Raw genomic sequence first — 72089 nt, forward strand, 5'->3', positions numbered from 1 at the left:
CTGAATTTTACCAGACTTTTAAGGAAGAGCTAACACCATTGCTTCTTAAGCTTTTCCAGGAAATAGAAAAAGAAGGAATCCTACCAAACTCCTTCTATGAGGCCAGCATCACCCTGATACCAAAACCAGGCAAAGATAGAACAAAAAAAGAAAATTACAGACCAATCTCCCTCATGAACATAGATGCAAAAATTCTCAACAAAATATTGGCAAACAGAATACAAGAGTATATCAAAAAGATCATTCACCCTGACCAAGTAGGCTTTATCCCAGAGATGCAGGGATGGTTCAACATACGCAAATCTATAAATGTAATACATTACATAAATGGGTTGAAGGACAAAAATCACATGATCATCTCATTAGATGCAGAGAAAGCATTTGACAAAATCCAACATCCCTTCATGATAAAAGTCCTACAGAGACTGGGAATAGAAGGAACATATCTCAATATAATAAAGGCTATTTATGACAAGCCTACAGCCAACATATTACTAAATGGGGAAAAACTGGAAGCTTTTCCACTAAAATCAGGAACAAGACAAGGGTGTCCACTGTCTCCACTTCTATTTAATATAGTTTTGGAAGTCTTAGCCATAGCAATAAGGCAAGAGACACACATAAAAGGGATACAAATTGGAAAGGAAGAAATCAAGTTATCACTATTTGCAGATGACATGATTCTATACATAAAGGACCCTAAAGACTCTACTAGCAAGCTGTTAGAGCTAATCAAAACCTACAGCAATGTAGCAGGATACAAAATAAATACACAGAAATCAGTAGCCTTCATATATGCTAACAACAAACACACAGAGGATGAAATCAGAGAATCACTCCCATTCACAATTGCATCAAAAAAAATAAAATACCTTGGAATAAACCTAACTAAGGAAGTAAAGAATCTATACAATGAGAACTTTAAGACACTCAAGCGAGAAATTGCAGAAGACACTAGAAAGTGGAGAAACATCCCTTGTTCCTGGCTTGGGAGAATCAATATCGTGAAAATGGCAATCTTACCTAAAGCAATCTACACATTTAATGCAATCCCTATCAAAATTCCAAAGGCTTTCTTCATGGAAATAGAAAAAACAATCCAAAAATTCATTTGGAATCATAAAAAACCTCGAATATCTAAAATAATACTGAGCAACAAAAAAGAGGCTGGTGGTATCACCATACCTGATTTTAACCTATACTACAGAGCCATAGTAACAAAAACAGCATGGTACTGGCACAAAAACAGACATGTAGATCAGTGGAACAGAATAGAGGACCCAGATGTAAGCCCAAGTAGCTATAGCCACCTGATATTCGATAAAAATGCCAAAAATACTCATTGGAGAAGAGACAGCCTCTTCAACAAATGGTGTTTTGAAAACTGGATAAATATCTGCAGAAGGATGAAAATAGATTCTTCTCTCTCGCCATGCACAAGAATTAAGTCCAAATGGATTAAAGACCTTAACATCAGACCGGAAACTTTGAAACTGCTAGAGGAAAAAGTAGGGGAAACCCTCCAACATATTGGTCTTGGCAAAGACTTTCTAAATACAACCCCAATTGCTCAGGCAATAAAACCACAGATTAACCACTGGGACCTAATGAAATTACAAAGATTTTGCACCGCAAAGGACACAGTGAAAAAAGCAAAGAGGCAACCTACAGAATGGGAAAAAATCTTCGCCAGCTATATATCTGATAAAGGATTAATATCTAGGATATACAAAGAACTCAAAAAGTTAACTAATAAGGAATCAAACAGGCCAATCAAAAAATGGGCTAAGGAGCTAAATAGAGAGTTCTCAAAGGAAGAAATACGAATGGCATATAAGCACCTAAAAAAATGTTCTACGTCACTAGTCATCAGGGAAATGCAGATTAAAACTACATTGAGATTCCATCTCACTCCTGTCAGATTGGCCACCATCATGAAAACAAATGATCATAAATGTTGGCGGGGATGTGGAAAAAAAGGAACCCTTCTGCACTGCTGGTGGGAATGCAATCTGGTCCAGCCATTGTGGAAAACAGTGTGGAGGTTCCTAAAGCAGCTAGAGATTGATCTACCATATGACCCAGCTATAGCACTCCTAGGCATATATCCAAAGGACTCATCTCATTTCCTTAGAAGTACATGCTCAACCATGTTTATTGCTGCTCAATTTATAATAGCTGGGAAATGGAACCAGCCTAGATGTCCCTCAACAGATGAGTGGATAATGAAGATGTGGTACATTTATACAATGGAGTTCTACTCAGCGGTAAAGAAAAATGAAGTTATGAAATTTGCAGAAAAATGGATGGACCTGGAAAGTATTATACTAAGTCAGGTAACCCAGGCCCAGAAAGCCAAGCGCCACATGTTCTCCCTCATATGGGGATCCTAGCTACAGATGACTGGGCTTCTGTGTGAGAATGAAAATACTTAGTAGCAGAGGCCAGTAAGTTGAAAAGGAGACATAAAGGGTGGAGAAAGGAAGGGAGGAGGATACTTAATAGGTTGATATTGTATATATGTAATTACAATGATTGTAATGGGGAGGTAATATGATTGAGAATGGAATTTCAAACGGGAAAGTGTGGGGGTGGGGAGGGAGGGAATTACCATGGGATATATTTTATAATCATGGAAAATGTTAATAAAAAAAAATAAAAAATAAAAAAAAAAAAAATAAAAAAAAAATTAAAAAAAAAAAAAAAGGGGTTGGGGAGATGGCTCAATGCAAGTGTGGTGACCCAAGATCCCCAGATTAATTTAATTAATTAATTTATATATTTATATGAAAGAGTGAGAGACAAACGGGCAGAGAGAGAATGAGCACACAGGGCGTCCAACCACTGCAAATGATCTCCAGACACATGTGCCACCTTGTGTATTTGGCTTACGTGGGTCTTGGGGTGTTGAACTGACGTCCTTTGGCTTTACAGGCAAACACCTTAACTGCTAAGCCATCTCTGTAGTCCAATCTCCAGAATCTTATAGCAGGACTCAGTGGCAAGCATCCTCAATCCTAGTCCTATGGTGAAATGGGAGGTAGACAGGTGACTCTAGGAGGCAAAGGGATTACAGCCTACCTGGCATTTGCAGAGCTGCACAAGAGACCCCGACTCTCTCAAGGAATGTGAGAAATGATGCTCCAGGTTGCCCTCTGACCTTCACATGCATGCCACAACACATGTGCCACTACACTTAAACACACACACACACATACACACATGCTGGTCATGGTGGTGAATGCCTTTGATCGCAGCATTAGGGAGGCAGAGGTAGAAGGGTTGCCATGAGTTCGAGGCTAGTCTGAGACTCCATAATGAATGCCAGGTCAGGGTTGGCTGGAGTGAGACCCAACCTCAAAACACCAAAAATGAATGAATGAATAAATAAATAAATGAGTATACATTTTTTATACTCAATTGTTTTTCCTGGAGCGATTAGTGATCAAATGACTAAGCAAGCATGTAAACCTAAGCAAATAAGTTACAATCTTATTTTAAAATTTACCTGAAATGATATAAATGACTACAGGTGATTTTTTTTTTTTTTTTTTTTTGAGGTACGTTCTTACTTTAGCCCTGGCTGACCTGGAACTCACTCTAGAGTCTCGGGCTGGCCTCAAACTCACAGCAATCCCACCTCTGCCTCCCTGGGGCTGGGATTAAAGGTGAGTGCCATCATGCCCAGCCTTGGTGACTCTTTTTAATGTGAAGATATAAAGCAAATAAGAACTATTATTATTTTTAAAATTTTATTTGTTTGAGAGAGAAAGAGAGAGGGAGATAGAGAATGGGCGTACCAGGGCCTCCAGCTCTTGCAAAGGAACTCTGGACGTTTGTGCTTCTTTGTGGATCTTGGGTCCTGAGGGATCCAACCTGGGTCCTTTAGCTTTGCAGGCAAGCACCTCAACCATTAAGCCTTTTCTCCAGCCCCAAATAAGAATTATTAATCGTCAGTGAAACCTTATTTGAGGCTTACCCATTCTTAAAGACATAGGCATAAATCTCAGAGCAAGAACAACTCAACATTTTCTGAAAATGTCACCTATTAAAACATGAGACTTAAATGGTTAAGTAGAACTTTTGAAAGATAACTGACACATTTATTCTAGATTCCATTTTTTTTTTAAGGCTGAGTTCTACTGGCCAGTAGAAACATGATTTTTTTTTTTTTTTGTCTATTATATAACAAATGGTAAGAGCAATTCCAGTATTGCTGGGTGTAGTGGCTCATCCCTGTGACCCTACCACTTGTTAACTGAGGTAGGAGGATTCCAAATTTCAGGCCAGCCTGGGCTACACAGTCAGTTTGAGGTCAGCCTTAAAAACTTAGCAAGCCCTTGTCTTCAGCAAAAAATGAAAAAGAAAGAAAATAAAAGGGAAGGTGCTAAGGGTACAGGCTAGAGATAGAGTGCTTATCTAACACGAGCAAAGCCTTGGGTTGCCTGCACATCACAAAAAAAGGAAAAAACAATCCTTCTAGGTGCTTTCTCGGGGACAGCAGCATGTGTGCACAAATGCACTGCTCCCTCAGCACACCACGATGAACCTCCTGCTAGTCAAGGATTCGGGCTCTGCGTTTTGTTTCTAAAAGCCGTCAGGACTTTATCATTCTGCTCTCCTCAGCTTTCTCTTGCCTCCCCTGGCAGGTACTTAGAAACAAACAGCTGGCAGAGGCTCTCAGTGCAATTCTGCGGCTAGGAGTGGGGTAACACTGGGTGGGTAGACCAAGACAGACCAAGAACTCTGCCAAGACAACTGAAGAAAGATAAGCGAGTCACATGCCTCCCTTCTGTAGACCATTTCTGTTGAAAGTGAGATGAACAGTCCATAGTCAGTGGACAAAACCAGATTCTCAACCGGGGCCTTTTTCGCTGCTAGACTGCTGCTCCAGTGTTTCCCAGATCGCCTGTGTGCATACAGTGAGCAAGGAACTGTCCAGAGGCATCTATTACTATATGCCTACTACTTGGGGTAATAAAATGAATAAATGTTATTTTGCCCAATGGGGACCATGTACAGACAACATAATTTTTTTAATGTTTATTTATTTATTTGAAAGTGAAAGAGAAAGAGGCAGAGAGAGAGAGGGAGTGAGAGAGAATGGGTATGCCAGGGCCTCCAGCCACTACAAACAAACTCCAGGCGCATGCGCCCCCTTATGCATCTGGCTAACGTGGGTCCTGGGGAATCGAGCCTCGAACGCGGTCCTTAGGCTTCACTGGCAAGCGCTTAACCACTAAGCCATCTCTCCAGCCCTAGAGACAACATAAAAAAAGTGGCACAAAAAATATATAATCCAGGGCTGGGGAGATGGCTCAGTGGATATGGTGCTTGCCACACAAGCCTGAGAACCTTAGTTTGGATCCCCAGCACCCACACAGAAGCTGGGGAGGGGTGGCATGCACCTGTATGCCCAGCACTGGAATGGCAGAGACAAGAAGGGTCTCTATGGCTTACTGGATAGCTATTCTAGCTGAATTCGCGAGCTCTGGGTTAAGTAAGAAGCCCTCTCTCTCTCACCAGTAACTTGGAGAGCAATGAAGACGACCCATCACTGACTTTTGGTCTCCGAATACGTACATATGTACACCCACAAATGCCAGACATACGGACATACACCATTCACAGAAACCTGCAAAACACTGCAATCCTGTAGTATTTTATTCTCTAGAACTGTCAGATTGTAAATCCAGATTAAGAATATATCTCATCCATTATGTTTTGTCTGTCATTCTGGACATATGTTATGGTCCTGTCCCTTAAATAGCTGCCTTCTAGCACATCAACAAAGAATCTTTTACATATATACAAATAAGTATGCTTAGCTTATTTACCTGGAATATTGTCTACGTGGCTGAGTTGTTCTTCTGTTCAAAATGGCATTGTCAAAGAACATTATCCTCACCCTTTCATTGTCTTCACAACACATAAAAACAAAATGAATAAATGTCACATATTCTCTGAATCATACCAGATTAAATGGAAGGTAGTGCAAAATCAGTTTTATTTCTAAAAATATTTTTATTTGTTTGCATGAGAGAGAGAGGGAGAGCAGAGAGAAAGGGCTCAATAGAGCCTCTAACCACTGCAAACGAACTCCAGATGCATGTGCCACCTTGTGCATCTGGCTCTATGTAGGTACTGTGGAATCAAATCCAGGTCTTTAGGCTTTGCAGGCAAGTGCCTTAACCACTGAGCAATCTCTCCAGCCCCAAGAATCAGTTTTAGAACCAAAATAGGAGATGCACCGATGTTATTTCTTGCAGATTATAACAGTCAAACAGTTTATTAAATACATGAGATGAAAAATTAGCCGAAGAGAACAGTGTTTGTGCCACCTCTCCAGGAAGTTACAACTTTTCCACGGGATCCTTGATCTGAGAATTAAAATGCATGGGAGCAAATTATGATGGGAAACAGACAAAAAGTTTTAACAGTGGGATACTTTTAAGTCTAATTAAAGCCTCATAGGAAGCTATAAACATTTTACTCTGACAGTTTTAGCCCTGACCTACTACTTTTCTACTGCTGGTCTTTCCTGCTAAACATTTTACTCCTGAACTTGATTTAGACTTTCAGTGACTCCCGTGTTAATCAAGAGGCACAGGAACCAAAAGGATTGACTTCCCCAGTGGCCATAAGAGTACCTGAGGATACCTGTTCTGTTGTCCTTTGTTCACATATCTACTAGTTGGGAAGAACCAAAACAGTGGTGTCATGGAGATGATCACCACTTGGCCAATGAGCAAATGCTCTCAGTATTATGTGCTTGATGTTCAATTTGTTTGTTGGCCAGCCACTTTTACAGCCATTGGAGAGTCGAAAGGAACCTTCTGAGAATTATCAGCATTGTTCCCCCTCCCAAGTTTTTATTTATTTGTAAGGGAAAAGAGAAGGGTGGGGGGAGGATGGGCATGCCAAGGCATCTTGCCACTGCAAACGAACTCCAGATGGATATGACATTTTGTGTATCTGACTTTATATGGGTACTGAGGAATCAAACTCAGGCCATCAGGCTTTGTAAGCAAGGACCTTAACCGCTGATCCATCTCTCCACTACCCCCCTCCACTTTTGTTTTCACCACTGCCAGGACAAGGCTAAGACCAAAAGGCAGATACAAATGGTATAAATTGATAATTTTAACAAGTCTTCAATGACCTTACAGACAGACAGACATACACACACACACACACACACACACAAAATCTACTGGCAGCACTTCATAAACATCTTTATTTTGATGATTAGCTCCAAATAGGACACAAAACAAAACAATCTGCCATTACATACCTGCCTATTTCTCTGCATCCTTGCCAGCATTTGTTTTTATTTGATTTTTTTTAATTTTTCTTTATTTGTATAACCACTATGGAAAGCAATATGAACATCTAAAAAGGTTGACTATAGAGTTACCAACAGTAACCACATAAAAATAGATGCATAAAATGGCACATGCTTGTAGAGTTCATTTGAAGTGGTAGGAGGTCCTGGTATGCTCACACTTTCTCTCTCAAATAAATAAATAAATAAATATTTTAAAAACTAAACAAAAACAAAATACATGCTATAGAATACTAAGTAAGATTTCATTCCAGTTAAAAACATATATCTGGGCTGGAGAGATGATTTAGTGGTTAAGGCTTTTGCCTGAGAAGCCTAAGAACCCAAGTTCTATTCTCAAGGTCCCACGTAAGCCAGTTGCTCATGGTAGCACATGTCTGGAGTTTGTTTGCAGTGGATAGAGGCCCTTGTATGCCCATTCTCACTCTCTCTGTCTCTAATAAATAAAAATCAGAAAAACAATTTTAAAAAACCCCACATATCTAAACATCTTTATTACAGATAAACACAGGATTGACACATAAAACAAATGGACTAACACAAGTCATGGTGGTGTTTACTTTCCAGGGGCAAAGAGGCAAATTCATCAAATGAAGTATTCTTTATTTACTAGGACCGTTGCAACTGACTCTAGTACAGGCATCATCTTTCAATCAAGCAGCAAACATGTCATGTGGAATAAAAATGAAAGATTATGGGCTAGAGATATGGCTCAGTGGTTAAAGACAGCTTCTTGCAAAGATGAGTAACTCGGGCTAGATTCTCTAGTACCCTCATAAAAGCAGACACACGACAGGCATCTGAAGTTTCTTTGCAGTGGTAGGAGGCCCTGGCATGCCCATTCTGTCTGTCCGATTCTTTTTATTTCTCTAAACGTTTTTGAAAGAGACCATAGGGCTGGAGAGATGGCTTAGAGGTTAAGGAACTTGCCTGTGAAGCCTAAAAGCCCATGTTGGACTACCCAGATCCCACCCAAGCCAGACGCACAAGGTAATGAATGCAAAAGGTCATGCACGTGTACAAGCAGCACACACACAAGTTCGATTGTAGCGGCTGGAGTTCCTGGTATGTCAATTCTCTCAATGTCTTCAAAGTAAACAATAAATATTTGTATCATGCATAGCCTTGAAGAATCCAAATGTAAGTACAAAAATAGCAGAGATGATTTTTGGAGTTGAATATTCCTATTTCCTAATTGTTTGGGTGGAGCTGACCACCAGTAGCCAGTGATTGTATGGCTGGAAGAAAATACTCTGCGTTACTGAAAAGTTACAGCTGACTTTAGCACCAAGCTTCTCACAACCTCCCAAACGTCAACGCTCTGCAAGCTCAATATGAAGGGTTTATAAAGCAAGAGGTAAGAAGGATGATGTGATACAACCTGCTCTTTTTTCACCATTCCTAGGTATGTGGGGCAGCAGTGCAGAGGCTCTGCCAGCAGTACATTAAGTACTGGGCAAACTCCAGTGCTTCGAGGCTGACAGAAGGCATTCACACATGGGCCTCCTTTTCCTGAGGGTTGTTCTGCACAGAGGGTGTGAAAATGCCAGACAAGTGTTTCTCGGGAATGTTATGTCCCATTCCTTAGTTTGTACTAGTCCACTAAGGAACATTTAGTAAGCTTTTTATTGCTGCGATGAATAATACTTGTTAATCTGGTGACCTCATGGAGCTACAGTTCAGAAACAGTGATGTGTAAGTAGTGTATTCATGCAATGAAATTTACCTGTTTTCGTGGCTTTGGTACTGACCAGGACTTTTGAAAATATATTTTTTAAAAAATTATTTTTATTTGAGACAGAGAAAGGGAGAGAGAGAATAAATGTGTCAGGGCCTCTAGCCACTGCCAAAAAAAAAAAAAAACAAAAAAACCCTCCAGACACATGCACCACCTTGTGCATCTGGCTTATGTGGGACCTGGAGAGGTGAACTTGGGTCCTTAGGCTTAGGAGACAAGCACCTTAACTGCTAAGCCATCTCTCCAGCCCTAAAATTTATTTTATTTGCAAGTTCACACACACACAGGACAGGGAAAGATTAGATGCTTCAGAGCCTCTTGCCACTACAAACTCCAGATGCATTGCCACTTTGTGTGTCTAGCTTTACATGAACATGGGGTAATCAAAACTCTGGAATCAAGCACTTTTAAGCAGTGAGCCATGTCTCTAGCCTCAATTATGTATTACTTATTTTTTGAGGTAGGGTCTCACTGTAGTTCCACCTGGAACTCTATAATTCCAGGCTGGCTTCAACTCAGTGATCCTCCTACTGCCTGGAATTAAAGGCATGTACCATGCCCAGCACTTGACCAGGACTTTTTTTTGTCCGAGGTAGGATTTCACTCCAGTCCAGGCTGACCTAGAATTCACTATGTAGCCTCAGGGTGGCCTCAAACTCATGGTGATCCTCCTCCTTCTGCCTCCCAAGTGCTGGGATTAAAGGTGTGTGCCAATCATGCTTGGCTAGGACTTCTGATTCAGGCAAATAATTAGCTCTTACACACAAGTTTGTTTCTATCATGCTTCTGAAGTCTCTTTGGTATTTTCTCTGTGAACTTTGAGCATTCTGCAATGTATTTAAACCTTTATAAATTTCTGTATGTATGTTTTCCAGGTATGTATTTGGCATTTTCAGAACCAAGGAGATAAACAATTAGCACTATGTAAAAGGATTAACTAAAAATGAGATGAAGTATTAATCAAAAAACTTAAAACATATACAAGTCTCTGTAAAAACAAGTTTTATGAAAGAGGGGGTGGGAAGAGGGATAGAGAATGGGCACCCCAGGGGTCTCTACCCACTGCGAACTCCAGATGCATGTGCCACTTTGTGCATCTGGTTTACATGGGTACTGGGGAATCAAATTTAGGTTGTCAGGCTTTGCAGGCAAGTACCTTAACTGCTGGGCCATTTCTCCAGCCCCAGAAGATTGTTTGATGGGCATAACATCTCTGGCTAGCCAAAGGGGTGGAAGCTTTCCTCTGGGGCCTGTGATCTCTTAAGCCATGGATTTTGGGCTCCCATTTTGAAGACCAAGTGTGAGTACTCACACTTAGGAGAACTTCTTATCCAATCACAGCAGTTGGTTACCTCCATAAAATATGTGCTACTACTGCACTGGTGGGTACATCTTGCCTGGATTGTTGATTTTGTAGCTTGCAAGATTCATTCATGACCACACAGTGGTCACCAGTATCTCCAAAAGACCAGCACAATTCTGAACAAATCAACTTTTTGACAGCAAATATGGAAGACAAAAGGAATGCGAACACAAAACACAGGAAGGAGTACCTGAAAGAGGGTTCTCAGGGATGGGGAGTCGGGGAAAAAAAAGGCCAAAAGGACAAGTACATGATGGAATTACTGGGTTTATATGTTAATGTTCTCAATAAAAAAATTGTACTGTTCACTCTAAACAGTAATCTCTTTTTTCTTTTTTTAAGGTAAAGTTTTGTTCTAGCCCAGGCTGACCTGGAATTCACTAGGTGAATTCACAATTCAGGGTGGCCTCAAACTCATGGTGACCTCCTCCCTCTGCCTCTCTAGTGCTGGGATTAAAGGTGTAATCTTGCCCCTACTTCTCGGTACCTTTGTACTACTGTTCAGAATACTGGTACCCCAACTCAGAAGTGTGAACCTCAATTCTGGCATTATGGTACTTATATAAGTAAAAATTGACTACAGGGCTGGAGAGATGGCTTAGTGGTAAAGGCACTTGCTTGCGAAGCCTAAGGACTCAGGTTCAATTCCCAGCACCTAGCCAAAGGCATATGGTTGGTGCATGCATTTAAACTTTGTTTGCTGTGGTTACAGGCCCTGGTGCATCCATTTTCTCTCTCTCTGTCCCCCACCCCCACCTTGCAAAGTAAGTAAAAAATAATCAAACAAAGAGTTGATTACAACATAGCTATGAATATTCACTTGCTACCAGTTGCTTCTGCAGGACAGAACAGGTGAATAGTTGACATGGAAAATATGTGGCTTGACGGGCCTACAATACTTCCCATCTGGCATTTTACAGAACAGTGTGCACCCTGCTCATGAGCTCTCTATGCTCTTTAACTTGGATATGCAATTTAATTATCATAAGCTCTGAATAAATGAAGGGCAATGGTAGCCTTGCCAATGGCAAAACAACACAACAACAAAAAGTAGGCTTCTTTTTATCATTAGACGTGGCAAAACAAATTTATTAGCCAACTGTTTTTAGTTAAATGACCAAAGTGAAGAAAAAAAAAAAAAATCAAACTACTGCTTAAAGGAGAACCCTCCCCTGAAAATAAGAGACCCAATAAAGGACTTATATTCTAACTTAGATGTTCATAAATTGAAAATAGTGCATTCAACATTCAGAAAAGCATTTATAAAATCCAACTTATGCTCCTATTTATATTTGGTAGTTACAATGAATTATTAAGATTCACTTTAAGAAAATAATGACCAGGTTTACAACAACTGCTCCAAAGTAGAAACAACAAAAGTAATCCTTGTACAGGTACAACAATTAGGTAAATGCATAGTGAATCCAACTGAATGGTGACAGAAAAAAAAAAAAAAAAAAGAGTGACAATTTTGTATGTTTAGTATAGGGACAATCTTTTTCTGAAGACTTTTTATTTATAGGTGGTTTGATCGGCAGATATAGAACAAGCCAACACGGTAAGGCAGCTCTTATTCCATTTATGTAACATTCACATAATGACAAAACTAGACATGGTGACCAGGTTAATGGTTGCCAGGTGTTAGAACTACTGAGGTTAAGTATGCCGACAAGAGAATATGAACTAATGAATCTTGGCTGCAAAGTCACATAAGACATTATAAAATGACTTTATATACACAGCATAAATGTTAATAACCTTGTTTATGTATTATATTAGTGTGGTGGTTTGATTCAGGTGTTCCCATAAACTTAGTTGTTCTGAATGCTAGGTTCCCAGCTGATAAGAGATTTGGGAATTAACACCTCCTGGAGGCAGAATGCTGTTGGGATGGGCTTATGGGTGTTATAGACAGCTTCCCCATGCCAGTGTTTGGCACTTTCCCATTCCTGTTATCCACCTGATCACCTGATGTTGGCCAGGATGGTCATGCCATTGCTTTCCCCTGGTCATGAAGCTTCCCTTTGAGTCTGTAAGCCAAAATAAGCTGCTCTTGGTCAGGTGATTTCTGTCAGCAATGTGAACCTTACACAACTAGTTACCTAAGATAAAATAATCCAAGAAAATGATGTGGCCAACACACACTTCCTATGAACATTTAACTTTCCTAAAATAAAAATCAAACACACAGCAATAGAAAATGAGCCACAGCCAATTTTATTCAGTTATCCAAAATTTATACCAAGTACATCAACTGTTTCTAAAATGTATGTCATTTATTTTATATAAGTAACATCTTCCTTACACCTTTTTCTTCATTTCTTTAATAGAAGCCAGAATCCTGAGTTGCCCAGTTAGGAGCCTAAAATATGGAGAGAAAGCAACAGGGTGAAAAGAAATTTTTTTCTGAAAAGGCTAACAGGAAAAAGTGACTTAGCCTAACATCAGGAGACGCAGCTTTGGACCATGACAAACCTCTAGCTCAGGCACAGTAATCAACACAAAGCAAGGCCAAAGCACACAGAAACCACCAAACTACAATGTAAACATTGTATTCCAGGCTTAGCTTGTCTAGATTTGGCTATAAATGCAAGTCTCAATCTAAGCATACCTTTCTTGAACGGAAAGACTTCTGCAGATGTAAATCTGTTGTTAGAGCCACAATTACACGGAGCCCTTGAAATGTCCCACAGTTGCTTCCTAGCAACTTCTTACCCCAGAGTTACACACAGTCCCAGTGTCTAAAGAGAACTCAAGACGGACTGGGATTCCAAAGTTACAGAACCATTCAAGTATCTTCAACATCTAAAAATGGGCTATCACTACCAAAAGGCAGGATCATTTTTGTACAGATAATTGAACATCAGTTAAAAGGCAAAATTCAAATTTGTTTACGATCAGCACAAGGATACAGTAAGATCAAAATCTTTATAGAACCTTTTCTGTAGACTTAAAGCCTACACAATGGAGCACTTGACAGAGGGAACACACGTAAGTTACCTATCAGCATCAAAATGATGTGATGAAAACCCTGTGGATATAAGTTAATGAAGCCATACAAAAAAGGCAAAAAAAAAATGAAAAATAATTCTAACTAGGAACATAATTTCTATATTCTTGACTAATGCATATAAATTGCAGCTAAGACAAAATTCTTTTCAGCTTAGTAATTTCTTAAACAATAGTCACAAGCTTAAACGAGAATTAGAAAATTAGCTCTTAACAGATATTCATGTTCTCAAAGTTCATGTGACAATTCTGTCACATCACTGTTAAAATACCAGACAGAATAGAAAATGTATGGTTCTTACCTCTGACCTACTATTTTGATTAAGTTTCTTTTCAATATTCATGGCCAACATCTGGCTTCTAAAAGAAAGACTTTTGGTCTTTTCAATCACTTGTTGATAGGGTGAGACTGCATTGTTCCCCATAACCACATGACCCTAAAATGAAATACAGGGACACTGTCTATCATATGGATGACATAACACTGTATGACTGTTACATGTTTATACAGTGTACAGAAATGACAATATTCCCCCAGCAAGAAAAAACAGTTTGCTACTGCCTTCAAAGGACTATCATATCTTTTTCTTTTGTACCACACTGAGGATTAGATTCAGGACCTTGTACATGAAAAGCAAGCATTGTATCACTGACTTATATCCCTAAACATACTTTGTAATTTTCTTCTTCAAGATAGGGTCTTGTTAAGTTGCCCAGGTTAGCTTTGAACTTGCAACCATCCTGCCTCACCTACTCAAGAAGCTGTTTACAGACCTGTACCACCAGGCCTGACTTAACAAAATTTCAAGTAGAATAAAATGCTCTAATTTAAAATCCCCAGAAGTACAAAATAATGGGTAACAGTTATATAATCACAGCAATACTCACTAGCTTTGAATCAATCTTGGCGTCCAGCCTTGCATTTCTAATCAAGTTCACAATCCACCTTTCTGCTTCTTCTGGAGTCATATTCAGTTTATCTGCTAACATACTAGTAAGAGAAGTAAAGACAGCCAATGTTAATCTGCTGGGACAAAAACTTAGTTTTTGACTCATACTGTACAGACACTTCTAGATAGCTTGGGGCCATGATCTCTTATATACCATGACCCTCACTGTCTGCATTCCCCTACTCATATCTACTGTCTTGTATTCTTCTCCTCTCACAAGCCAGATTGTACAGATCCTCAAGGTGAAATGACCTAACCTGGTGCTTATAAGTAGCAAGCTAAGGGAAATAAAAGATTCTGTAAGATATTAACAACTGGACGAAGTATACCTACTACTAAGAACATCAGTAGCAAGTATAATTTAATGCAAAACAACTTTGGATGAGGGCTGCTATGTAAGCTCATGCTATATGCACTGTATGTAACATATAAGGTCACTAATAGCAAGAGAAAGACAAGAGTGATGCCAGGAAGACACTCATCTAAAATACTTTGGAGTTGGAGAAATGGCTTAGAAGTTAAGGCACTTGTCTGTGCAACAAGAGGACCTATGTTTGACTCTCCAGATCCCATGTAAGCCAACTGCACAAGGTGATACACATGCACAAGGTTGTACATGTGCATAAGGAGTTTTCACAATCTATATACTCCTGTTAATTTTTTACTTTGTTGGTTTTCTGAAACAGAATCCCACTGTGTGGCTCTGGCTGGATTTGAACTTGCAGTGATCTTTTTGCCTCTGACGCCGACGTGCTGGATGTCAGCATGTGCCACACTCCCCATGTATAGAATTCACTATGTAGTCTCAGGGTGGCTTCAAACCCATAGCGATCTTCCTACCTATGCCTCCTGAGCACTGGGATTAAAGGTGTGGGCCACCATGCCTAGCTATAGTCTGTTTTATAAAGCAGAAACATAGTTTTTAGATTAAAAATTAGACTTAGACTACAAAACCCCATGTATGAGTGACTTATGTAAATGATATTGTAATAAAAGTCTTAAACCCAAGATGATTTCACTCATCTGTGTTGTATTTATCTATTGAGAAGTTTTTGAATTACGTTTTGATGACAGCTTCTCATGTAAAGTTCCTCATCATTGAGGGAATTTGGTAGTATTCTTTCCTTTTTTATTTTATGAAAAAGTTTGAGAAGCACTGGTATTAGTTCTTCTTTGAAGGTCTGGAAAATTCACCAGTGAATCCATCTGGGCCTGGGCTTTTCTTAGTTGGGAGATTTTTTTTTATAACTGCTTTACTTAGTGCTCACTATAGGTCTGTTTAAATGCCTTTTAACATTTTGACTTAATTTTTGTAGGTCATATATATCTAGGAAATCATTTCTTTCAAATTTTCAAACTTAGTGGAATATATGTTCTTAAAATACATCTTTATGATTTTCTGAATTTCTTTGGTCTCTGTTGGAATGGTACCTTTTTCATCTCTAATTTTATTAATTTGTGTCTCTTCTCTCTTTTGGTCAGATTTGCTAAGGTTTTATCAATCTTGTTTATCTTTTTAAAGAACCAACTCTTCATTTCATTATTATTATTATTTTTTAGTTTCTGTTTCATTAATTTCTGTCCTAATCTAAATGAAATTGGGAGCACCCATGTTATGTGCACATATGTTTACAATTGCAATGTCTTCCTGTTAAATTGTTCCTTTAATCAATATACGGCGACTTTCTCTCTTTCTTAACTAATGTTGGTTTGAAGTCTCTCCTGTCAGATACTAGAATAGCAACACTTGCTTGTTTTCTAAGCCCATTTGGTTGATATACCATTTTCCATCCTTTCACCCTAAGATAGTATCTGTCTTTGATAAAGAGGTGAGTTTCTTGGAGGCAACTAACAGAAGGATCTTGCCTTTTAATCCAGTCTGCAAGCCTGTGTCTTTTGGTTGGGGCACTGAGGATATTAAGAGTTTTTTATTGAAAGGTGCGGTTTTATCCTTTCCATTCTTCCTTGCTTTGTAGTGCTTCCTGTTTTCCCTTTAGGCTCTTGTATTAACTATTATTTGAGTATGCTTTATTTTTTCCTGTTTCCTCAAGTGCACTTTGCTTTCTCTTCAGTGTGAAGGATCCCTTCAAATATTTTCCCTTCAAATATTTTCTATAGAGTTGGCTCTTACTGGGAAAGACATACTAAATCTGTTTAGGGCCTCTGCCTAGATTATGCTATCTATTTAGAAGACCCATCCACCCTTTTCTTCATTCAGATATTTGTTACAATGGGTTTCAGCTAAAACAGGACCCTCATACATCTACCACTCCACTCCCTACTGTAACTTGTTTTGTAGAATATATGCTCCCATAGTAGACTGTATATAGTAACCAGAGAGCATGGACCACATTCACCTTATTGCTGAATACTTTCACAAGAGTGCCAGGCAAGTCACAGATAAACAATACTCACTGTGTTAACTAATTCCTAGTCTAGTTCTAAGCCTGGTTTACATTCCATTACTCTATTTCTCAAAGAATCTAAGTCCTGAGAGTTCACTCTATTTACAACTCCAAGTTAATCCTAAACCTCAGCTACTTAGTTTACTACCAACTTCATTCCAACAGCTCTTATAAAAAAAGATGAGCCTTGCCGAGCATGGTAGCTCACACTTTAATCACCTGATGACCTGGGTTTGATTTCCCAGCATCTATGTAAATACAAATGCCCTCATGTGCCCATACTCACTCTCTGCCTTTTAAAAAAGATAAAACCAAACTTCTCAATTACTCAATCATGGACCCCTGCAATTTAGCTATATTATAAATCCTTAGATGCCTCCTCTTACTCTCCCCCTCATGAATACCATATGCTGGTCATATCAAACCAATTCTATTCCTTCCTTCTCAATCATGCAGTGAAATATGAGACTAGATGTTTGTGACAAAGATTCAGCTATGTTTCGGTATTTCCAAAATATACAATCCCTAAAAAGATAATGGAAGAGAAACCATAAGGAGCAACATGAGATACAAAAGAATTTACCAATTCCATCCCAGATAGCCAACCCAAGTAAGGAGGCATCTGTTCCAAGTTTATAAAACAAAAGAAAGAAAATTATACTTAATGGCTAAGGTGATAGCTCAGTGGTTAAAGGCACTGCCTACAGAGCCTGATGGCATGGGTTTAATTACCCAGTACTCACTTAAAGATATATGCACAAAGTGATGCAAGTATCTAGAGTTCATTTGCAGTGGCAAGAGACCCATCTTTCCCTTTGCTTAAAAAAAATAAAATAACTACAAAATTTTATTTATTTGAGAGAGAGATAAAGAGGCAAATAGAGAATGGGAGCTCCAGGGCCTCTTGTCACTGTAAATGAACTCGACATATACACCATCTTGAGCATATGGCTTACGTGGGTACTGGGGAATCGAACCTGGATCCTTAGGCTTCAAAGGCAAGTACCTTAATCACTAGGTCATCTCTTTAGCCCAATAAAAAATAACTTTAGAAAGTAGATGGTTAAGACCCTATTGCTGAAAACTCCATTCTTGGGCTTCAAGGTCACTGAGAACTCCTGCTGGAGCTGAGCTAAAACCCTTCTCCATGTAGACCAGCTGACAGAAAGCTGAAAAAGTTACATACACTACATGCAGTTCAATGGGAGAGAGAAAAATCAGCAGTAGAGATACTCAACAGTGGATACTGCAAGCCTTAAATTTGGCCAGGCAGGCCAAATGAGCCAATGGGTGCAATAGTGTCGTGTCTGTTATGGGGGAAAGTAACCAACCACTCTCTAATTGGACTGGAGGCCCAACCCATGGAAGGGAATAATACATCCCTGATACTGAAAACCTACAACAGAGGTTATCATGAACCCTAGGAGTATCTGGTATCAGGCTAAATGTATATACTACACTCACCAAACATCCCAGTAACCACTTCTCTTAATGTCCATACATATATTTTAATGCTACTCTCACTTTTGGTTAGAGAAGCTTCTCTTTTCAGATGGCAATAACCATGAGATAACTCAGAAGGCACTATGGTGCTGAAAAGAAGTGACAGAGCAGTGCTCAAGATTCAAATATCTCTATCACATCTTCCATGGCTCAGGGTCCATTACAGAAGAGGTGGTGGAAAGAATGTAAGAGACATAGTGCTCCTCCAGACACAAAATGGCTTGGATAACCATGATCTCACAGTGCGTGACACTACCTACACAAGACCATGGTAATAGGAGGAAAAGATGATGACATCAAAACAGAAGAGACTGATTAAGAGGGGGAAAGGATCTGATGGCAGGTGGAGTTTCAAAGGGGAAAGTGGGCAGAGGGAAGGAATTACCATGGGATATTTTCTACAATTATGAAAGTTATCAATAAAAAGTTAATTAAAAATTAATGTACTACTGTAAAAAACATATATCCTAGCCAGCTGTGATAATACATGCCTTTAATCCCAGCACTTGGAAGATAGAGAGGGATTGCTGAGAGTTTGAGGCCACCATGAGACTACATGGTGAAATCCAGGTCAGCCTGGGCTACAGTGAAAGCCTACCTTGAAAAACAAAACAAAATTGTATCATAAATAGTAATACCATCTGTAATTCTTTGTCCCTCTTCCGCCTCCTTCAAACCCTTATTCTACCATGGCTGTAGCGCTGCATACCAAGACCAAGTACCAGTGTACTCTAAGCTCTCTACTTCCATTTCAAGGATTCACTGCTTATTCTGTGCCTGTTGATCCTTTATGTAGTAAATGAAGCCCAAGGAAACCTGAAAATAGCCCAAGGGGCAGTAACCAGTCATTCCTGGCATCTAATGATAGCTAAGCAAACAATCACATGGAGAACAAATTAAAGAATGCAGAAACAGTCCAGAAATTTAAAAAAAAAAGAAATAAAGAAATACAGTAACTAAAATCAATATAAATCAATATAATTATATGCAATATAGTGAAGATTTAAATTTAAATTAATAGAAATGCATTACTCTATCAAAGCCTGAAAAATAAAGTTGATTATGCTACTAAAAAATCTACTTACCCACTGCTACTAGAAAAAAATAAAGTTTAAGAATATAGTGAATGAAAGAATGTCTCACAATGCAAAATTTCAGAAAAAAATAATTAAGACCAGATATTAATACAAAACAAATTTCTACATTTAGATTATACTAAAAATTTTAACCTAAAGCTGCAGAAAGACTTCAGGGGTTATGGCACTTGCTTGCAAAGCCTAACTACCGAGGTTGGATTCCTCTGTACCCACACAAAGGTGGATGCACAAAGTGCCACATGCATGTGAAGTTAATTTGCAATGGTTGTAGGCTGTGGCATGCCTCTCTGCCTCTCTCTCTCTCTGCCCCCTTTCTCTTTCTTGCTCTGCTTGTGAATAAATATTGTAAAAAAAATTAAGGGCTGGAGAGATGGCTTAGCGGTTAATTGCTTGCCTGTGAAGCCTAAGGACCCTGGTTCAAGGCTCGATTCTCCAGGACCCACGTTAGCCAGGTGCACAAGGTGTGCACACATCTGGAGTTCAATTGCAGTGGCTGGAGGCCCTGGTGCGCCCATTCTCTCTTCCCCCTTCTCTGTCTGTTGCTCTCAAGTAAGTAAAAATAAACAAAAGAATTTTTTAAGCATGTCTTAAAATAAACTTAATATTATATAAATTTCTTTCACACATCATTATGTTGACCATATCTCCTCTCAACACACACAAGAACATATTAAATATGATAAAGAATACAAAAAACAAAGTACTATTTCAAATAGAAAGCAAAATAAATACTTCAACCTCAGCCCAATCTCTTTAATTAACCTAGTTCATGCTTCTAAGAAAGTAGTTAGTCCCACTTAAAAATATTAGATATATAAATCTTGATCTAGGGACCTCATTATTAATTCATCAACTCTATGCTATAAGCTCTGCAATGCCAATTCTAGAGATGGACTCTCTTCTCTGTACCCTCCTAATCATCATTCTCCCCTTACGACCCATCTTGTCAAAGATTTGGATTTGAAGTCCAGCATTACACAAGTCATATTAGTTGCTCTTTCAACCCAGCTCTCTATATTTTATTTTGCAACCCCCTGCCCTTTTTTTTTTTTGGTTTTTGGAGGTAGGGTCTCACTCTAGTACAGGCTGACCTGGAATTCACTACGTAGTCTCACGGTGGCCTCGAACTCATGGCAATTCTCCTACCTCTGCCTCTCCCGTGCTGGGATTAAAGGTATGTGCTACCATGCCCGACAACCATAATTTATTTTAAATAATGTAGAAAAAGAACTCTCTTGTGTATTATAAGATTATGTTATGAAAACTAATAAAAAATGTTAGGTAGAAATTGTGGTTAACTGTGAGGTTAGGAGGAAACAGAAGTTGAGAAATTCTGCATGTTCATCTAACAACTTTGAAAATTCTCACTCCAATTTCTAACATTTTCACTAGTTTAAAACAACGTATTAGGGCTGGAGAGATGGCATAGCGGTTAAGCGCTTGCCTGTGAAGCCTAAGGACCTTGGTTCAAGGCTTAGTTCCCCAGGACCCACGTTAGCCAGATGCACAAGGGGGCGCACATATCTGGAGTTCGTTTCCAGTGGCTGGAAGCCCTGGTGGGCACATTCTCAATCTCACTCTATCTGCCTCTTTCTCTCTCTGTCACTCTCAAATAAATAAATAAAAATGAACAAAAAATTTAAAAAAAAACAATGTAATATATTATAGCTAACACAGAAATGTGATAATGGGCTGGACATGTTGGTGCACGCCTTTTGTCACAGTACTTGGGAGGCAGAGGTAGGAGGACTGCCTTGAGTTCAAGGCTACTCTGAGACTACATAGTAAATTCTAGGTCTGTCTGAGCTAGAGTGAGACTCTACCTCAAGTAAATAAATAAATAAGTAAAATGTGATCCTGGTGTTTGAAACTACTTCCATCTGGTATCATTATTAATACGTAATTTTAAATAATAACTTGAAGAGAAATATCAAGATATAATTTTACATAAGTAAAGTAGAATTATTTCACAATGCAAAAAGTACAAGAATATTTGGCAAATACCTTTTTTAAAATGAAAAACTAATCTCCTACATGGACATCATCTTAAATTATGTTCCAACATGTTTATCATACACATTCAAATATTACTTCCATACTCTGTTTTTATCTCCAATTGAAAGCTGGTCCAAGAATTATTTGGAACAGCCTTTAAATTTCAAACACACATCATATCTAACAAACTAGTAAGCTATACTAAATTAAACATCACTACAGTAATCTTTTTGAATGATATTGCATAATTGATGTTAAACAGATTTGTACCATCCCACACATCTATGGGTTATACATACTAATAAATACAGCCTTAATATGTATTTTTATAAAGATCAAACTTATATGTATGTACTTAGAGCCATTTTGTCAAGAAGTCTATCAATATAGAATGATTCAAATCACATATTAAAACTTATTTAATAAACCATGGCTATTATGAAATATTTCTATGCAGCACTGGAAATATGTCCTTGTGGGAAGAAAATGGAAGTGTCTACAGACACTTCTATTTCCCTCTCAAAAAAAAAATAAACAAAACAGAATAAATATACACTAAGCAGAGGTAGAGACATCCCAGCATGAACTACTGAGTGAGAAACTGTGACCTCATTGCCATTTAGTACAAAACTGTCTAATTTAGAGCTTATGGAGAGCCCATTTCCAGAGTGACTTCAATTCACAGAATCTTCTACCTAAATTACTTGAGACATTCCAATACACAAAATATGCTCATGTACTTTTTGTTAGTCACTCTACCTTGCTCTTCAGAACACATTATCTTGTAGACAAAATTCTATACGTTCAGATAGGCATCCTCAGCATGTATCTCTGTGAGCTACACATCTCTTCTGAGTAGATAGGATGAATACATAATCTATTTTACTTTTAAGACACAGAAAACTCAATCCTAAAACATGAAATAATCAGCCCAAAGCCTCAAAATTGTTAACGGTTAAGAGGTAGTATTAGAACAAGCTTTCTTATCTGTAATACTTCAGAAGTAAAACACACACGCACAGAAAAACCCTTACAATGAACAAAACTGTAAGTTTATCATATAAAAGACAGAAGATGGGGCTGGAGAGATGGCTTAGTGGTTAAGCGCTTGCCTGTGAAGCCTAAGGACCCGGTTCGAGGCTCAGTTCCCCAGGTCCCACGTTAGCCAGATGCACAGGGGGGGCGCATGCATCTGGAGTTCGTTTGCAGAGGCTGGAAGCCCTGGCGCGCCCATTCTCTCTTTCTCCCTCTATCTGTCTTTCTCTCTGTGTCTGTCTCTCTCAAATAAATAAATAAAAAAATTTTAAAAAAAAGACAGAAGATGTTTAAACATTCAAGAAAGATCTGTGCTATGTTTATATTATTCTGTATAAAGTGTTTTATGCACCATAAAGTATACTAGGTACTGAAGACACAAAAGAAAAGCCAGCTTTCTAGAGGTTCACAGAAGACGCAGTTAAAAAGGTTCTGGACAAACAAACCAAAAAGCACTGACCATATTCTAATGGGAAAAGGGGAAAATTTCAAAACAGAAACCAAAATACCAACATTCCTCTTTCACAAACAAATCCTAATTAAAAATCTTAAAAATAAAGAACAATGCAAGGAATCAGTTATCTATCGCCTGTCAGAGTCCCTTGTGTGATGCACCTACCTTCTTAACCACATCATCAGCTGCATATTAGGAATATTAATATACCATGAAAGAGAATCAGATTTTACAAATCCTGTCTACAAGCTACAGTGAAGTATTAATTCCCATAAAGAAAGCCTCATGGTGACACTATACTTAAGTCTGGGCACCACGTCAATGACAAGCCACCCAGCTTAGGCAACTATGGATCTCTCATCAAAAACAAATGGCATTGAAGAGAACATTGGTCTACATACAATTCCTCAGAGGCAAGCTTCAGCAGTGCTGAGTTGTGTTTTATATTTGACTTCACCCATACCCAAAGGGCATTAGTAATTTTTCAAATCCTAATATGTAAAATTAGTTTCTAATAGGTCATTTACATTTCATAATTTTTTGCCAATAATTTTCTCAAACAACAAACTTTCAACTAATATTCACCATAATTTTCCCAGGTTTCAACATTTTAGAATGTCACAGGCATTTACTATATGAGAATTCAAATATATAATTAAATAAACAAATTTAATTAAAAGAAATTATTACCAAATGTAGTAATTTTTTCAACAGAACTTCTGATTTACTAAGGATTAACTATTTGATCTACTGCTTAAAACCATTTTAAAGCTGCCTTCACATTGGCACAACAATATTTATTCTTATCCTTTCTTAACAAATGAGACTAAAGTTGGAAGTCTTCAACTTGTCATTTTGAGAAATGTGTTCTGCTATACAGGAGAAAGTTAGGTTTAACACATCACTATCAATTTCTTCTTCTAAATGCTAAGAGAAATAAACATTAAATTAACTGAAGTCCTATTGCTGGTAACTTTATAATAAGGTAGAAATTAATCCAATCTGAATGTTCTCACTTTATACTAATGCACTGGTGGATACGACAAAAGGTCTCAAAGATGAAGAGACGGGCATTTTCAATGAAATCCTCCAGACAAGCCACCAGGAAGAAGTCATTCACAAGTACCTATAGGTCAAAAATACATAAGAAAATTAATGACGCTGACAAGCATTTGAAAAATTTGACTCACTTTGTCTGCTTTATTGTTCTATTCACCACAGTACCACTGTCAAAGATACTCCTTTATCAGCACATTCTGGGACATACATCGGTATTCAAGCTTTTAACAATTTAAATCAGCAGTCAACAAATGCTGGAAGGAAAGGACTCCAAAGCTTCAATATTTCCTTGTTCCACTGATAATTTTAAGCAATAGAACAACTTCTTTTTGTTTTGTCCAATGCAATACCTACATGCTCAGCAGAGAATCTATCTTTCCTACCTATTTAAATAGGTATTGGAGTAAATAAAGGCAGGAATATTTATGCAACACAAAAATGTAAATCTGGGAAAAATCATAAAAGAAAAGAATGCAAGGAATAGCTCCTCTTTCAAAGAGAGCATAATTAAGAACTATTTCAGGTTCTCCAATGTTATCTAGGATCCCGGACTTCTGGATTCAGAGGAGCACCTCAATCTTCAGCACAACTAGTATATTGCAAGATTTAACACTGCAGGTAACTATAAGGGTATAAATTATCAAACTGGATTATAATTTTTTATTTGTCTAATAGTTTGAAATTACCTCTCAATGCATTATTTTCATACTCTTTTTCTTAGAGAAGCTCTTAACTGTTAACAAACTTCCTGTTTTGTTTCAAAATACAACTTCAAAAGCTTAAGCTGAAGGAAAATGATAAAGCTGGCTGGTGCTACACATTTGTGTAATACTAGACTCAGGAGGCTGAGCAGCTGTAAGGACTGCAACATATGGTCAGCTTGCTGTACACACCAAAAATAAAAAAGAATGAAATAAAAATAAGAGCAACAATAAAAAAGCAAAGTAATTGTAAATGTGGTTAAAAAATGCACCTATATTTAATTCTTTTATTTTTATTTATTTAATTGAGAGCAACAGAGAGAGAAAGAGGCAGAGAGAGAGAGAAAAAGAGAGAGAGAGAGAGAGAGAGAGAGAGAAAGAGATAGAATGGGCGTGCCAGGGCCTCCGGCCACTGCAAACAACTCCAGACGCGCGCGCCCCCTTGTGCATATGGCTAATATGGGTCCTGGGGAATCAAGCCTCAAACTAGGGTCCTCAGGCTTTACAGGCAAGCCCTTAACTGCTAAGCCATCTCTCCAGCCCATAAAAAAATGCACCTATATTTATTCAAACCAAAAGTAATAAAAACTTTTAATAGTTTCTCAGAAAGTACTTCACTGTGTACTAAACAGCAATGATTAGTCCTGAAATTCATAACTATAATATACTGGTCTACAGCAAATGTTAATTCTACAGGTGTGTCTACCTATAAATCAAAACTGAGATTCATAGTTGTGATGTGCTTGTATGTATGAAGTGTTTTACATACTCATTCAGGATAAGACAATGAAGCAAGGATGAATATAAGCAGTCAAAATAGTTGCTTCAAATTTCCCTAGCAATAGACATGTGTATGTCAACATTAAGAAATATTTGCCCCATCAATAATCTGCCATTTAACTTCTTTTTGATTCAATTATTTCAAAACTTTTAAGACACCACAAGATTAATTATCACATTTAAAAATTTAAGAATCAGTTTGAGTAAAAATTCATACTTACTGACTCACACTCTCTCAGCTTTTTCTGAGCCCCATCAAAATCAAAGTTCACGTACAGGCATTCAACAAATTCTGTAATTGGGTCTTTGTAAGTGTAAGACTCCTGTAAAATTAAGTCAAATGTCCAGTTATATCCAGTTAAACACTGTTTAGCACACTGTCCTAAAGATATCCAAGTTCTACTTTTTTCTTATGAAAAATGTATAGTGTATACTCAATATATAATCCGCAAAAGCAACAGCTCCTATTCTTACTTCAATATATGCCTTAAGCTTGTAGTATCTCCCATACCAAGATCTCTAAATTCCCACCCAAGAATCATTCAAAAACCTTTCAAATTTCCTTACTACCCAAAGACCCTTGTTCACTAAACAATAATGAGCTTTCCTCACTATAAAGGTATTCATACCCTACTACAAATTAATTTGTTCTTAAAGAGTTTAATTTTTTTTTTCTGAGAAGCTCACTAAAAGTGAACAGTTTTGGGCCCAACACAGGATTATATTAATACTATATTCCATTTAAAGGTCACCAACCCCCACCCCACACGAACAGTTTAGCTCTACCTGTTGAATAACTTTCACTAGATCTTTCAGCACTTGCCGGCGTTTCCGAACATCTTTGTTTGTTATGACTGCAGTGGTCAAATAGCGAAGAATATGTGGGCACATTGTCTGAATTGCATTAAGGTATCTAAAATTAAAATATACAAATTACTTGAATACAACTACAGGAATACAAAAAAAATAAAATAAAATAAACAAGGTCAGCTTACATTTCCAGTTTAGGGTGAAATGCAAAATTATTTAAGAGGCTAAGAATCCTATCACTATTGTTGAGTAAATTTTGGAAGGTCTTTCTTTGCATGTACTGCTATTTGTTCCAAAAGATTTGAAAACAGCTTTGACATTCATTCACCTACTAAAACATATGAATGACAATCAATAGTGTGTCCACTCAGTGCGTGTCTGCCTCCTGTTCTTCCTGTTCTATTTCCTTCAAGAGCTCTCCAGTCGGTTACCCAGTCCATAGTACTTGAGCAGATCTCACTACCAAGTATTATGCCAAGTTCAGAATTATTGTGTCAATACAGACCATTTCTCTTAACACACAGACCTCAACTACACATCCTACTCCAACTCCCATCAAACCACCACTAACTACTTCCTGCTTCCTTTAAAAGGTGGTATTATACAATATTCCACTTTAAGTTTCCCAGTTTTCTAACAGCTGCTTTCTGGACAGCTGAGAACACTATGAACAAGTGCTTACACTCTGGTAATGTGGATGTGCAAAGTGTTCTCTTAGCATACCAATAGTATTAACTCAATGTTTTGCTTTTAACTCAATTAAAACTTAAAAAACATCAAAGCCACTCCACCGCACCTTACAAGCACATGTGAAGTCTACAGGTCCACTTCTCTTTGCATTGACAGGAGTATACATTTTTAATAAAAACATATATAAGTAAATGTAATGTTCCCATGTGTGACCACACATGGAAAGAGAAACATGCCTAACTATAGTATCACTAAGATTTAGGTAGTACCTACATCCTTTCCCAGCTAGAACTATAAGTATATGGCTTTCCAAGAAGCATCATCTTTTTAAAAATTTTTATTTGAGGTAGGGTTGTCACACTAGCCCACGCTGACTTGGAATTCACCATGTAGTCTCTCAGGGTGGCCTCGGCCTCACGGCAATCCTCCTACCTCTGCCTCGTAAGTGCTGGGACTGAAGGAGAGCACCAGCACACAGCAAGTTAATTTTTTTTTTTTAATATGTTACATGACTAAGTGGGAAGTACTTCTGCTGGATACTCAGTGTCTTGGGTACCTGAAGGAAAAGTGCGTACTAATTTTTTTTTCATTTAATTATCTATAAATTTCTAATACATATTTTCTAAACTGTGCCTTTTTGGTTTTGTGTTGAGACTTTCTTTGTTGCCAGGCTGGAGTCTAGGGATTCTCTCACCCAAACCTTTCAAAACAGACTAGGATTACAGGTGTGTTGACCTTTTGTTTAACAGCACATTATTATTATTTCATTTCACTGCTTAATATGTAAAATACTTCACCCAAATGTTTGGGATCACATCTATACCAAAAATGTGCATGGTCCAGGTGATAGTGGCAGGAACATCATTGTAAAGATAGCTATGTTAAGCCAGTTTACCCTGATGATACACTGAAAATGCTAGGCATAAATGAACATCTACTTGACCCCAAGCATTCATAAAGCAATTTTTGGCTCAGTGGAAAGCCTTCTACACAGTAAGCACACAGGACTTATTACAGCACATGGAATGATGACTTGTACAACTTTTCAGAACAACACCCAGGACACAGTAAAGTGCACACACAGATGTTTGAATTGGATATATACCATTTTAATACTGAAATAACCTACAGAATTCACAAAGTAACAACCACTCAGAAAGCACTGTCAAATGCAGTCACAAACATGGATTGAGAAGGGACACTTGGATACTGTACTTTTCATCTCTCACAATTCAAAGTTAAAATTAAAACCTTGCAATAAGCAAAGATCAAATGCTCTTTTCTAGCTCAGTGTTATGTTTGGCTTTCCTTTGTTGAAAGAGAAACAACTTCCTGTCTCTGAAATATGTAAACAGTGAATAAATAAAATAATGAACAAGTTGAGATTTCAATATGAAAAATAAGGCTGCTTTTTACTATACCTTTTAAAGAAATTAAAAATATTTAATGTGGAATAAACACAAAATATTTATCAAAGGGCTTAGTATTATAGTCCATCAACCTATCCAACAACAGTATTTTATTTTTAAAAGCATTACTTAATTTTACGAAAATTTCACAATTCATGCTAAAGTAAGTTGTTTAATCTTCATTTGTTTCGTATCAAAATAAGCATACCTTGAACTGCCAAAATGTATTTTATAATTTGGGGCTATTATGTACAGTAAATAGGACCTAATACTGCTACTACCACTTACTAAGTTCAAATCATGACTTCAGAGTATGGTTTCACCTTTGATGACACAAAGTTTAAAACTATAAGTAAATAGATACTTTCTAAAGAAGGTAACCCAGATTCCAGAATCTGAAAACCTGTTATTCATCCTCAGACATAGAAGAATTTATTTTTATTTATGAAAGAGAAAGAAAGACACACACACACACACACACACACACACACACAGAATGGGCACACCAGGGATTTTAAATTGCTGGTTGGCTGTATCATGCTGTGTAACTCACAGAAATGGAAGACTTAACTGTAACAGATTACATGGGATCCTGTTAAGACAAAAAAATCTGATTTCCTTCAATGGAGAGTCCTGAGATGCTATATACCATTTATGTTATTGGCCCCTGAATCACACCTTAGCACTCTGAAGAGCCCTGAGTCTACTTTAAGTAATTTACTTAAGAGTTACATGCAAACTGTTCAGTTAACAAGCAATCTTTCACATGAGAATAAATGAGAAATATCAAATTCACACGTTAGACAGATGAACATTTGAGGCTTAAAAAATTCCACAGAAGTCTTCCAGCCAAGATGGCGACCACCTAGCTATGCTGCAAATCCTGGGGAAAGAAAGGCAAGACATTAAGGAATTTCTGGGTCTTCTTATCAGTGGGAGGGCATGGGGGGGGATCGTGGATCCCCTCACAGGCGGGTAGACCACCCCTAACACCAAATAGCCATCATGCCCTGCCTCCAAGGCCCCACGAGCCTGCCTTTGATCGCCTGCTGATTGATCCCTGCGTGCGGAAGCTTAAACTGCTCTGCACACCTGCCCACATTACTGCTCAGCGAGCCCAGTCCCACGGCAACTGCCACACAAGCCCCTCACTTGAGCCAGCTCAGGTGCCTTCCCCTACCTGTCTGCTGCACCCGCCATCCTACGTTCTCCTGTGGCGGGGGAGTGCAGAATGTTATCAGGTCCCAGGGTTCCCAGTGAGAGTTTGGGCTGCTTCAGTGCTTGGTACCTCAGTCTCCCTCCAAGCTCAAACGCAGGCAGCTTTGGCACATTACCACTTGAGAATTCAGGAATCTTTGGCGCCCCTCTCAGGCAGTAGATGGGCAGCTTTAGAAAGTGGAGGCCAAAGACCAGACTGCTTGGCAACTGCCCCAGGCTGCCTCAGATTCCCATTGCGCTAGAGCCCAGGCTGATCCACCCACCTACCTGCCCATACACTGTCATGGGCAGACCACAGTGCAAAAGAAATAACATGAAAAATCAAATGCAAGAAAACCCACTGAGACCGCCCAGTCCTACAAGAAATGCATCTAACCAAAACAAAATTGAAGCTATGAACAATGCAACCCTGATCAACCTACTGGTAGAACTTACAGGAAAGCAACAAAGGACCAATAATCATGCGGGTGCTACCATCACTAAACTAGAACAATTTGATAGGAGATTGGAAGGAGTTCAAAGAGTTAAGAGATCTGAGGGAGAGTGAAAAAAAAAAGAGGACCTTAAAAATCAGCTGGCCATACTAAATGTAGACATAAAGAAATGGAAGGATAAATTCCAAGAATCACCAAGAAAATCAGAAAATGATGTGAAAAGGGAGCTTGACAGAGCGATGGAAATGATACATAGAAAAGTAGTAGAAAATGCAAACTTAATTGAACAAGTCCAAAACTCTAGAGGCTATCAAGAATAGAGTCAGCGGAATGGAGGATAGAAACTCTGATCTGGAAGACAAGATGGATGAAAAAGGTCAAGAGTTCAAAAACTTCAGTAAGTTCAAAAGTTCCCGTGAACAGAATATGAGGGAATTGTGGGATACACTTAAACATCCTAATATCAGAATCATTGGAATACCAGAAGGAGAAGAATTTCAGACAAAAGGCATGGAGAACTTTTTTAACAAAATAATTGAAGAAAACTTCCCCAGTCTCTTAAAAGAAAGGCCCATCAAGATACAAGAAGCCAACAGAACTCCAAACAGACTGGACCAAAGGAGAAACTCTCCAAGACATATTATCATTAATACTCTAAACATTGACACCAAACAGAAAATCCTAAAAGCAGCTAGGGAAAAACAGCACACCACTTTCAAAGGTAACCCCATCAGAATTACTTCAGACTTCTCAATGGAAACCCTGAAAGCTAGAAGTCCTGGAATGAAACTCTCCAAAGTCTAAGAACCTATGGATTCCAACCCAAACTACTCTACCCGGCAAAAGTATCCCTCATAATAGATGGTAAAAGAAAAGCTTTCCATGACAAAACTCAGCTTTACAGTTATATGAACACAAAACCGAATCTACAGAGAGTATTTCAGGAAATTCTCCACAAAGAAGAAACAAATAACCAAACTCAAATGCCTACAAGAAGCAGATCACAACAACCAAACCCAGAGCAGGCACAAAAAACTTCAAAGCCCATGAAAACACCCACACACATCTACCACCACAATATGGCAGGGATCAAATCAAATCTCACAGTCATTACCCTAAATATTAATGGCCTTAATTCACCCATCAAGAGACACAAGCTAACAGGATGGATCAAAAAATTAGATCCCTCAATCTGTTGCCTTTAAGAAACCCACCTCACCACTAAAGACAAACATCTCCTCAGGGTAAAGGGGTGGAAGACAATATTCCAAGCAAATGGGAATAAGAAACAAGCAGGTGTAGGTATATTAATATCGGATAAAATAGGCTTCAAACCAAAAATAATCAAAAAAGACAAAGAAGGCCACTTCCTACTCATCAAGGGAATGATCCATCATAAATTTGCATGCACCAAACACAGGGGCACCACAGTTCATAAAACAAATCATACTCATCAAAGGAATGATCCATCATAAATTTGCATGCACCAAACACAGGGGCACCACAGTTCATAAAACAAAACCTACTTGACAATAAAACAGAAATAACCACCAACACCATCATAGCTGGGGACTTTAATACACCATTATCAGTAATAGACAGATCATCCAAACAGAAACTCAACAGGGAAGTAAGAGAGCTCAACAAAACCAGAGAGCACTTAGACCTAACAGACATCTACAGAACTTTTCATTCCAAATCCACAGACTACACATTCTTCTCAGCAGCTCATGGAACATTCTCTAAAATAGACCATATACTGGGTCACAAAGACTGCCTCCACATGTTTAGGAAGATTGGCATAATTCCCTGTATTATATCAGATCAAAATGCTATGCTATATTGCTACAAATCAATAACAAAAGACCCACCAAAATCCCAAGGGCACCTGGAAACTGAACAGCACACTTTGAAACAATAAATGGATAGTGGATGAAATAAAAAAGAAAACTGCAAAATTCCTGGAATTGAATGACAATGAGAACACATCATACCAAAACTTTTTTCTTTTTTTTCTTTTTTCTTTTTTTTTTGGTTTTTCGAGGAAGGGTCTCACTCTGGTCCAGGCTGACCTGTAATTAACTCTGTCATCTCAAGGTGGCCTTGAACACATGGCGATCCTCCTACCTCTGCCTCTGAGGTGCTGGGATGAAAGGAGTGCGCCACCACGCCCGGCTCATACCAAAACTTATGGGACACAATGAAGGCAGTCCTCAGGGGAAAATTCATAGCACTCAATGCCTTCATAAAAAAAGACAGAAAGATACCAAATCAATAACCTAACCATCCACCTAAAGGCACTGGAAAAACAAGAAAAATCCAACCCAAAGAGCTCCAGAAGGAAAGAAATAATTAAAATTAGAGCAGAAATTACTGAATTGGAAACCAAGGAAACAATTAAGACAATTGACAAAACAAAGAGCTGGCTCTTTGAAAAAATAAACAAGATTGACAAACCCCTAGCCAATTTGATCAAGCAAAAAAAGGAGAAGTTTCAAATTAATTCAAAATTCAAAATGAAAAAGGAGAGATCACAACAGACATAAGTGAGATTGGAAGAATCATCAGGATTTATTTCAAAAACCTCTATTCCACAATACTGGATAATGTGGAGGAGATGGATAAATTCCTGGACGCATACCATCTATCAAAGCTAAACTCAGAGCAGATTAATCACCTCAATGAACCCATCACACTCAAGGAAATTGAAAAAGTAACAAAAACCCTCCCCAAAAAGAAGAGTCCAGGACCAGATGGCTTCTCAGCTGAATTCTATCAAACCTTCATGGAAGAGCTGAAACCAATCTTCCTAAAACTGTGCCACACAATTGAAGAACAGGGAAAGCTACCCAACTCCTTTTATGAAGCTAGTATCACCCTAATTCCAAAACCAGGCAGAGATGCCACAAGAAAAGAAAACTACCGGCCTATTTCCCTAATGAATTTAGATGCAAAGATCCTGAACAAAATCCCTGCAAACCAAATTCAACAACACATCAAAAGCATTATCCCCGTTGACCAAATGGGATTTATCCCAGGAACACAAGGGTGGTTCAACATATGGAAATCTGTCAATGTAATATACCACATAAACAAGATTAAACATAAAAACCACATGATCATTTCAATAGATGCAGAAAAGGCCTTTGACAAGCTACAACATCACTCCATGACCAAAACATTGGAGAATTGGCATGGTTAGCTCATATCTTAACATAATAAGGGCAATATACAAAGCTCCGAAGGCCCAAATAATACTTAATGGAGAGAGACTGGAGGAATTCCCATTAAGATGAGGAACAAGACAGTGTTGTCCTCTCTCACTTCTGCTTTTCAATACAATACTGGAAGTCCTAGCTTAAACAATAAGACAGGAGAAGGAAATAAAAGGGATACAATTTGGAAAGGAAGAAGTTAGCTCTATTCGCTGATGACATGATTGTATATGTAAGAGAACCAAGACTCTATCCCAAAACTCCTGAAGGTGATTAACTCCTATAGCAAAGTAGCAGGATACAAAATCAATGCACAAAAATCAGTAGCATTTCTATATGCAAGTGACAAAGATACAGAGAAAGAAAAATAAATAAATAAATAAATAAAAAGATACAGAGAAAGAACTAAGGGACATAGTCCCATTTTCAATAGCAACAACAACAACAAAAGATACCTTGGAATAACGTTAACCAAGGAAGTGAAAGATCTATACAATGAAAACATAAAAACACTCAAAAAAGAAACTGAGGACTACTTCAGAAAATGGAAAGACCTCCCATGCTCCTGGATAGGCAGAATTAACATTGTGAAGATGACAATCCTACCAAAGGCAATATATAGATTTACTGCAATTCCAATTAAAATCCCTACAGTGTTCTTCACATAGATAGAAAAAAATGATCTCAAATTTCATATAGAAAGGCAGAAGGCCTCGGATATCCAAGCATACCCTCAGCAAAAGAAACACCTCTGGTGGCATCACCATACTTGATCTAAAGCTGTATTACAAAGCCATAGTAATAAAAACACCATGGTACTGGCATAAAAACAGGAATACAGACCAATGGAATAGACTTGAAGACCCAGGCTTTGGGTCAAGCAACTACAGTTGCTTGATATTCGACAAAGGCCTGAACAATATAGGCTGGAAAAAAGACAGCATCTTCAACAAATGGTGCTGGACAAACTGGATAACCACATGCAGGAAACTGAAACTTGATCCACACATTTCACCACGCACTACACTCAAATCCAAATGGATCAAAGACCTTAATATAAGACCAAAAACTCGAATACTACTGGATGAAAATTTAGGAAGTACCTTCCATGATATAGGAATGGAAACAAACTTCCTGAACAAAACCCCAGTAGCTCATGATCTTACACATTCACTCAACCAATGGGATCACATAAAGCTGAAGAGTTTCTTTACAGACAAGCATACAATAAGCAAAGCCAATTCATTACCCACAGAATGGGAGAATATATTTGCAGGTTGTTCAACTGATAGAGGCCTAATCTCTAGAATGCACAAAGAACTCAAAAATCTAAACAGTAAGAAGTCAAACAGCCCAGTCACAAAATGCAGCAAAGAGCTGTACAGGCAGTTCACAGAGGAAGAAACACAAATGGCAAACACACAGTTAAGAAAATGTTCATCATCCCTAATCATCACAGAAGTGCAAATTAAAACAACTATGAGATTCCACCTTACCCCAATAAGGATAGCAAACATCAAAAAATCAAACGAAAATAAATGCTGTCGAGGATGTGGAGAAGTAGGAACACTCATCCACTGTTGGTGGGAATATAGGACGGTACAACCACTTTGGAAAGCAATATGGAGACTCCTGAAAAAGCTGACTATAGAGATACCAACAAACCCAGTTATTCCCTTACTGGGCACCTACCCTAAAACCTTCAAACCACAGGCCATAGAGATTTTCTCAACCATGTTTGTAGTGGCTCAATTCGTAATAGCTCAGAGCTGGAATCAATCCAGATGTCCATCACTAGAAGAATGGATAACTAAGATGTAGTGTATCTACACAATGGAAGTCTACACAGCAATAAGAAAAAATGACACAAAGAAATTTGAGGAAAAATGGTGAACCTGGAACAGATCATTCTCAGTGAACTTACCCAATCACAGAAAAAAAAAATCACCACATAGTCTTACTCATCTATAGCATGTAAACTGAATCTACCCAAGATACCTTACATACCCAGCATGCATCTCATGGACTAGACACTAGGATAGATGGGGAGGGAGAGGAGGGCATTGAAGGGGTGGGAAACACTAATCTAGACCCAAATGGCAATGGTACCATAAAATTCTACTTCCTAAAAGGCAGACCAAATGGTAAAACCTTCACCAGGCCCTTACAGGAAACACCTGAACCACAAGACACTGGAGAGGGTCTAACCTAAACCTTCTACATCTTCCATCCCTCCCTCTCCCTCTCTCTCTCTCTCTCCTCTCTAACTCTTGTATATTAGTTATATTTTTCCTCATTTTCTTAGTGGGCACTGACCTGTAACTTTCAGTACCAGCATGGGGCTATCATCCACAATGAGTTTTTGATCAGGGAAACCTACAAAGTTTCCTAAAAGAATGACAGATTTCTGTCAGAGTACTTGATGACCCACCAAAGGTTAGTGGTAAGACCCTAATGCTGAAGACACCTTATGTGGTCGACATGTAAAATGGAATGGCATGGCTGGAAACCAGGAGAGTCAGTCCCCAGTCAGTCAGTGTATCTAGTGCCAGAAGGTGCTACATGGGCGACTGGGGGAAATGACCAATATCTCTCCAAGAAACTCATGGTCTAACCTACTTAGCAACAAATAACTGGTTGTGATGACCACACAGTGCAATAGTGACACACAGCCATGGTGGGGAACCAACTGCTCTCGATTTGGCTAACTGATCTCCTCAGTGGTACGGGACCCATAGCTGGAGCTGGGAAACAAGTCAATACCATATCCAAACATAAGCCCACTCTCCAATATCAAGCTACCATCAATCATGGGCTACAAGAAGGCCTATACCTATTTAAAAAAAAAAAAAAAGTATATATACTATATAAAAAAGTACATATACTATAAAAAAAAAGTAAGGGTTATTTCATTTGTCCTGGTGCTAACTTACTCTCTGTTGGAGAATCTGCTTCTCTTTTTCAGACAGATGCAGATCCTAAGGAGAGAGCCACCCATCATACCTCAAAAGGGCCCCGACTGAAACTAAGGAAAATTAGTCAAACAAGCAAGGGTGCTGTTTTCCTGATGAACCGGATACCAGCACAAGGGGGAAGGAGACCCAACACAGAGAAAAATCAACTCCTACCAAATCAGAGAGCCAGAGCCTCAAAGACCCCCAACACCTCATCACTGAAGCAGACCAAACATGAACCCAACATGGCTCAGGGAAATTTTGTGGAAGAGGGGGCGGAAAGAATGTCAGAGCTACATGTTGGGTCATGATATGGAGAGATATTTATCGTACCAATAACTGTGGTCCAACTCCACAATGCATGACCCATATACCTCAACAAGGAGGAGCTTATGGGGAAGGGGTAGGTCACGGATGATCCTAATAATGGTACCAAACTGCCTGTATTTGCTGAATAGAAAACTAATAAAAAAAATTCCATAGAAGTTCAGATAATTAAAGCCAAAATTAAAATTTGAAATAAGGGCTAGAGAGATGCTCAGTGGTCAAAGGCATTTACTTGCAAAGCCTGAGGTCCTGGGTTCAACTCCCCAATACCCATGTAAAGACAGATGCACAAAGTGGCACATGCATCTGCTGTTCATTTGCAGTAGCAAGAGGCCCTGATGTGTACATTTTCACTTACTCATTCTCTCCTTGCAAATAAATTATGTGTACATATACATATATATATATATATATATATATATATATACATACACACACACACATACATACACACACATTATATATTTAAAAAGTGAAATAACTTACTGTGGTTGATAAAGGAAGAGATCAATGATATTATCACGACCTTTTGGATGGTTGAAGAAAACAAACAGAGACCAGTGGATAAGCCATGTTCGCTGCTGAAGAGACTGGAGTGGAGAACTCACAGACTAAAGGTTAAGAAATATGTAAAGAGGAAATGTTAACATATGAGAAATAAACAAGTGCATAACCACTGATTCCAAACTGTAATCAAAACTCTGTCCTAAACTCTAGCAGTAGCATCATTAAAATCAGTCTGACCTTCTATAGTCTTTTTGCATGATTCTTCATGTTCCAAATTACCACACTGTTATAAAGTATTATCACTTCAGACAACATTTTAAAAACAAGGACAGAACAGTCCCTAATTAGTGTCTATCAAGGCCAAGGGGTTCAAGGGTGACATTAACTGTGCATGAAACTCATTTTTTGCAAGAGCTTTCAAAAACAGGAGTCACAAAAAACAGCAGTGTCGTTTTCACTGGCACTGAAGCTTGTCATAGTAGCTGTAACAGAAGTAAAGATGGAATCCTTTCCTCTAAGAGCTAAAGAAGTTTGACAGTTTTAAGCAGATTCAGTGAAACTGGTTAGCCAACTAATTCACTTTTTTAGTCATGTCAAAAAACCTAAACTGTAGTCTTATATTTTAGTATTTTTGAGATAGGGTTTCACTCCAGCCCAGGCTGACCTGGCATTCACACTGTAGTTCCAGGCTGGCCTCGAGTTCACAGTGATCCTCCTACCTCTGCTGACCGAGTGCTGGGACTAAAGGTCTGTGTCACCATACCTGGCCTCTAAAACTGTAGTTTTTAGTCTTGTTCTGTTTCTACTTTTTTCGTCTCAAACTGCAGTATTTTTCCTCAGCAGAGAGTATGACAATTTTGAAAAAATAACTCACATTATTATCGATGGTCTCTTTTAAGCGCGTAAGGTCTTCCATGGCTGCATCCCAGTTCTGCATTAAGATTTCAGAGGCCAGCTTTCCCCAGAGTGAACTTAAAGCGTTTTTATCTGTTGCTGGGACCTGTTTAAATAATCACAATTAATTATAGTCTCAGTACTCGAAGCAAAAAAGATGTTTATTTTATACCCCACTCATTTATGAAGCCTCCTATCTTTTAAAGCTATAGTGATCTACCTCAAACTCCAGTTATTTTATATCCTCACTGGTTCACACTTGTAAACTGTGTTAGTAATTTTAGCAAATACACTTCAGATAACAGATTCCAGCATACAAGATCTTAGAAACCAAGTTGGATTAACAGTAAGCACACCACTAAAATCACTGGGATGAGAAATCACCAACAGGATACATGTCCAAAGCAGGGCTGGCCAGCACATGGCTGTAATCTCAGCACTTGGGAAGCTAAGGTAGGATGATTGCAAACAGAAAGACAGCCTATTGCACACAGTGAGACCATGACTAAAGCACAAACAAACAAATCCAAATAATGATACAGAGCTGGAGAGATGGCTTAGCCGACCCAGGTTCAATTCCCCAAGACCTATGTAAGCCAGATATACAGGGTGGCATATGTACCAGTAGTTCGTTTTCAAGGCTAGAGGCTCTAGCGCATCTATTCTATGTTTCTATCTGCTTTTTCTCTCTCTCTCAAATAAATAGAATATTTTTTTAAAAGACTGCTCCCAAATAATGAAACAAATGAAAAGTCTTATAGGCAAGAGAAAAGCCGAGGTCCCCTAATTAAGAACAAAGTCACAAAAGAATTATATTCTAAGCAATAAAATGTTATTTCTTATAGCCCTAAGAAAACTTTTATAAAAGACAATGCTTTTTGTATTAATGTATTTATTTATTTGCAAGCAGACAGAGAAGATGGAAAGATGTGCCATGGCCTCCAGCCGCTGCAAAGGAACTCCAGATATGTGTGCCTCTTTGACCACCTGGCTTTACATGGGTAGTTGGGAACTAAACTTGGGTCATTAGTCTTTGCAGGCATCTCAAGGAACTTAGGCATCTCTCTAGCCCTAAAGACATTGTTCTTTATTCCTATTTAAGTGAGGATTAACTTTAGGGAATGTGACATGCTTAAAATGACATTACTAATCATTAAAACTATAACTACTGCACTGAATACTTACTGTATAAGAAAGGAGACTAAGCCAGGTGTGGTGGCGCATGCCTTTAATCCCAGCACTCGGGAGGCAGAGGTAGGAGGATTGCCTTGAGTTCGAGACCACCCTGAGACTACATAGTGTAATTCCAGGTCAGCCTGAGCTCGAGTGAAGCCCTACCTCGAAAAACAAAAAAAAAAAAAAAAAAAGGTGTGGGGGGAGACTAATCCTACCTCTTCTTCCCATTGGCTGAACATATCATAAACTGAAAAGTTGCACAACTAGGTTAATAAAATTAGTCAAGGAGGACTTCCTTAGGAAAGAGCAATGGAGAGACTGGAGATAGCTTATAAAGCCTAACGACCTGAGTTCAATTCCTCAGTGCCCATGTAAAGCAAAATGCAAAGTGGTGCAGGCATCTGGAGTTTGCTTGCAGTAGCAGGAGGCCCTGGCGCACTCACTTCTCTCTTTCTGTCTCTCTGCTTGCAAATAAACAAAAAAGATATATATATTTTTAAAGGAGCAATGGAAGAAAAAAGTAAACCTGAACTGGTAAACACAGCAAGACAAGTGAGGACAATGGAGGAAGAATATACCTCTCCCCCCAAGATGAACCTTTCACCAACACATATACCTTACAGGATAAGTGCTAGTTATGTTTACTACAAAGAAAAGAAAAAAGCAATCACCAAGCACTCTGACTCTACTGCTACTATAAAGTGTAGGCCATCTAAGTTTTAGCTTTCTCATCTACACCTCAAGGACAGTAACAGAAGCTATCTCAGTTGTTTTGCTACTTAACCATAACCACAAGAAGGTTACCTGATAAGATAGTAAAAGCCTGGTAAGTAGGAGGTTATCAAAATAATAACGCAAATTCTATTATTGGGCTGGGGAGATGGTTCTGTAGATAAAATTATTTGTGTGGATCTTAGCTGGGACTTCCAGGACCAACACCAAAGCTGGATGCAGCAGTGAGCATCAAATCCCAGCAAACAAGAGTCCCTGCCTCTAAACAAAGTTGGAAGGACCAACACCCAAGGCTGTCCCATGACTCCACAATACACCTTAGTATGTACGTGCTTATACTCACAAAAATGAACACACACAGTCCATACAGACAAAGACAATAAAAAAGAAAATTATGTCAGAATACTATAGTTTGTGTAAATATTGAATACTCCAGACTGCTAGCATGAAGTGTTTTTTTTTTTTTCTCATCAATTATTTTCTCAAATGTTCTGGCAAGCATTAAGCACACTCCAAAAGCAAGCAAGACTATATCTGATTATGAAACAGAGTCATGAAGCCACTTGCTCTAATCATTTTATGACTACATAATGTAATTTGCACAACTTTAATAAATTCAAACTGGAAGGAAGCCACATGTTTACCAACACAAAAATACCCAAACACATTGTGGTATGCTCACATAAGAACTTCTGACAGCCATAGGAATATGAATGCATCTCAAAAACTTGCTAGTAAAGAACAAGCCAGACGAGCTGGAGAGATGGCTTCATGGTTAAGGCACTTGCCAGCAAAGCCAAATGGACCAAAATTCGATTCTCTAGCACTCATGTAAAGCCAGATGCACAAGGTAGAACATGTGTCTAGTTTGTTTGTACTGACTAGAACCTTGGTATGGCCAGCCTCCCTCGCCCTCAAAATAAATAAATGAAAAATAGAAAGAAAATCTGAGTATAGAAATATTTTATCAGGGGGCTGGAGAGATGGCTTAGCAGTTAAGCGCTTGCCTGTGAAGCCTAAGGACCCCGGTTCGAGGCTCGGTTCCCCAGGTCCCACATTAGCCAGATGCACAAGGGGGCGCACGCGTCTGGAGTTCGTTTGCAGAGGCTGGAAGCCCTGGCGCGCCCATTCTCTCTCTCTCCCTATATCTGTCTTTCTCTCTGTGTCTGTCACTCATAAATAAAAAAATAAAAAATTAAAAAAAAATATTTTATCAGGTCTAACAGGCCACCAATTATACAGTACACTATTATTATTTCCCAAACTAAACACAATCAATGCAAGATATATTCCTTTTTTTTTTTTTTTTTTTTTGGTGATATACAACAAATCATGTTTGAGAATCAGGATGAACTTTGTATCTTGGATAGTAAGACTTTTGACAAGATGCTCAAGTTTTCCGAAGTCATTACACATGGGGGCTTGAGCATCATGAAGAGTCTTATTAAAGGAAGGCATACAGATAATAGTACATACATATTAAATTCTGACTGGGAAATAAAACCTACAAAAATATCATCACAAATAGTTGTAATATCTTAAGTCCCTTTTATGTCATATATTTGCTTAATAAAGGGATGTGTCATATTCTGAAATCAAACCAAACGTTATACAGTGAGGACAGATTTTAATAAAAATTCAGTGTTAACTTTTAAAACAAAAATGTTTCAACCCTCTTGATTTAATTCCATTAACTGATTTTATGGAACATAAGGCGAAGAAGTTTCACAACCACAGAGGGTACACCTAAACATTCCTCAGAGGATTGTTAATGCCGCTAAGTCTTCTTAAATAAAGGCAGAGTCTAGGGTCACACAGCTTTAATTTATAAACACTGACCTACAATAGGACATTTGGAGAGTCAAATTCTAATCTCAGACCTTAGTTACAATAGCTCTTTCATAGCTTATGTTTCCTTAACCGTAGATTTAAAAGAATAACCAACCACCAGAATTTAGAAATGAAGAACAATCTATTGTAGAAAAATAAATTAGCTAAACTAAAACATTGACTTTTAAAATCCCAAAACCAAAATGAGGTTTTTATTTTTACTATTTTCAAATAAATATGTAGAATTTTATGGTAGTGTCTACCTATCATAATACACATTCTTTTAGACTTAACTTTATTAGCTAACTGCCAATAAAGCCAAAATAAAACACTAAATTCTACCTGACTCAAATGTTTTATGAACAAAATGGGACAATTTAACAATGAATTCCAAGTAAATTTTGAAACACCCAATTTCTGTGTTGACTCCTCTTAATATAAAGTATATTCATGTTATGTCCAGATACATATAATCACTTGTTCAAAATGTCACTTGAGTTCCAAGCTAAAGTTTCTTAGAGCAATGCAAAAGCCTGTTTTATAAAGACAGAGAACTATTTGATGGTCATAATTTTAAAACATCAACTAAAAAATTCCAAGTTATAAAGCATATACCTAAGTAGAGAAATTTAAGATAACTATGAAAACTAGACTGTGTTATATATGCTAGGATAAAAGCTTTTTGTATGACTGCAGCAAGTTTTTTAATCCCCAAAGGTTCATGTGCACTACTCTGGCTCTACTCCATGTCATTACAGTTGGCTCTTCATAGCAACCTGCTTTCAAGCGCGGATATACTAGAAGCGTTTCAATATCGGGATTTCCAGCAGTTACCTTAAGTTTCCATGTCTTAGGAAAATGGCACGTTCACACACTGACCAGGAACAATAAATTTACTGTGCTAGAACTCTAACATGACACTAAATCTTCATTCTCAAAATTCACTCCCAGCAGTAACAAATGATATGAATAACCAACTCTTTTCATGTACCTGTAATCATACCAGGCTTCTGATTTTACAATCCAGGTTTAAGCTGTTTATATTCTCAAAGTAATCAACTTTTGCTCTACTAAGTCTCTGGTAATATTCAAAATAAAACAGATGGAATGTTCAGTAAGTCACTGCAAGTTTGGAATCAATGACTCCCTTCAATGCACCTGTTGCTAATCACAACCAGTTCCTAAATGAAAAAGCCATTTATAAATGGGAGTAAGAAAAATAATTTGTTTTACATCAAACTTCAAAGTAAGAAGCAATGGTGGAATAGTCTTAAAAACTAAATTGTCTGTGCAAGTTCAGAGATGGAACTGCCTGAATAAATAACACCAATCTGTCCCCTACAGCCATTACAAACAAGAGATTTTAATTTCTTAGAAAACAGTTAATGATGGCAGACCTAACTCTTGTCTTTGTGACAGGTGGAGCTAAAAGTGAAGGGCAACAGAAAATAAAGACAAAAGAAATAGATTCTTCTAAGACTGAAAGATAAAAAAATCCCAGCCCTTACAAGAGGGCCTAAACCTATTAAATTCTCTTTTAAAAAGTAAGGGTTATCTCACTTGTCCTGGTGCTAACTTACTTTCCATTGGAGAACCTGCTTCTCTTTTTCAGATAGATGTAGATCCTAAGGAGAGAGCCACCCATCATACCTCAAAAAGGCCCCGACTGAAACTAAGGAAAACTAGTGAAACAAGCAAGGGTGCTGTTTTCCTGATGAACCGGATACCAGCACAAGGGGGAAGGAGACCAACACAAAGAAAAATCAACGCCTACCAAATCAGAGAGCCAGAGCCTCAAAGGCCCCCAACACCTCATCACTGAAGCAGACCAAACATGAACCCAACATAGCTCAGGGAAATTTTGCGGAAGAGGGGGCAGAAAGAATGTCAGAGCCACACGTTGGGTCATGATATGCAGACATTTATCGTACCAATAACTGTGGTCCTACTCCACAATGCATGACCCATATACCTCAACAAGGAGGGGCCTATGAGGAAGTCACAGATAAGCCTAATAATGGTACCAAACTGCCTATATTTGCTGAATACAAAAGTAATTAATAAAAAATATATATACTATATATATATATATATATATATATATATATATGTATATATATATACTAAAAAAAATTCTGAGCAAGAAAAAAAAATTTAAAAAATATCCCAGCCTTAAAAGTGGCTTTTTGTTGTTTTTAGACATTTAACTACATAAATCAGAGGCTTTGTTAGTTGCTCACTAATTCTAAGTAACAAACTGTAAGTTCTCAAATAAAAGGTGAGCTAAGCCAGGTGTTCTGATTACTCTAGAAAGTATTTATTACTAAAATTACCTTAACAGAAGATGGAATGAGAATTTGAAGGCCGGCTTTACACACAATTCTCTTTCCTTTACAAAATCAAAAATCTAGGAAAATGTCCAGCACAATAATGACAGTAATCACGGTTAACAATATCATCCAAATTTATTTACACCCTTCCATGTAATGAAGAAACCAACTATCCTTACATTCTAGTAGCAGACCATATAAGGAAATAGAAACAAATATTGAGGCATAAAATCTTCAAAAATATCATTAAGATTCCAGGTGCTTGGAACTAGTTCAAGGAATATATGTATAACACAAAATATTTAATAATTATGGGTTTATTCAATAGTCAATAAACTAATAATCCAATAATTGTTAAGCCTAAATAATATATAATAATTATAATGTCATTCATTCTGTTTGTAGTAGTAATATATCACATGACAAAATTCTGCCAGTCCTAAAATTTACAGTTATAAGTCAGTGGGTCCCATTTTTAGACCAAGTTAAGGTTCTCTTCAAATTTCCAGGCCCTAACATAATAGTTTGTATTTCAATTTTTTTGTTGTTGTTGTGAAAGAATTTTTTTCCAATTACTTCTCCCCTTTGCCAAGATGGTTTAAAAGTTAAAGGATAAACCCAAATACTTATTGAGAGAGCAAGAATTATTTAAAACAGAGGACAGAAGAAAAAAATTTAAGAAGTACTTACCAACACTCTAAAAAAGTAAAGATATTCTGCTGCTCCTGAGTAATTCCCACATTCATACTGGAATTTTGCATACCTGTAGAGTGTATCTAAATATTCCTGCCTAAACTGGAAAAAAATATTTCTTTAATTTTCAGTTCCATTCATAACCTTTTAAGTATTCCAACAAATTAATTATTTTACAATCTCCCTAAAATTTCTTCCAAAATTACTAGTCAGAGAAAACACTTGACCTTTGTAACCAGAAACTGGTCAATTTAATATTGTTTTGACATCTAAGAGCTCTGAACTGATAATATCAACTTTATTTCAATACAAACGTGAATTACAATTGAAGGTCTAATGGGGAAGTCTATTACCTAAGTTTAGTTAGTTAACTATAAAACACATTATGTGCCTGTAAATTTTGTAGTTCTATGCAAATAATATATACCATAAACACTTATACTTTGAAAACTGGCCTCAAAGTTACATCAACTGTAAAGTTAACAATGTAAACAAAACTGAAGAAATCAAAAGGACAACTAGTACATAAACATAGCAAATATTCTGTGCTGAAACCAGATTAAATGAGAGATCAAATTTGTTGTAAGATTAATTATATACAAAGTATGCTCTGAGGGAAATGAATTGAGAGATGGCTACAAATGATGATAGGAACTTATGAAGACTTTCATAATGTCAACACCTATTTGTATGCCATAAGGCAGCCAAAGTATTACCAATTTCTCATAGAAAGCATTTCTAATTCAAAATTAGTTTGGCCTTTGCTTACTTGGAAGTAAAGCCATGAACAAAAGGCATCCTGAGCTGTGAATGGAACACATGCTAATAATTCCAGACTCAGGAGGCAGAGGCAGAGGCAGAGGCAGAAGGATTACAATTCTGAGGCCAGCTTGGGCTACAGAACAACTGTCTCCAAAAACCTAAAGGGGACAAGGGAAAGAAAAGGAAAGGAAAGGAAGAGAAGAAAGGGAGGGAGGGAAGAAGAGAGGAAGGAAGGAGGAAAAGAAGAAATGAGGGAGAGACTGAGTGAATAAAGCAGTCAATTATTATCTTGTGTCCTAAAATTCTTTGTATAGTATCTGTACTAACTTAAGATCCTATATGATATGACAAAGTAAAAACTGAAAATTTCTTATCTAAAGACATTATTAGCTGGGCGTGTTGGCGCATGCCTTTAATCTCAGCACTTGGGAGGCAGAGGTAGGAGGATCGCTGAGAGTTCGTGGCCTCCCTGAGACTACATAGTTAATTCCAGGTCAGCCTGAACAAGAGAAATACCCTATCTCGTAAAACAAAACAAAAAAACAAAAAAATTACTAACTCACAGTTTCCTATCACTATTTTTTTTTTTTTTTTTAGGTAAGGTCTCAGTGTAGCCCAGGTTCACCCGGAATTCACTATGTTGTCTCAGGTTGGCCTCAAATTGACAGCCCTCCTCCTGCTTTGGCCTCGGTAGTCCAGGGATTAAAGGTGTGCACCACCAGACACAACTCATTAATTTTTAAACACTAATTTTAAAAGCATACCAGATATTCCATTTAATAAATTAATCTGGAGATTATATTCTTTTACCATGTTAGGAAACTACCTGTATAGCACTAACTTTAATAACCTTATTAGAACCTGAACATTCAAAAATATTTTTTTAAAACCACTTACCCCATGCTTGTCTGCCAGGTAGTCAAATAGCATCCGACCATCCCTTAATAACAAGAAGTGAGCATTATAGTGTTTTGTAAGTTACAGAACACAAAAATATGCACTTCGAACCCAAAGTTATTATCCCCATTTAACTTTAAAAAGGAATAATATTTCCAAAATAAAATAAGCAGAACATTTCCTACTCTGAATACAAAGAATAAAACACACACACACAAAAAAAATAAAAACCTGAAATAACTACAAGCTTTAAAATTGGCTTCAAATGTCTTAAGTTCTAACTGAAAATTATGTGCTAATTTCACTATGTCTAATTAAGGGCTTTAGAGGTGGCATTCTATTTTTATAGTAAGGTTACTTTTTACAGTAATCTGCACATAACAGCATTTGCTCTGAGGCTATTAACAGATAACACAGTCTTATGAAAGATACTCAAAAGTTCTGTACAGGGCTGGAGAGATGGCTTAGCGGTTAAGCGCTTGCCTGTGAAGCCTAAGGACCCCGGTTCGAGGCTCGGTTCCCCAGGTCCCACGTTAGCCAGATGCACAAGGGGGCGCACATGTCTGGAGTTCGTTTGCAGAGGCTGGAAGCCCTGGCGCGCCCATTCTCTCTCTCCCTCTATCTGTCTTTCTCTCTGTGTCTGTCGCTCTCAAATAAATAAATTTTTAAAAAAATTAAAAAAAAAAAAAGTTCTGTACAAACCAAACCTGAAGGAATTAATCTTGCACATAAACTTAACCTCCTTCCCATATCTGTTAACGTTTTTAACAGGGTGAGCTGACAAATTTACAAGATGAGTAAATCAGCCCAAACATACATAATCCCTATGTCACATACCCCATATAATGATTACCCATACCAGACTGCCAAATAACACAATTTTCTTAAGTTAGCTTTACATTCACCTGGGGTGCTGGCAGGCTGGTGATGAAGATGCCCAAGAACAAAGAACCAATGGGCAGAGCACCTACCTATCTTGTGAGCCCTTGAGTATATAGGACTCAATGTGAAATATACACAAAGGTCTAATATCAAAGGATTTCAAAACAACAGACTTTTGATGTGGATCACAGGAGACAACCCTGTTACACTCCTTACTCCACACTTAGGGACAACCACTGGCTTCTGACTATTGCTAAGAAAGTACGAGAAATGAAGAAAGGATTGGCAGAAAGAGGTTATTACATTGAAGTAGCTCATAAATCTAAGTAGATTACAAGTCTGTAACACTAACACTTGATCCCTTCATTTGTTTCCAGCTTAGCGCGATATAAAGAATCCAAGATATAGCAAGCACATCGTATGTGCATTTTACCCATACCCTTTATATCATCATTCCCAATCTTTAAAGTGACTAAAGCACCCTAAATTTTGTGTGGTACTCTATAGTCCGGATTACTTCAGCTGTCCCTTTGTATTTACAATTAGGCTTAAAGGTCACTAATTACTCATTATGTTCTTAAAAGTACTATCTACATATATCTTTATAATATATATCCTTACATCTGTGTATATACTTACACATATATAGGTAGTATAATACGGAACAATACAGTACTATAATATGGCATAATAGTTGTGTAGAATTTGCTGCTTCTCAACAAATACCTAACTAATACTTCCCCAATAAATAAAAACTCAAGAGTCAATCTTTAAATATCTGGCTTCCACATACAGGAACTAATAGAGCAACATCACAAAATCTTTAACATTTCCTAGAGTGAAACATAGGCAGCAAAAACTTACATATATATTGGCAATATTCAATTTTAGTATGAGATTTTATTTTTAAACATTTCTAATAGCTCCAAAGTCGTCAAAGAATGAAGTCAGATTATGTTTTCTTTGGAAAGCAAACAATAGTCTGTTTCTAGCAAAAGGGATGTTAGAAATAAAATCACCTTATCAGTTGGGCTGGGTACAGAATTTGAAAGGATAGGACAAAAAGCAGCAAGTGACAAGTGGGTTCAGGTTTCTCTTACAAAAATCAACCAAGCGCTCTAGGTATCCTCAAGAATAAAGCAGGTTCTGCCCACTACAAGATGTTTAGAAGCATCCCTGGCCTGTGCTTGCTAAGTACCAGCAATACCCCTCCAATTATGACAATGCAAAGGTCTCCAGGCGTTGTCAAAGTTCTTCCGAGAAGGGGAGAATGGGGAAGAGGATATGGAATGGGAACAGCATAATCAGGGTTAATACTTGTAAAAAGAAGTTTCTTTAAAAATTTAGTATTAACATCCATTATTAGTTGTCCTCTAGAAAATGAAGATAAATGAAACATGAAGCAATGGTTTAAACCGTGAGGTTTTACTCCAGCACTATTGATTACACCCGGCAGGGTTAGAATTCCCATTGAGATACTACCTGGTTGACTGCATCTGTCTTGTTGTTTCTGGATCTTCAAACATCTTCACAATGGGTTCTGTTTCTGCCTGAAGCTGTTTCAGCTGTGCCACAACTGTGGTTCTTTTTTCTCTCAAAGCTGATGAAAAATGCAAACAAGTACTGAATGTTAAACTGTACTGCTCACCACGAGAACTAGAAACATTTCAGTTTATTTAACCTATACATGTATTTATTTGTCCTAACATTCACATGCCAGTTATTCACAACCATTTTTCTCGAGCGAGCAAAGTACAAGAGGGAAATCCTCCTCCTAGCATGCAAGAAGAAAACTAAGTACACAGCCAGGAGTGAGGGTGGGAATCTGAAAGCAGAGGGCAGGAAAGGGCTAGCTATCATTTATTTCTATAGTTCCATGATTGCATTCCAAGTGTTCTTATATTTGTTTCCACTTAATTCTCAATGGAATACTACCCTAGAGTTTCTGAGCCGAGGCACTAGGTTTGTATGTTATTACAGGTCTTCAACAAGGTTAAATGGAATTCAAATCTAGTCAAAGATCTCATTTTACCATGAACCCAGCGTATCATCTACAAACCAAATTCTACAGTTTTTTTTGATTAGTTATGAAATATGAGAAAACTCATACTGTACACTGGCAACATACATATTAGATCAACCCTGGGAAACCAGTAGTCACTGCTGGTGGGCATGGAGGCATACACCTGTAGTCTCAGCCCTCAGAACTAGAAAATATACTGAGACCCTATCTCAAAAAAAGAGAAAGCTTGCTTCTTTCAATCACAAACTAAAGATGTAGTGTTACTATGTGTAAGCTGCCTAGAGTCATGGGACCCCTCTCTCCCCTCCAAATAAAAGGAATATCTACATTGAAAACAACCTTAGAAATCAGTATTTCATGTTGGGTCTCAGCCAAAGGTTTCTCACTGTGGTAAAGGCAAAAGTGCTTATTTTTAAGAAATCCTCCCAGGTGAACTGATGATGCTGATTTTGGAGACCATGTCTGCGAGGGAAGGTCTCTAAGGCAAATAATACACTAACAGAAGAAACACTAAAAAATTGTGCATTCTGAGAAGTCTATAATGTACAAAAAACTGATTACATACTACAAAATAGGGTATTTAATGAACACATTTTAAAGTAGAGTCACATTTTTCACTGGGAGAAAATAATATTCTTTAGATGCCATGCACCCTTTATATTAATTTTGTTTTTCACTCAACAAACTTTAGATTCCTAGAATTATGCCTTTTTGGCTGAAGCTCTTCCATAAATTATTAGACATTAAATAAGGGCAATTCTCTGTTCAAGCTTCAATTCTGATGCACAACTTACCATGAGGAATATCATCAGAGTAAAGGTTTTTGTATACATCCATAGCAAAGTCTACCATGTTGGTATCACTAAGAAGATCCAATTTCCCTTGTAATAATTCTTTTTCATTATATATCTGCAAGAGAAAATTATTCTTTGATAAATATCTTTCTAATAAGTATATGTATCTTACTCAAATAAACAGATTAATATTTAGATTATATTCATTTGGAAACAATCTTTTAACCATTCTCGTCAAACAATCATTTAAATACATAATATGAGTAAGGATACAGGTCAGTATGCTTCAGGTTCAATACTCAGCACCACTGCGTATGCATGCACATGCGCACACACACACGATACTATAAATTATAAATTATTAATTTTTCTTCTCCAAACAAGAAAATAAGTACCTAGCCTACAGAAAGATACTTACTTGGAAGATGTGAAAATGAAGGCTATTTTCCACTACAACTATCTCCACTTCTGACTTTGTTGATGAAGTCATCTTTTTTTTTTTCTTCAAGGTAGAGTCTCACTCTTGTCCAGGCTGACCTGGAATTCACTATGAAGGCTCAGGGTGGCCTTGAACTCACAGCCATCCTCCTATCTCTGCCTCCCAAGTACTGAAATTAAAGGCATGCATCACCACACCCAGCTTTGATCAAGCCATCTTTTATCCTTTCTAGACAGAAGTGTGCATATAAAAAAATCACCTACAACCTCTCTACCGCAAAGCTTGTGTCCTCTCCACACCCAGATACTTAGAAACAGGCTCTTAAATCTTACCTTCTTAGTAACTCTTACACCCACAGGATGCCTACCCATATCTCCTTGATGTGGCCACTCACTTACTTTGTAACATTTCCTCTCATCAAATAGCTACAATCTTTTGTAATGTTTCTCCACATATCCTACTAACACAAAATTAGCACTTATTTTGTAAATCAACCATGTCATACCAGGTTTTGCTTTGCAGTGGTCAAAAAACACACATTAAGCAACAGTACATGAACTCTACTTAACAACATATAAAAATATACACAAGCTAGATATGGTGGTGCATACCTTTAATCCAAGCACTCGGGAGACAGAGGGAGGAGGATCGCCATGAATTCAAGGCCACCCTGAGACTACATAGTGAACTCCAGGTCAGCCTGGGCCAGAGTGAAACCCTACCTGGGGGGAGGGGGGAACAACTGACTATCTAAACCATGTACAAAACTCCTCCAAAATAGCAAAAAATAAACTGAAATGGCTAAGATCATAAGTCACTTCAAAAAAGGATAATCAGGACTGGAGACAGGGCTTAGCTGTTAAGTGCTGGTCTGTGAAGCCTAAGGACCCTGGTTCCAGGCTCGATTCCCCAGTACCCACGTAAGCCAGATGCACAAAGTGGCACATGCATCTGGAATTCGTTTGCAGAGGTTGGAGGCCCTGATGCACCTATTCTCTCTCTCGCCCTGCCTCTTTCTGTCATTTTCAAATAGATAAATAAAAATTAGCAAAAAATAAAAATAAAAATAAAGGATAATCAATAGCACAGGTACATGAAAAAATTCTCAACTCTATTAATCATAAGAAAAATGGATATGAAAACAGTAAAAGCTAAAAACCTGCTGGAATGATGGCCCAATCAGCAAAGTGCTTGTGGTCCATGTGTGAGGACTTGAATTGGGTCCCCAGAATCTACACAAATGCATAGTGGTGCACTTGGGAGGCAGATATGGTGGAGTACCCATGTGAAGCCAGATGCACAAAATGGCATATGCATCTGGAGTTTGTTTGCAGCCGCTAGAGGCCCTAGTGTGCCCATTCTCTGTCTCTTTCTGCTTATAAATAAAAAACTAAAAATAAGCTGGGCGTGATGGTGAACGCCTTTAATCCCAACACTCTGGAGGCAGAGGTAGGAGAATCATGGTGAGTTCAAGGCCACCCTGAGACTACATAGTGAATTCCAGGTCTGCCTGGGCTAGAATGAAACCCTACCTTGAAAAAACAAAACAAACAAACAAAAAAACTAAAAATAAAACAAATGTTGGCAACTCCCATCAATTGATGTTAAAATTGATAAACAAACAGGCATACTAATACAACAGATTAACCTTAGGCAAGGAAAATCCAGAACTGTAACCCTAAAAATGTGGGCTTCCCTCACATACAATGTATAAAACAGTTTTTGGAGTGAAATTCCCATAGTCAGGAAGGGTGGGAGGGCAATCTCTGAACATTGGCATTAGAAGCCAGCCTAGGCTACATAGGAAGACCTGCTCTCAAAAAGCAATGATGGCGATACAGCTCAATGGCAGATGCTTGCCTGTCATGCTTAGGGCCTTAGGTTCAGTTCCTAGCACCATACAACATTCATGGCAGTGAATGCTTAACTTCATTCCTATGAAAATAATAACGTGGAGCATGGTGGTATATTCATGTAATCCCAGCCTTTGGAAGGCTGAGATAGCTTAAAGCCAGCTTAGCCTAGTCCACAAGATAATTTCTCAAAACCAAACCAAAAAAATAACAAAGTAAATTAAAAAAAAAAATCACAAACACCTGTGCAACAACTCTATCACCAGAATATAACTTATATATACAAAGTTCAGGTAGTTTAGAAGCCTTTCTATTGCACATAGCAGGTCAAGATTTTCAACCGAGCACATTTCACATTTACATGTGTTAAACTACTTTCTCACTGAGAAAATTAAACTGAAGACACACAAGACATTTAATTTAAACTCTAAAACAGAAGCATTATAAAAGTCAAAGCAAAAAATGTATAAAGTTAAAGCATCACCTAGCAGGACATCCCTGAGCCAGTAAATTTTGCTGTTCGCTAACATCAACAATTTTAGAGTTGTCTACATGTGCTTAGAAAATTTTCACATGAATGCGAAGATTACAGCTGTCGAATGAACCATAACTATCTGGAAGCTTTTGAGATGTCAGAAAAGTTAAAATGTGTATTTATGTAGGATTTCTTCTTTTAATTTTAGTGCTGTTGGAATACAATCATCATCATCATCCTCTCCTTGAATCTAGAGTTCCCTGTGTCTAATCTGGGTTCAGAAGTAGAATTCATTAGTCTTTCTACACAAAACTCTGGTTACTATACTATATTCCCTGCCTGTTGTAGTTACTAAACTGAATCAATTTCTCGGTCTAATTCAATGTATAATTGTGCCAGATATATTTTAATCTGTTTTCTTTACAACTCCCCCCCCCCAAAAAAAAAGAAAGAGAAAGCGCCTCTAAAGCTGAAACACTTTAAGAACCACAATACTTACAAGACTTCTCCCCTGGAGCTTAAAGAAACGTGAACGATTCAATCAAATGACTCGAGGTCAACAAAGTCTAAACTCAGGAAAACCAAACGTGACATTAAAGTATGTGGGCCTGCGGCTCTGGATTCGATCCTGTCCCCAGCACAGCGCACGCTACCGTGGCGGGAAGTGAACCCCTGGGAAGCAAGCCGTGGGCAAGGCGCGGGGACCCGGGGCGGAGCCGCCCTCCTCCAGACGCAGGCCTGCAGCCCCGGCGACCGCCGCACCGCCGGCCGGTAGCACGCTCCGAGAGCGCCAGGCGCCCGGCGGGTCGCGACCCGCTCTCGCCGCCGGGCCCCGTCCCCGCACGGCGCGCACGAGCCCGGGCAGGACCGGCTCGCTAGCACGTCCCACGGGTCCCCAGCCGCCCGGACTGGCCCGGCTCCCACGTGTGCCGTCCCGGCCACAGCCGCCGCCTCTCGGCGCCCTCCCTGCTTCCCACGGCGTCCTCACCTCCTTCACGGACAGGAACTCAAGGAGCGGGAAGACCAGGTGCCGGTCCAGAAAGTGCGCGATGCGCGTCGTCAGGTCGTACTCCGCCATCTTGCCGAAGAGAAGGAGAGCCGGTTCGCCCAAACTTTATTGACAGCGCCGACAGACGCGCAGGCCCTGCACTGCGCATGTGCGGCCGTGGCTGGGCCGGAGCCAGACAGACGTACGGCGCGTGCGCGTCGGCTTTGCGTGCGTCTCTCCCGCGGCTTTTGGCGTGTGGCTCCAGCCTCTGGCAAATTCTCATCTGGTTACAAGTTCATCTCGGTCCTCTTCCTGTTGTACGTAGCAGTGGATGGCTGTCTCCTCCGCCTGTAACTATTGAAAGCCCTCAGTTGAATAGTTTAGGTCAGGCCGATGGCTTTGCGACCCCGCAAGGGAGCGGACCATGAGGCCCCGGCTTTCCAGGAAGTGAACAGGAAGGATTATCGGAACTTTAACCGGACATACCTTGCTCGTTTTTGTGAGCGCGGACGGTATCACAGTAAAGAATGTTTGTTGGCTGCTGTTTACTTATTTATTTGCAAGCAGAGACAGACAGACAGAGAAGGGGGATGAATGCATAGGCACGTCAGGGCCTCCAGTCCCTGCAAATGAATTCCAGATGCACGTGTCCCTTTGCGCATCTGCCTGTATGTGTGGGCTCCGGGGAATCGAACCGGGTGTCAGGCTTTGCAGGCTAGCGCCTTCCGCTGAGCCATCTTTCCAACCCAGTGAAGTTTTGAGTTGGTGGGAAGAATGGCTTGAGTCAATTAGAGTGGTAAGGAAGGTAGTTTTTCTTGTTTGCTTGATATGTTTTTCTTCTAAGTACACTGAAGTCTCCTTTGCTAATCCTTTTTTAAAAATTTTTGTTTATTTATTTTTGAGTGCCCTACTGTATGTAGAACCAGAGTTCTAAAGTGTAACAATCTCATTAAACTTTACCTGCAGTCCACGTAAGTGCAACTGGAACCCTCCAAACTGGAACCCTCAATACAGATTACTACTTAATCACAAACTCACATGTTCACTCACATCTCAGTGTGAGCATATTTGAAATCAAATTTCCACAGAGCTCACTCAACCCTGATCTATCTGCTCTTCTCTCAGTGAAAACCAACTCCAACCATGCCATTTGCTGATTATCAGTCTTGGGCTCTTCCTGGACCACTTTCTCTTACACTAGTAACATTTACCAACAAACCTTTGATCCTTACTTTAAAGGTACATTCAGACACAGTTCACACTGCCCCAAAGTTAACATACTTAGTCCAAATCACCACCATCTCTTGCTTTTGTTTCTGTAATAGCTTAGCTTCTTTACTAACCATTTTCTCACATTGAAGCCAGAGTAAGGCTTACAAGTCAAGCTTTTATTAAAACCCTGTAAACCTTGCTATCTCATTCAGAATGAAGGATACAAATAGGAGACAGTGCTCTGAAAAAGCCTTTTGGCCTCGTTTTTAACCCCTTTTGATTACCCAAATCCCAGCCACATGGATTTCTTTTCAGTTCCTTAGATACTCCCACTCTTTCCAACTTGGCTTCTTATCTACTGTTCCCTCAACCTACAGTGTGTATAACCTTATAACCTAATTGCCTGCCTAGCTCTTTCTTGCTCTCCATATTTTGCTTAAAAAACATCTTGTTCAGTGAGACCTTCCCATGACCAGTCTCAAAAAAGTGGAACTAACTGGACTACAACATTTTCTAATGTCCTTTTACTGCTTTATGTTTAACACCTCATATTTATATACTGATTATCCCCAGAGTATGTTAGTTTCCCAAGTTCAAGGATTTTGTCTGTTTTGTTGTAACTGATTCTCGGGGGTCTAAATGACATCTAGCACATAGTTAACCCCTGAGAGATGCTGGGGAGCTTGTGTCAATCTGGAGGAGGACAGTGTGTGTGTGTGTGTGTGTGTGTGTAAGAACATTCAAGCTATTACACAAGAAGTGTGTGGTATTTTTGAAGACATGCTAGAGCTGAATGAGAAAGAAGATATGTTCAGAATGGCCATGGTGGGCCAGATAATATATTGTTTTCTAGGATGTATAAAAGACTTCGGTTACATTCTGAATGATAGGAGAAACTAGTAATCTTAAGCAGGAAAATTACAAAGTCAGAATTATGCTTCTAAAGGGACCACTTTGAGGACTATGGAGTGGCATGAGGTAGAGGCAAGCATACACAAAGAGATCAGTCAAAACACAATTGACCGGCTGGTGAGATGGCTTAGCTATTAAGGTGTTTGCCTGTAAAGCCAAAGGTCCAGGTTCAATTTCCCAGGACCCACGTAAGCCAGATGCACAAGGAGTGCATGTGTCTGGAGTTCATTTGCAGGGGCTAGAGGGCCTAGTGTGTCCATTCTCTATCTGTCTTTTTTTTCTCTTATCTCTCTGTGCTTGCAAATAAATAAATAAAATTATATATATATATATATATATATATATATATATATTGGTTTTTTATTTATTTATTTGAGAGCAACAGACAGAGAAAGAGGCAGATAGAGAGATGGGAGAATGGGCATGCCAGGGCCTCTAGCCACTACAGAGGAACTCCAGACGCATGTGCCCCTTGTGCATCTGGCTAACATGGGTCCTGGGGAATCGTGTCTTAAATTGGGGTCCTTAGGCTTGACAGGCAATCGCTTAACCACCAAGCCATCTCTCCAGCCCTAATAAAGATATTTTAAAAACATGATTGAAATAAGTCAGGCAGGAGAGAATGTTGGTTTCAACAAGAAAAAATAGCCATGCCCAAATGAGCCAACGGGTGCAATAGTGGCACGTCTATCATGGTGGAAACCAACTGACCTCCAATTGGACTGGAGGCCTGCTCCATGGGAAGGAATACATCCCTGATACTGAAAACTTAAAACAGGGGTAGTCATGAGCCCTAGGGGTGTAACATCAGCTGATGTCTGGATAAATGTATACACTATGCTTATCAAACTGCCCAGTAAGCACTTCTCTTAATACTCATACCCTTATATTAATGCTACTCTCACTTTTGTTAGAGAATCTTCTCTTTTCAGATAGCAGTGACCTTGGAACGACTCAGAAGGTATAGTGCTGGAAAGAAGTGACTGGAGTACTGAGTATCATCTCGATCACACCTTCCAAGGCTCAGGGTCTAATGCAGAAGAAGTCCAGAAGAGCCAAAGGAAGGGTGGGACTCCTTACAATGTGCTCCCTCCAGACATAAAACGGCCTGAATATTCATAACCTCATAGTGTCTGACACTACCTGCACACAAGACCATCATAAGAGGAGGAAAATGTCATGACATCAAAATAAAAGACACTGGTTGAGATGGGGAGGGGATATGATGGAAAATGGAATTTCAAAGAGGAAGGGGGGAGGGAGGGTATTACCATGGGATATTTTTTATAATCATGGAAGATGTTAAGAAAAATTGAGAAAAAAAAAGAAAAATAGCCATGAAAGAGTATGGGAATGTAAAATTCTAAGTATAATTTAAATGCAGAGCTAGCAAATTTTGTCATTTGTTGAATGATAAGAACAAGAGATAACAAGGATAATTCTAAAGTCTGAAAGAACTGAAAGTTAATTTTTTGGGATGGGGAAGGATATGAAAGAAGCCAGATTTAGAAAGGAAGAAAACAGAAACTTTTAAGTTTTGACATAGTTTGCATTTTGTTTGGCATGCCTACTTGATATTTAAGTGGACATATTAATTATGGAATAGTGCATGTGAATCTCTAAGGCAAAGATCAGGAGTGGAGATACAAATTAATTTATTGATGAAATTGAAAACTGGGAAACTGGATAAAATCAGAGTACAAAAGTTTGCCATGGTGCTGTATACCTTTAACCCCAGCACTCGGGAGGCTGAGGTAGGAGGATCACTGTGAGTTCGGGGCCAGCCTGGGATACAGAGTGAATTCTAGGTCAGCTTGGGCTACAGTGAAACCGTACCTGGGGGGAGGGGGGAGAAAATCAAAGTATGAGTGTATTTAGAAGACAAGTGAGGAGGGCTAAATACAGTGGCTTCAACTTGTAGATATTAGGACAATTCTGATCAAGCAAAGAAGCTGTAAGAGTAGAGAGTAGATGGAGGAGAGATGGAGAAGAGGAAAGGCTATCCTAGGAGCCAAAGGAAAGGAGTTACTGAAGTAGCAAGTACTTAACTAAAGGTGAACTGCTGCTGTACATCCAAGGTGACAGTAAAAGCTATATTCATGTTGACCTTTAGAGTAATATTACTGGAAAAGGAATATTAGATAAGGGATACAGAGAGCATGCTTTATAAAAGATGTGATCAGTATGCTGATAGGTGCAATATTGATGTAAATAACCAGTGGAGGAATTTAGTGCTATAAGAAGCTACATGGGGTATGGGAAGGACACTGGGTACCAACCAGAATCATCTGCAGCAGAAATTGACTATCACTGGAGATAAGGAAGTTGAAGAAAGCTCTAGTGATCAGATGTCTTTGGTACTGGAACTGCTGACTTTTATGACAGGTATACATGCATGCGGTTCAGGAATACCTTGAGCAACAGAGGAACGCACAGGAAAATGTAAGAGATGTTTGAGAAGGACACCTTGGGAACTTAGCTCAAGACTGGGGTCTACAGGAGAGGATATGCCAGAAAAGAAAGGCCAGGGCCAAACAGCAGACACTGTTGTGAGGAATCTGAAATTTATCTTATGAAGATCCTATCATCAGCTATTTACATTAGCTGGTGAAAAGCATTTTTGAGTATGAGAGAGAATAATATTTTTTTTTTTTTTTTAGTTTTCTATTCTGCAAATACAGGCAGTTTGGTACCATTATTAGGCTCATCCGTGACCTACCCCCTCTCCATTGGCCCCTTCTTGTTGAGGTATATGGGTCATGCCTTGTGGAGTTAGCCCACAGTTATTGGTATGATAAATGTCTCTGCATATCATGACCCAACATGTGGCTCTGACATTCTTTCCGCCCCTCTTCCACAAAATTTCCCTGAGCTATGTTGGCTTCATTTTTTGTCTGCTTCAGTGATGAAGTATTGGGGGCCTCTGGGGCTCTGGCTCTCTGATTTGGTAGGTGTTGATTTTTCTCTGTGTTGGTCTCCTTCCCCCTTGTGCTGATATCCTGTTCATCAGGAAAACAGCACCTTTGTTTGTTTCACCAGTTTTCCTTAGTTTCAGCCGGGGCCCTTTTGGGGTATGATGGGTGGCTCTCTCCTTAGGATCTGCATCTATCTGAAAAAGAGAAGCAGATTCTCCAACGGAGAGTAAGTTAGCACCAGGACAAATGAGATAACCCTTACCTTTTTTTATAGAGAGTTTAATAGGTGTAGGTCCTCTTGTAACCCAAGAGAGAATCATTTTATGGATGGTTCAGGAAGGTTAATTCTGACAGTTGTGGCAACAGTGGGGTTGGATGGGTGAAATGTAGCCAGGCTATGAAGGTCTTCAATGCCAGACTGAGAAACTTAGATTTGATTAGAGAAGCAAAGAGGGGCACTTGTTAAGTTCTTAAATAGAAAAATATATGAAGACAGTGGTGTTTTGTCTCTTAAAATTAAAGTGGTAGTGACTTACAAGATAAATTACAGTGGTGACAGATTGAAAACCATTAATTTGCCTGGCTCTTCCCCTGGAATTTTCCTAGCTTGTAAATGAAAATATCTCGTTTCTTTTGGTAAGAGAGAGATTTAGCCCCCCCCCCCATATGGAAAACCAAGCTTTATTGCTTTAGTCTCTTCCTAGTATTTTCATTAAAGGGGGTTCTATCAAAGGATACATGAGCAGAGCCTTACCTGATACTGTGCAGTTGGTGACATGTATTAGCTTTGATTCTTACATACCCACCTAATGTTTGCTTAATGGAAATATTGGAAAATTACCATGTTAAGCTTTGAGGAAGCAAAGAAAGAAAGTTGATACCAGCTCACAAGGAACTTACAGTTTAGTAGGTGTAGCAAAATTGCAAAACATACACCAATCATTGCACTATATGAGAATATCTATGTATGCAGCATTCTTGGGAAGACGTAGCTCACTGCTTGAGAAAGATGAGTTTCGCAGAGATGGTAACATGTGTCTGCTTTTACCTGAATAGATGTGCAGTAGGCTAAGAAAAGGAGAAAGATGGGCACACAGGCTTGATCTTGAGTAAAAGTGTAGTGTGATTGGAAATGTTCAGAAAGGCTTAAGGTAGGGAGATCATTGTAGCTGATGTCCTCTCTGCGTTGAGGGTTAAGACTGTATTGTCCACAGTCTATGGACTATGCTGAAGGGTTAAATTCCATCCTATAGTGAGTGATTGTTTCTTTATTGCTAGGCTGGGAATCAAATCCAGGGCCTAGCATGAACTAGGCAAGTCCTCTAGCACTGAGCAGTCAGAATTTGTATTTCTGACATAGGGTTTTCGCCTAAAGCCAAGGCTTGACTTGAATTTGAATTCCTTCTACCTTAGCCTGTGGAGTGCTGGGATGACATGTGTAGCACCATGCTGGCTCATAGCAGTGATTGTTAACATTGTTTTCCTGTTGATTATCTTAATTTCTCTCTTTGACATTCCCTCCTTTGGCTCTGTGAGGCTCTGGTCATCTCTATACAGGCCATTGCAATACTTTCCCAAATGGTCTCCTTGCTCTGGACCTATGCCTGTCTACCCTTCATTGTTATGGTTTAAATGTGTCATCCAAATTCATGTGTTGGAAACTGACCCCCAATGTGCCAGTGTTCCTAGGTGGGACCTAATGGAATGTGTTTGGGGCATGAGAACACTGCCGTCATGAATGGATCATGAATGGATTAATATCATTGTCTTGAGAATGAGTTCCTTGTAAAACAAGTTTGGCTTCTTTTTGTTCTCTTTTAGCCTTTCTTTCTATGTATCAGGAAAGCCTTTACCAAATGTAAGCCCCTTGAGTTTAGACTTTTTAAAAATCTTCTTTTTAAAATGATTTTATTTATTTATTAGAGACAGAGAAAGTGTGTGTAAGAATGGGCACACCAGGGCCTCTAGCCACTGCAAACAAACTCCAGAAACATGCACCACCATGTGCATCTGGCTTACATGGGACTTGAATCAAACAGGGTCCTTAGGCTTCACAGGCATGTGCCTTAACCCCTAGGCCATCTCTCCAGCCCTAATTTTTATTTATTTATTTGCTAGTGGAGAGAGAAGAGATGAGAAAGAGAGAATTGGCATGTCAAGGCCTCCAGCCACTGCAAATGAACTCAGGTTACATGTGCCACTGTGCATCAGGCTTTACTTGGGTACTGGGGAATCAAACCAGGTCATTAAGCTTTGCAGGAAAGTACCTTAACCACTGTGCCATCTCTCTAGCCCTGAGCTTAGACTTCTAAAGCTTCAGAACCATGAGTGAATAAAGGTCTGATTGTTATGAATTACCCAGTTTGTGGTACTGTGTTTTAGCAGCACAAATCACACCATGGCAGTGATTTCAAGCAGATACAACCCTATTAGGAACTGAAATATGTTCTCCCCAAGTTGCTATGCTTACTACACCCTAAAGCAAATATGGGCATTATTTGGAGACAGAATCTTAAAGAGGTAGAGTAAATCCAAGTTGTTGCAGTGGGCTTTCACCTGCTATGGTTAATATCTGTGGTGGTTTGAATGTAAAATGTTCCCAATAGGCTCATGTGCTTTGAATTTTTGGTCCCTCACTGGTGGCACTTGAGAAAGTTTTGAAACATTTGGGAGGTGGGGCCATGCTAGAGGAAGTGCGTCACTGGGGGCAAGCCCTGAATTCGTCCAGCTTCACTGATTATAACTCAGCTCATTCAGACAGACCACTTCTTTCGTACTGCTGTGGAGATGAGACCCAAGCTCTCTGCTCAGACCTGTCATGCTTTTCCCTGTATTATGATACTTCCACTTGAAACTGTAAATTGAAATAAACCCTTTCTACCCATGACCTACTTTTGGTCAGGCATTTTGTCCCAGCAACAGAAAGGTAACTGCTACAGTATTCATACAGAAAAAGAGATTGAACACAAATATGCACAGAGGGAAGATTGTGTAAAGTCACAAGAAGACAGACATCTTTCAGCCAAGGACAAATGCTTCATAAGTAAGACTCCTTTAAGTACCTTTATATTGGACTTGTGGCCTCCAGGATTGTGAGAAAATGTTTTTTGTTGTTTAAATCATGAAGTCTGTGATGCTTTGTTATGGCAGGTTTATCAAAATAATATACCATCTCACACTTCCTATTTTCTTTTCTTTCTTTCTTTTTGGTTTTTTTGAGGTAGGGTCTTTATCTAGCCCAGGCTGACCTGGAGTTCACTATGTAGTTCGAAATCATAGCATCCTCCTACCTCTGTCTCCTGAGTGCTGGGATTAAAGGAATGTGCCACCACACCCTCACTTCCTATTTTGTGTAGTATAAACTTTGAGTTTCTTGGCATGTTAAGTACTTAGACCTTATCTCTCCAGAAACCTGTGCCGCTTTCACACTAATCTGCTCAAATTACCAACTTTACTGCTTTTTCAATAAAATCCCTTCATCTAAAACACTTCTCCTTTCTCTCTCCCTGTTGATTCTATTGATTCTTAATCTTTTTTACAGATCTGTATGAAGAATCGCATTTCCTAGTCTGTGTTCTGCATTTGCAGAGGATATCTGAAATAATCACTCTTTGTTGCCCCTCTCTACTGACAACAGACTTGTCCTAGAGCCTGACACACTGTAACTCATGCTTTTGTAACTCATACTTTTTGCTACTGTTATACTGTTGTTAACAAAGATGATGAATATATATTCATCCTCCTATTTCTATACCTCTAATACTGGTACATAAGTAATATTCAATAAATGCTCTAAAAAAGAATGATTGTATATAGAGACTAGATATCTAGACCTACAATGTATTTTAGTGGTCAAAGTACTCAATGTTGGTTCAATGTCAGCTGAGGTATTTCTAAGTAACCTAATGCTATTTTTAATTCAAATACCTCTTTTCCATATGATCTGCAGTCACCCATTGTATTTTAATGTCTTCCATCTTCAGTTGTACCTCTATTTCATTGCATTACCACATTGTCCTTCTCACTCTATGCCAGACACAGTGCTAGATTTCCAGGTTAAAAAATCACTAATGTACTGTTTCTATGTAAAGGAACTCATCGCTTGGCAGAAAGGGCAGATAAGTCAGCCACAATACTGTGATGGTCTAAGTGCAATTTTATCAATGTGCATGAGTTATAACCGTGTCATTTGATTAGACTGAAAGCATAGACATGTCCTATTTCTATGTTTTATACTTCATTTTTATTTATTTGTCCAGTTTGTTTCTTGTGTTTATCTTCAGAAGATGACTCTTTCCTGACCTCATTCTCTTGCTGTGGAGAGACCATGCTGTAACTCCCCATGTACTGGTTATACCTAATGCCTGTGTGAGAATTTTCAGAAGCCTTGATCCTGCTGTCATCTTCATTAAAGAATTACACAGAGAGAAGGCACCTTCAGAGGGCTTTAATACCCTTCTTTCTTCACTTATCACCTCATATACACCTAGGATTGACAGCTAATTCTACTCTAGTTTTGTAGCCTTCCAATATGTGATGAGAATGATTTAAGGAAATGGAACCATCACTCTTCTTTCTCATCTGTCCCCAACACTGGAACCTGAAACATGACTCCTCTATTTTATGGGGCAAAGGAGCAATTCCCAGTTGTTGATAGCTCTCAAAGGAGTCTGAAAGAACTGTGATGGGTCTATAAGTCTTGACAAGCTAATATAAACCAGTAGCTAGTTCAGAATATAATTAAAATACCTATGTGCCTGATGAAGTATTTCCAATTCTGTATGACTTTTATCAAGTATTCCATGTTTGTGTAACTTGACTTTAATACTTCCACTGTGGGTGGTGAATGTACCAATATGGTGGGATACAATAATAATGAAATCAGTATAGGTTTCTAACAATGACAATTACCCAGTGAACATATTTGCTTGAGTAATAATCAGTATGAGTTATCTGACCAAAAAATAATCTTACCTCGAATTCATATGAAAAACATAGGTTTTTAAGAAAGTAATTTTAAGGATGATTTCCCATTTTAATTCATGTGCCTTAGGTCAAAACTAAGACCAGCTGGCTATAAGGGGAATAAGTATTGTATTAAATAAGTACTGTTACATGGAAGCAGAGTCATTTCTGTTTTAAGAAAAGAAGTAAGTATTGAGATAATATAAGAAGCAGGCAGAGTTTTTGGCATGGAACTCAAACAAGAAAGCAATTGTCCAGGGCCTCTAAGGGCCCGGGGTCGATGACTTAGCAGGCAAGAAATGCTGAGTTGTGGTGTGCCCTTTGCCAATTGTTTATCTGCTTACACATTTGCTTCAGTCTGAACTTAAATGTACCTCACAGGCCCAGGTATTGGAGGAGCACTATTGGGAATTGGTGCAACCTTTATGGAGAAGGGCTCAGAGGTCTTTAGGTCATTGAGAAAGTGCCTTAAAGAGCATGTCCTGGTTTTCTTGTTGGCTTCCTGGATGTAAAGTGAGCAGATTTGTCCCTCCGCATGCTTCCATGATGAGGTGCTGCCCAACACCCCCCCCCCCCCGCCAACCCCAGTTTATGGCAATAGGGCCAATCAATTGCCGACTGAAACTGCACACTGTGAGCCAAATCAAAGTTTTTCTCCTTCAAACATCTTTAGTATTTGTTGTAGTAACAGAAAGCTGACTAACATATATGTCCTTTGCGCCAAACTGTTAGCACTAGAAGGTCATGACTGAGAGGCATTTCTGTCTACATCTCATATACCTGTGGAGGGTGTAAAGGAAAAGGAGGCTTGTAGATAGTTTCAAAGAAGAATAACACTATCTTCACACCAGAAGAGGATGGAAGCTAGGCTAGTAACGTCTTAATCTTTGAAAGCGTCTGCCAGTCCCATAGACAGAGAATGAAGGAGTGGAGCTGTCACAAAGGAGTAAATGCCACATGTTTAACAAAACTGTTCTGCACCCACCATGTGTCAAGAACTACATGAAGCTGCCTCAGAGGAAGGAAGGGTACAAGCAGCAATAGGTACAAAAGAGCTCAGAGCCTGCTGCTGCTTGAAACAATGCATGTATGACCTTCACTAGATGCCCTTATCTCCTCAGCTCTTCTTGGTTTTATAAAAATGTTTAAATGTTCTTAATTTTCCTTTTTCTTGGGGCTCATAAGTTGTGCTTTCATGCCCCATGGTTTTGTTGTTTGTTTTCAAAACCTTTTTTTAATCTTTTACTTCCCTTTCTTGAGTCTTGTTTCCTTAAAAAAGCCACTTTTTTTTTGTTGTTGTTTTTGTTTTTTTTTTAATTCTGACTTACATCTTGCATGTTAGTGATCATTTCACATGCTGAGGCTTGTTTTATACTAGAGATGACGGTTTTCAGCCACTTTGCAGATGCATCTTCCTGGCTTGTTTCCTTTCTGGAGATGTTGGCTTGCTCCTTTTCCTTTTCTTTTGTGATAATCTTGGGTGGAATTTTCATTCCACGGTCTTTGGGTGCTTATTTCTATGGCAAACTAGTTTTTCCTGAATTGTTACAATGATGTACAGTAGGGGAAATCTTTCTCTATTTCGGTTGTTTTTGTGTAGTGGTTTAAACCTTGGGCTGGTTTCTTGGATTCTTTGGATCTGTTTGTGATCCATCCAGGTTCACTGGTCACTTCTTGTCCTTTGTCTCCACTCGGCCCTGTGCTGTTGGGACTTATGTACCACAACCTGGCAGCTTCATCTCCTTGTTGTGGGGCCGTGTCCCAGATCTGAGCCGTAACAAGTCAGGTTTCAGAGTGACAGGGGCATTGACTGCTCTTTCTGCAATCCTGTTGGCTCCAGATGTGTCCCTACGGCAATGCATGGAGTAACCCCACCCCCACCCCCGTACCCTGTGCTCTGAGGCATGCCAAGCCCTGAGTGACAGCCCACACATCCATCACAGGCCAACTCTTCTGGAGCGCCTGCCGTGGCCTTTTCCCATATCAGTCTTCCAGCCTGGTCCTTAGCTGGGCTTCCATTTGCTACCTTCTCTGGAGACACACCCTGTTAAGGGAATGTCCTCAAATAGAAGTCAGATTGTTCATGTATCCCTAGCACCACACCACTCTCTACTTAGTGACCTATTTCTTCCTTAACCAGGTTTGCTGTGTTTGGCTCTATAGATATTCCTGAAATACATAATCTAATGTGCAAACTTCATTGCTACCCAACACCTCCTAAAGTCCGATAGGACATTCAAGGTACTTCATGACTGGGGTTTCCTCCCTCTGGTCTGACCTTCAAACTCAGTGCATTAACTGTACCCGACTGCCTGTGGTCAGGCACATGTATAACATTCTTTCATCCCTCAGTGCTTTTGTGCTTCTTATCTGCCTGGTATTCCTTTCCTTTCTCTGGCTAATACTTGAATTTTCCAGAGACGACTGCCCTACTCTGACACCTAATAGCATTCTTGCACTTAACTATGTCCTGTCATTTACCAGGATATACTAGAAATAGTGATGCATATATGTATAATCTGTTGTCTTCCCCTCCCTTTGACAGTAAACTTGGAGCCATCGTATGCCCATAGCATTAAGTGTTGTGTCCACTCACTGACCATGGCAGCAGCCTCACTGCTTCTTGTTCTATTTGTCCTCACCTTTCTTGATACTTCCGTTATGCTCTGTTTAATTAACTACTATGCCATATTAAAAGAAAAACAATAATGCTACTGACTCCCAAATTCCTCCCTCTGGCTTGGTTACCCCTTTTGAGTTCCAGAGTATTTAACTGCTCAGATAACATCTCTGCTGGAATGTCTAAGAATCCAAAATCTATGCCTGCCCTTTACTGATCAGTGGCATCCTGTTGATTGCATTCATTTGTAAACTCTTGAGCATGGGGTCTTGTAGATGCCACTTTTGAAGCCTATATTAAATGTACACTTTTTTCTCCTTTTCTGCTGTAGCCATACCAGTTGAAATATGTCATTTCTCATCTGAAGCTATTGAAAATAGATTGTTTTTGGGTGTATTCCTGTAGCTAGGCTTGACTTTCTCTAATGTGTTTTTATCCATTACTTTCTTGTTGCTGAGACAAAGTGCTTGACCAAAGACAGCTCACAGAGGGAAAGGGTTGATTTCGGCTTAGAGTTATGAGGGAAAGGGTCCATCGCGACAGGGAAACCATGGCCGAAGAAGGAAAGCTGGATCAAGTCAGCATGGAGAGGTAGAGAGAGACAGCTCCAGGCCTTCCCCCCCCCACCCCCCCCACCCCCGCCCCCCGTGGCACACTTGCCTAAGGCTCCGCTTTCTTAAAGTTCCAGAACATTTGCATCACTAGCAGGGGATTAAGTATTGAAATACGTGCATGTATAGTGGACATTTTACATTCAAACCCCCATACTATTTTTCATATAAGTAAGAAAAAAATCACTTTGAAACAAAACCCCTCCTCTTCTTGAAACTAGCTAATAGCATTTCATTGATTTAGCATGCAATCTGAAAACCCTCTGATGAGCTGCTAAGAGCCTCTTTTTTTCCTTTTGTTCTTGCTTATTTTAAGCTCCACAACTTCTACCTGTTACCTAGTTGCTATCCAGTTTCCTACCTGCCCATCATTTTTTTCTCCCTTCAGTGCAAAACACATACTTTAGCTGTAATATGGTAAATATTTCTCTGCTCTCAATTTTCTTCTTTGATTTTTTTTTTTGTTGTTGTTGTTTATTTGTTTTTTTGACATAGGGTCTCACTCTAGCTCAGGATGACCTGGAATTCACTATGTAGTCTCAGGGTGGCCATGAACTCTCAGTGATCCCCCTACCTCTGCCTCCTGAGTGCTGGGATTAAAGGTGTGCACCACCATGCCCAGCTCTTCTTTGATTTGTTGAGATGGGCTCTGACACTGTAGCCCAGGTTAACCTGGAACTTGTAACAATCCTCCTAGGAAGTTAGTCATGATCCACCAGAGCTGGCTTCTTGTTTACTTTTCTTTATAGTTACATTGCTTATAAATGCATACCTAAAGGCTGTGATTTAATTTTGCTTTGTTTTTGAACTGTATATAACTGACATCACAGTGTATCCTTTGTGACTTATATTTTATGTTCATCTTGTTTAAAAGATCCATCCTTGTTACTGAGGGTAACAAGGTTTGGTTATCTTTGCTTCTTAATGCACATTTCCATAAAACTCTACTTAACCATTGATGAAAATTCCAGTTTTCAGTTTGGACTATAATGAATTATGAATAATGCTACTGTAAATACTTTTGTATATATATATATATATATATATATCCTGTCTGCTTGTACACACATTTCTCCAGTGTATATGCCTGTGAAAGCCAAATACTTCCTAAGGTTGTAGTAGTTAATCTTGATTGTCAGCTTGATTGGACTGAGAAATGAGTAAATTAGTAAAGCACATGGCTAGGTATGTCTGTGAGGGAATTTCCAGAGTCTATTGATTGGCAGCACCATCCACTAGGCAGAGGCCTGGGAGAAACAATATGGAGATGGAAGAGGAAGCCAGCCAATGCAGGGACGCTCCATGGTCCCAAGTGAGTACAGCTGCCCTTTCCCACAGACACAGCTTCTTCTCAGCTGTTCAGTGCAGACTTGCATACATGCACGAGGAACATCAAAGAGGGCACCCAGGTTTTCAGCCTCAGAGTGGGTCTTCCTTATTCTGTGGCTTGCACCTTCTTTGACTGAGGGTGTCTACCAGGTTTTCTGGCTCTATAGCATACAGATGGCCATTTCTGAACTAGCCAGTCTCCAGGGTTTTTTTTATTATTATTAATATTTCTTCTTCTTCTTTTTCAAGATAGGGTCTCACTCTAACTCAGGCTGACCTGGAATTCACTATGTAGTCTCAGGGTGGCCTTGAACTCACAGTGTTCCTCCTCTACCTCTGCCTCCCAAGAGCTGGGATTAAAGGTGTGTGCCACCATGCCTGACTGTATTTTTCATTCATATATATATATATACACACACACACACACACATATATATATACATGTACATATATACACACATATATATGTATGTATCATATATACATATATGCATATACACACACATATATGTGTGTGTATGTATGTGTATATATATATATATATATATATATATATATATATATATATATATAATCTGAGAGAGAGAAAGAGGCAGAGAGGGGAAGAGAGAGAGATTGGGCATGCCAGGACATCTAGCCACTGTAAACGAACTCCAGATGCATGCACCCCCTTGTGCATCTGGCTTACATGGGTCCTGGGGAATCAAACAGGGGTCCTTAGGCTTCACAGGCAAATGCTTTAACCAGTAAGCCATTTCCCCAGCCCTATTAATATTTTTATTTATTTGCAAGGGGAGAGAGAGAGAGAGAATAAAGACGAGAATGGGCACGCTTTGGCCTCCAGCTACTGCACATGGACTCCAGGTGCATGGGCTAATTTGTTCATCTGGCTTTGTGTGGGTACTAAAGAATCACACTTGGGTCATTAGGCTTTTCAGGCAATCACTTAGCAATCTTTCCAGCCCTCCAGTTATTTAAGTAACATAATTAATGCCCTTTGAAATCAGGTAGATTAGTTCTGTCTAGAGAACCCTGGCTAATTTAAAAGCGCACATTCCAGTTTATACTTTCTGTCACTGTAACAAAATACTTGAGATAAACAACTTACACAGAGGAAAGAAAGTTGCAGAAGTTTCAGCCCGGGGTCAAGGTGCTCCCTGTGTGAGGAAGAACCCCATGCAAGGAATTGTGGTAGAATAAAGCTGCTCATCTCATGACAGCCAGGAAGCAGAAAGACAGGGCGAGGGGAAGGTTCCTGGATCCCCAAATCCTCTTCAAAAGCACCCCCATGACCTAACTTCCTTCTACCGAGCTCCACCTCCTTAAGGTTGTGCATCCTGTCAGTTAATCCACAGGCTGGTTGCCAAGCCTTTATAATATGAGATTTTGGGCAACATTTAAGATCCAAACTGTAGTACACTGTCACCAAGAGAATAGAAGTGTCATTGTGGCTTAATTCTTTTTTTTTTCTACCAAATTTTTATTAAGAACTTCCATGATTATAAAAAATACCCCATAATAATACCCTTCCTTCCCCCACTTTCCCCTTTGGAACTCCATTCTCCATCATACACCCTCCCCATCTCAATCAGTCTCTCTTAGTTTTGATGTCATTATCTTTTCCTCCTCTTACGATGGTCTTGTGTAGGTAGTGTCAAGCACTGTGAGGCCATGGATATATAGGCCATTTTGTGTCTGGAGGGAGCATGTTGTATGGAGTTCTACCCCTCCTTTGGCTCTTACATTCTTTCTGCCACCTCTTCCGCATTAGACCCTGAGCCTTGGAAGGTGTGATAGAAATATTGCAGTACTGAGCACTGCGGTCATTCCTTTCCATCACCATGATACCTTCTGAGTCGTCCCAAGGTCACTGCTATCTGTAAAGAGAAGATTCTCTACCAAAAGTGAGAGTAGCATTAATATAAGGGTAGGAACATTAACAGAAGTGCTTACTGGGCAGTTTGATAAGCATAGTATATACATTTAGCCAGACAACAACAGACGTTACACCCTTAGGACTCATGACTACACCTGTTTTAAGTTTTCAGAAGCAGGGATGTATTCCTCCCATGGAGTGGGTTTCCAGTCCATGGCTTCATTCTTACAACTCCAATGGAAATATATCTTACATAAACTTTCATGAAAGTATATATTTTATAAAATAATAATATTGCAAAAGGGATTAGGGGTATATCATAGTGGTAGAGTACTTCTGTGTCATGTACAAGGCCTGGGGTTTCATTCCAGACTGAAAAAAAAAAAAAAAAAGGGAAGCAAGCAAGAAAGGAAAAAAAGAAAGGAAGATAGGGAGGGAAAGAAAGAAATGTGACTTTGTAGCTTCTCCATTTACAAATGGAGTCCATTTTTCTTCCTCTTAAATATAGACTGCCATAGTGATTCACTTTGACTTCAAGGCCTAGGCTTTTAAAACCCTGTAACCTTCTATATTTGGTATCATTGGCTCCAGATCCATATAATCAGGTTGGGGTTGGAGGCTTAGTCAGCACCAGGCTGTTCTAACCATTTCCAGTAACATGCCCTACACATGCTCTGCCAGATAAGATATCCCTTCAGTTTACCTCATATAGGATGTGGCACTATTATTCTCCTGGTGGCAGTTGGTTCAAATTTCAGAAGCAGAACCAAGGCCTCAATAGCCTAGAAATTTGAAATTTGAGCAATTAATTTTTATTTATTTATTTATTTATTTTTTGTTTTTCAAACTAGGGTCTCATTATAGCCCAGGCTGACCTGGAATCCACTCTGTAGTCTCAGGATGGCCTCAAATTCCTGGTGATCCTTGAACAACCTCTCCCTCCTGAGTGCTTGGATTATAGGCATATGCCACCATGCCTGGCACTTTTTAGTTCTTTATTATAAATTAATACCAATTCCTTAGTAGTCTACTGCTGGAATTATTTTAGAAATGAAAATCGTATTACTGAGTCTTAAAAGTAGAAAGAGTATAATTTCAAAATAAATTGCAATCCTTTTAATAGAATTGACTTATAAACAATTTTTACTACGTGTCTTTGAAATTTTCATCTCCTATGGACTGTTGGGAACTTCATTTGGGAGACTATGGATCAAAGAGACAAAAACGGGGGCTGGGGCTATAGCTCAGTGGTAGAGCACTATTATATTTTAGTCCTTGGGTTTATGAAAGAGAAATAAGACAAATGAGAGAAAGAAAGTAAGAGAAAGAGAAAGAAACAAAGAAAGAAAGAGAAAGAAAGAAAGAAAGAAAGAAAGAAAGAAAGAAAGAAAGAAAGGCAGAAAAAGAGAGAGGAAGGAAGGTAGGAAGAGGAAAAGGAAGAGCAAGGGAGAGAGAAAAAAGAAGAAGAAAACTCAAGCATAAAATTACAAAAGGATAGTAAATGCCATATGAATTTTTACTCACTAGGAGAACACCTAGCTTTTTCATTAAAACCAGCTTACAGTGCTATGAGTCAAGCTAGGCTTCTTTTCAGGAGGTGCTTTTTAAGAGCTCAGTGTCAAGTCCTGCCCTATACTCATTGTTGAATCTCTGGGAGCACAACCTGGGAACTTGCATTTTTGGCAACATCCTCAAGGGAGCCTAACACATATAAACAAAAAGGAAACAAGATCTTTGAGAGGTTCTCTGTTGTGACCTGGTTGGTGCTTACAAGCCTGTAAAAAAGTCAAGATGAACACTTATGGCTAGACATAGTGGTGAATGTGTGTGACACCAGTCTTCAGGAGATGGAAGCAGGAGGTAAGGACTGGAGAGATGGCTTA

General features: G+C 38.9%; 1 protein-coding gene across 1 annotated transcript; it reads right to left on the reverse strand.

Moving 5' to 3' along the window:
• Window positions 1–12642: 12642 nt before the first annotated feature.
• Eif3e (eukaryotic translation initiation factor 3 subunit E) lies at window positions 12643–53913 on the reverse strand. Its single transcript, XM_004661395.2, has 13 exons — window positions 53767–53913; window positions 50012–50126; window positions 48677–48794; window positions 46313–46355; window positions 44651–44755; window positions 37873–37998; window positions 36978–37102; window positions 26221–26347; window positions 25656–25757; window positions 23911–24020; window positions 14344–14446; window positions 13758–13892; window positions 12643–12808 (listed from the first exon to the last, which is right to left on the reverse strand). Exons 1-13 carry the CDS (start codon window positions 53854–53856, stop codon window positions 12770–12772), a joined length of 1338 nt encoding a protein of 445 aa, XP_004661452.1. The 5' UTR covers window positions 53857–53913; the 3' UTR covers window positions 12643–12769.
• Between the last annotated feature and the right edge of the window lie 18176 nt (window positions 53914–72089).

The sequence above is a fragment of the Jaculus jaculus genome, chromosome 2, assembly GCF_020740685.1.
Source record: "Jaculus jaculus isolate mJacJac1 chromosome 2, mJacJac1.mat.Y.cur, whole genome shotgun sequence".
Lineage (NCBI taxonomy): Eukaryota > Metazoa > Chordata > Mammalia > Rodentia > Dipodidae > Jaculus > Jaculus jaculus.

Coding starts and splice junctions, on each gene's coding strand:
- Eif3e (XM_004661395.2), bottom strand. CDS start 53,856: ATGGCGGAGTACGACCTGACGACGCGCATCGCGCACTTTCTGGACCGG. Junction 26,348..36,977: donor CTCTTCCTTTATCAACCACA/GTAAGTTATTTC, acceptor TTTTAATTTTAG/ATACCTTAATGCAATTCAGA. Junction 25,758..26,220: donor TAGTGAAAGTTATTCAACAG/GTAGAGCTAAAC, acceptor TTAATTTTACAG/GAGTCTTACACTTACAAAGA.